This window comes from Peromyscus leucopus, chromosome 16_21, assembly GCF_004664715.2.
Source record: "Peromyscus leucopus breed LL Stock chromosome 16_21, UCI_PerLeu_2.1, whole genome shotgun sequence".
NCBI lineage: Eukaryota > Metazoa > Chordata > Mammalia > Rodentia > Cricetidae > Peromyscus > Peromyscus leucopus.
Window position 1 is genome coordinate 20498407 of NC_051084.1, and position 60948 is coordinate 20559354.

Genomic DNA, 60948 nt, shown 5'->3' on the forward strand with positions numbered 1-60948 from the left:
TCGGTGTGAATCTCCCTTTCCCCATGTAATTCCCACCATGCAAATGAAGGCAGGCCCGATCGGCCAATGTGTGACTCTGGTGAGGGATGGATTTCCAGGGCTACAGCTCTGTGGTACTAGCTTACAGTTAATTTAATTGTCCATGCTCAGTCATGTGACCCTCTCCTCATGCTTTGTACACAAAGGAACCAGTATTTTCTTTCGTGGTGTCATTGGGAGCGCTCCCTGGACCAGGCTGTACTGTGGAAAGTCCTTAATAGGCACCCCTTTCTTTTTTTGTCTCTCCATCATGGTTTTCTTTCTACACAAGTGATCTGCATGTTCTAGTAGAGTTTCCTGTTTTAATTGTAACATTTAAAGATCATTAGCCAGTATGTCTCAAAAAAAAAAAAAAAATGGTGGGCAAGTTTCTAAATACCCGGAGAAGAATTTTCCAGAAGTATCGGAAGGTGGGTTTTTTAAATTTTACCTTGAGGAGTGAAAGGTCTGTTCATTTGAACTAATTGTTGGAGGGGGCGCAGCGCAGTGTCAAGAGCACTGGCTGCTCTTTCAGAGGACCTGAGTTCTATTTCCCCAGCATCTGTAAGGCGGCTCACCACCACCTGTGACTCCAGTCCCAGGGGATCCAATGTCCTCTCTGGCCTCTGCAGATACTGCACACAAGTAATGCACAGAGACACACAAGCAAGCAAAACACCCGTACACACATCAAAACAAAGGGAAAAATTGAGAGTAATTTAGGTTCATGTTTAAGTGGCGTGGCAAAGAGGGCACCTTTTTCATCAAGCACAGTGCAAACTATTTGAATTTTGGAGGCAAGCCTTTTTAAAACCTTTTATTTTATTTTATTTTATTTTTTTATGGGAGCAGGGGGCCACCTATACCACTGCCTGCCTGTGGAGGGTCAGAACATAACTTTGTGGAGTGAGTTCTCTCCTTCCACCTTTATGTAGGTTCTGGGGATCGAACACAGGTCATCTGGTTTGTCAGCAAGCACCCTTCCCTACTGAGCCATCTCAGCAACCCCAGACAAGGCATTTACTAGGAAGTAAAGGTTAGGCACAGTAGGGCGAATATCTTCGGCAATTTTGTTAAGTTGAGGTCTAGAATAAGCCAAGTATTCTTCAGATACAGTTTTTCTTGTGTGCTTGGTATTTTAAGTAATATTTTTATTAATTCATTGAGATTTTTTTTCTCTAGACAGGGTTTCTCTGTGTACCCCCTGGCTGTCCTAGAACTCGCTCTGTAGACCATGCATGACAGCAACATTTTAAGTTTTAATTACTATGCTTTAGAGATCCATGAAACAAAAATGTCTCTGATTTGCAAGCCCATTGCCCAAGGACAGATAGTTCCTGAAATGCTGGAGGCTACTATTTATGGGAGATAACTCACCTAAACAAGTTTGTTTGACCCATCTGTACCAAATGTGCTTGATCACATGTGGGCAGGTATGTAGGCAGGAAATATGTCAGGACATTTGCCTATCCTGACTGGACCTGATGGGAAATGCAATAAATTGTGGGTTTTCCTTCTTAAACCCTTGCCCTACTTGATTCTGAGCCATTTTCTGGGAACCTGGGTATGGACCTGGCCAGAACCCATCTACCTGGCCAATATTTAATTAAAACTCGCTTCAAATTTGCCTTTAAATTGTGGTAATGGTCTTATTCTCGATCAGTGGGATTAACACAGGCTGGCCTCAAACTCAGAGACCCACCTCCCTCTGTCTCCCGAGTGCTGAGATTAAAGGCGTGCACCGCCACTGCCCAGCTAATTCATTGAGAATTTTACACAATATATTTTAATCATATTCACACCCTCCCTAACTCCTCCCAGGCCCACAACCCCTACCATGAAACTTCTTTTATTATTGAAAAAAAGTTAATACAATATATTTTATTGTGATTTTCCCTTCCCCAAATTCCTCCAGATGCTCTCCACCTCCCTACTCACTCAACTTTATGTATTAAAAAACCCAAAAAAACCAAAAACAACAAAACAAGACACACAAAAAACCCACAAAAAAAAAAAACTAAGCAAAAAAGCAAAAGACCGATAAGACCAAATTAAAAGAAAAAAAAAAAAAGCCCAAACAAAGCAAAGTGAAACAGTAAGTCCACAAACATACCACTGAGCTCATCCTGTATTGGCCAATGCTCCCTCACTGGCACAGGAAATGACTTTCCGAACAGAACATTGATAGGGCAGGCTCTAAGACCGACAATTAATAATCGGGACCTCATAAATCGGGGAAGCTTCCGTAATGCAATGGGAGAAGATCTTTACCAGTTCTACATCTGAGAAAGGGTTAGTATCTAAAATATGTAAACAACTAAACAAACAAACAAAACCCCTGAGCAGCAAGAAAACAAAGAACCCAACTGGAAAATGGGGCGCAGAGGTAAGCGGAGGGTTCTCAAAGGATGAAACGTTCATGTGAGAAACAAATCATAGAGAGGATGATCAGGACCACGGGCCTGAGTGCAGGTGTCTGAGATGGTCTGCACTTGGCTGTGCTGGGAGGAGGTCTTTTGTTCCACCCCTTGGCGTCTCTATAAAAACCCTGGACCAGAGACAGTCGGGGTCCGTTGGAATAGGTTCCAGGCCCTCTCGAGGCTATCCTTTATTTTCTATCTGTTTATCTCTGCAACATTCTTCGCTATAAATCCTTCTATCTAATATTTCCTGCTGATCGCACTCAAGAAAACTCTGGGAAGCTGTGGGGGTGGTGGGTAAATGCCCCACAGAATGGTGCCATGAACAGGGACAAAAGACAAAAGAAAAAGGGACTAAAGAAAAAAAGGGGGAACAAAAAAAGGGGGGACTAAAGACAAATGAACAGGGACTAAAGACAAAGTAATAGGGACTAAAGATAAAGGAAAATAATAGTTTTATTACAGAGTTTTTGGTAAAAGTGCTGTCAGCCCTGCCAGTGGAAAGGCATGCCAGTGTTATGGAAAAAATATATTTTTTATATATATTTTTGGAAGGCAGGGGTTTTATCCTGGAGAGAAAAGGAAAGCGGACTGGAAGGATGTCCGATGCTGCAGCGAAATTCTCTTCTGTCAAAATTTTCTATCTTCTATCCCTTTCTCAATTTCTATCTGTGAAAAATATAAGGTATAGGGTAGTAATATAGTGTAGGAAAAACTTAGAAGTGTAAGATTGTGTAGGAATAAGTAAGGCATCTAGACAGAAAAACTCTTCAGTTTTTTCACTTTGGGAGCTATAAACGCAAACTGGGGAAAAATCTTTCGTTGGGCTTTACGGGTAGTAAAAAAAAAAAGCTCTTCTTTGAGCTTACGGGGAAGAAAAAGTTTCCTATGGAAGCTTTTGACCTGGGGACAGCTGAAATGCTAAGTCCAAGCAGCAGGGGAAAATGTTTTCTCCCTGAAGCAAAAATAGGGGTGTAAGAAGTCAAAGTTTAAAGTTGGGAAGTTTTGGGAAAAGTTGGTCTTTCTCCTGGGGAAAAAGAAAAATCTTTCTCTTAAACTATAAAGCTTTTCTTGGAAAATTTGGGGGAAAAAATCTCTCTAAAAAGCCTTAATCTTTCTCAAAGCTCTCAAACTTAAAAACTAAAGCCTTTCAGAACTCTCTCAGAAGGACAAAAATTAGAATCACCTGAAGATATTAATATGGGGACCACCTGTGATTAGCTCTAAGAGAAAACAACAAACCTCTTAAGACAGCAAAACCTATAAGTTCTCTTTTAAGCTTTAACAATCCTCCCTGCAATGCAGGAGGCAGGGACAGTTTCCTAAAAACCTCTTCTAAGCTCTGTCTCTTCAAGCTAGTAAAAGACAGCGGGTCAGAGTACCCTGAGGGAAACACTTGGGAGAGTGTGGGTGAAGAGCTACAGAGAGCCCAAAAGGGCTGGAAACTTTGCCTAAGAAAAGCAAAAAAGCCAAGCTTTTCAGTTACAGCGGAGCTGAGGTAGCAAAGGTTTTGAGTGAGCATTTCAGAATGAAAAGATGCTCCTAATCGTCCAATGCAAAGATTCCCTGAAACTGTTAGCATTGTATCCTTGATTCTGAGCAAAAACCCAGAGGTGACTGGCCAGGGTTTCTGAGTTGGAGTGCATTTCGGGGATACTAGGGTTCCTGCAGTTGTAAACTTTCTGGAGCACAGAGCTGAGGCAGGAAGGTGCAGGACCCGGGGGAAGATTGCTAATGAACAAACAAAGCTAAAGCCGGTGGGAACGGCACAGTTGTCCACTTTCCTACAAGTCCCGGGTTTATAGGTCCACAGCTACAAAAAGAAATCTGAGAAAAAGCTTTCCTATCAGAGTAAGGACCTTTCTGGGAAAACAGTAAAGCTGAACTGTGTCTGAAGCAGTTGTGCTGCCGAGTCAGAACACTGTCTGGGGAAAGAGCCCAGCCAGGGCAAGACCGGACTATCCAGGAGTAAAGCTTTCTTTTCTGTCAGAGAAAGCACCTCTTTGAGAAAAGCTTTGTTTCAACTGACTCCCTGAGATGAGGGAGTGTAGCCCTAAGGGGTGATTGCCTCTGGCATAAGCTCTGTCCTTGAGCACCCAGACAAGCAAAGACAACCCACTGGGGGACTGGGCCAGGTGAAGGCCTGATGAGGCAAAAAAAAAAAAAAACAAAAAAAAAAAAAACCTGTCCTAATGGGAGTTTAGAAATGGCAAAAACCTCCCTTGTTAGATTTTCAGTCTGTACGCAAACCACACAGACCCCGAAAAAACAGACAAAAAGCCCCTACCTTCAGTAGCAGGAAAAGCCGCCGCTCTAGTGTCAGAAACCGTTTCTGGGGTAGAGGGGATAAACTGAGACCAAACTGGGAACTGTCAGGGAGAAAGACTCTGAAGAAACAGGGGACAGATTCCTCCCCAGAAAATGCATGACCTGAAAAAGCTGCTAGAGTTTGAGGCAGATTCAGGGGGAGAAAAAAAAAGCCCCTACCTCCAAAGGCAGCTAGCAGAGGTACAGAGCCGCAGACAGATAGCTGAAGCTCTGCACCTGGCGGGGAAGGAACAAGCAAAATGAGAGAGATCAGTGGGAGAAAATCTCTCTGAAAGAGCTATGGAAAAGCTGTTGCAAATGATCTTGTTTTTCACTGACTGACTAAGGCGAGCACAAGCAAAGTTGCTATCAGAAATGCCAGCCTCAATGCCGGCTAACGAGGCAGGTGTGGTTCTGATTTGGGGGCCAGTGTCTGATGAAGGAGAAACACTTGTTGAAGCCAGCTGAGGAGAGAATAGAAATCTCCCAATGTGCCATAGCTGAAAATGTAAAATGCTTGTTCAAATCTCCCATTGCAAAAGCAAAAAACTTTGTTCAAACCTCCCGGGCAAGAATTTGTAAGCAAGTCTGGTAAAAGAGAACCAGTTGACTCTCAGACCCAAAAAGAACTATGGGAAATGATATAAGGGACTGATATGGGACTGATATTTTTATGGACTGATATAAGGGAAATGCATTCTGGGAAAGGTAGTTTTTCCGCTAAAGATGGCGACATTGCCCTGAAACACTTTTGTCAGCTCAAAAATACGTTCATGGTAAACTTAAAATACAGCCTTTAAAAAGAATAAGGAGGAAAATCATCTAAGAGTTTAAGTGTCAGTTCCAATGAAAAATTGAAAGGATACGGAACTAGGTGCTTCGCGGTTTGGGGTTCCATTGGTAAAATGCCTTATTTACCCTAATAGCTGTGCAAAGTTTTTACGGTAGTTGGATGACAAAAAGCTACCTTTAAGAGCAAACAAGCCACTTTAAAATCCTTAAAACAAGGGAAAGCAGTTTATACACTGAATGTTGTCTTAGATATGAAGAAACTTATGTTGAAATTAAAAAAGTTCTTTGTCTTTTGAACAAACTGCCTGCAATGAGTAATTCCTTTGCAAATCTAATAAGGAGACAAGGAAACAGACATTCAAAAAAGAAATGACTGCTTTATAGATGGGAAACAAATTTCAGAAAATCTAGCTGTCTTACAAAAGAGTTGCTTCACCTGAAAGTTCCTTATAAGAAATCAATGTTAAATATCACAGCTGCTAATAACATCAGGAGTTAAAGCTAATGAAGTGAAAATTCTAAATCCTGAAACTCAAGTGTAATGAAAAGATCCCTGCTCGGGATTATGGAAGGGTCCTGATCCTATGTTAATATGGGGTCGAGGACATGTTTGTGTTTTTTCACAAGAGGAGAATGAAGCTCGGTGGTTACCGGAGCGTCTGGTAAGGAGCATGGAACTAAGAAAGGTCAGCTCCAATGAGGTTCCTATAAAGGAACCAGAATGAAAGTGGCTCGATTAATATTTCTGAGGTTTTGTCACTGGTTAATGCAAACAGTGAGGAAATAAGAATTCGGAGCTTTGCCGCTTTTGGCTTTACTAGCTGCTTTAGAAAAATACTTTATATCGCCTAATAGCTGTGCAGTATATGACGAAGAACTTTACAGCAGCTAAATACGGTAATTTCACCCTCAGCATGAAGTTTTTCAGTAGAGCAAACCAAAAGTACTGCTGTGATAGAAACATTTGTTTGAATTGAAGTTCTTAGGGGAGCTATTATGAATTTGAGTGAAGGGACAGCCTCTAGTTAAAAACCGTTTCCCGCTGACAGTACATCTCTGCCGGTTCGGAAAGGCCAAGAAAACTCGGCAACTTTGGGGTATGGCTTTGTCCTGAGAGAGTTACAATCCCCTAGCAACAAGTATCACAACTCTATAATGACAACACTCACTAAATCCCAGTGCTTTATAACAAAGCTGACTATGAACTCTAAACTTTAGAAATGATGTACGTACTTCCTGTCTAGTTAAGAGAATCTTTATAATAGAGATAGTGATAATAATTAAGAGTAAGAAGTAGAAAGATGAAAATATGTGAGTTTGTAGAAATTCTGTCTTGATATATCTGTGTTAAGTAATCTTTAGGTGTTTGCTAAGTTAGATATATGCTAATGGTAGCCTATATAAGTTTGTGAAATAGATCTATAGAGTTCCTTTAAGAATATAAGCTTGTAAGAAGTATCTAAGGTAGTCTTAAGACATGTAGTAATAAGCTTGTAAGATGCTAGTTGTAAATGTAAGTTTAAATAAGAAATAAGATGGAATGAATATAAGTATGTAAGAATTAATAAGAAATATATTTGCTAAAGTAGTTCTATAGTTTCCTTAAAGTATAAATAAGTAGATGTTAATATGTTGTATGTGAGTTTGTAAAAATGCTTTGCAAGGCAAAAAAATGTTATATATGAGTTTGTAAAGTGTAAATGTTAAGTATGAGTCTATTCTTAATGTATATGGTGAAAGAACCTGAGACACAAAAGGTAGTGTCCTAGTAGACTGCAAAGTAGGCAGTCTGAATGATTTCAAAAGCTCCAGAAGCCACTAAGAAGCTACAACAAGGCATCCATCCGCAGCTGAGATCCGTGGGAAATCAACGCAACACAGAAAAATGTGAGCTACCATAAAAAACAGTGCTGTTTACACTACTACTGTACCTAAAAAGGTCTCTGGCTTCAGAATAAAAGTTCAGAGAAGCTTGTTTGAACAAAAGTTGTTAACTGCAAAAAGTTTTGGTTGAAAAAGTCTCTTCATATTTGGAAGTGAAAGCCTGATACCAGAATTTATTTCTTGTTTGAATTTTTTGAACTTAAAATGAGATAAAATTACAAAAAGATTTTGGTTATGGATTTCTCATATTTGGAAGGCTAGTACCAGAATTTATCATTTAAATTTTAAGACTTAAGAAATGAAATAAACAATAGAGATTTCATTGCAACGGGACAATTTTGAGTAATGACCTAGGAACGGTTTTCTGGAATTGCGTTAAATGAAGAAATTTATTTCTACCTAGAATCAAGATGCCGTTTTGTGTATGCATATATGCTTTATTAACTGGTGATTCATGAATTGTTTTGTGGAAATGTTTATGTAAAAATGGAATTACTTATGGAACTGGTTTTGTGTTACAAATGGAACTGTTTAAACAGAAAAGTTTGTGTTTTCTAACTAGGCTTGAGATTTTGCTTAAAATTATAAAGAAAAGGGAAAGTTAATATTCCTTAGTCTATTTAATTTAAATTGTTGTTTGAGTGGATTAATGTCATGTTTTGTAAGTAAGAAATGCAAATGGGGTATACTAAGAGACTACTTTTAAAGTGTGTAAAGAGTTTTATTAAGAAACTGCTTTTGGATGTTTTGCTAAAAGTTTTCAAAGTGTTAATAGTTAGATTGAAAATATTGCTTTTCAATATGCATTTGTAGGAATTGTATAAGTTTGGGTTCCTCTAACTAGGTTTGAGTTTTTGTTTAAAAATTATAAAGAAAAGGAGGAGCTATGAGATTGAATTATGTTTGCAGAAACCTATTGATATTAATGCACCCTGGTTTTGTGGAAGTTAAGGAAATGTTTAAGTTTAATGTGAATACATCGAAGTTTTTCCTATGTTCTGTTAACAAGAAAATTCAAATGATTGAGTTAAAGTTGTAAGACAGAGAAAATTGTTAACTATATATAGCACCATATATGCTAATTCAAATGGTTCTGTTAAGAGTTTGCTTTGAGCCGGGCGGTGGTGGCGCACGCCTTTAATCCCAGCACTCGGGAGGCAGAGGCAGGAGGATCTCTGTGAGTTCGAGGCCAGCCTGGTCTACCAAGTGAGTTCCAGGAAAGGCGCAAAGCTACACAAAGAAACCCTGTCTCAAAAAAAAAAAAAAAGAGTTTGCTTTGAGTTGTAAGATTGAGAGAATTGTGACTATGTATAGCAATATTTATGTTAACCTGTTAATGGTAATGATGAAGCTAAGGGATTCTTTAAGTTTGTAGTCGCCTTAAGAGTTTTTGGTTTAGAAAGGGCTTGAGGTAGCTAAGACTGCTGTAGTCACCTTGGACCTAATTCAAAAGAGAAATGCCATCTATATCATCCTCTACTCCCATACTGGGAGGTGTAACAGCTATGGAGATTGCTGTAAGCCATTAATAGTTATTTTTTATATATTAAAGAGGGGGACCTGTGGGAGCCCGTTCTCGGGTTCCTCGTGGCTTTACCCAGCAGGTCCGAATAGAGGATGATCAGGACCATGGGCCTGAGTGCAGGTGTCTGAGATGGTCTGCACTTGGCTGTGCTGGGGGAGGAGGTCTTTTGCTCCACCCCTTGGCGTCTCTATAAAAACCCTGGGCCAGAGACAGTCGAGGCCCATTGGAATAGGTTCCAGGCCCTCTCGAGGCTATCCTTTATTTTCTATCTGTTTATCTCCGCAACATTCTCCGCTATAAATCCTTCTATCTAATATTTCCTGCTGATCGCACTCAAGAAAACTCTGGGAAGCTGTGGGGGTGGTGGGTAAATGCCCCACAGGAATTGAACTCAGGACCTCTGGAAGAACAACCAGTGTTCTTAACCTCTGAGCCATCTCTCCAGCCCTGTTATGATTTTTTTTTTTTTTTTTGCATCTATGTTCATAATATTGGTCCTCTCGAAAGCAGTGCTGACTGGAGGTGTGACAAAATGGTGTTCTGTTAGATTACCTTTCCCCCACCCCAACTAAGATGCTGAGCGTCTCCAACTGCTTGTTTGCTTGCTTGCTTTATTTGTTTGTTTATTCATCTACCTATTACTTTTTATGTTGCCATGCCTGTGATGCATTAAGACTCGAGTCTGTTGTCAGCCTAACAATCAATCGAAGAAGAAAAATTTTGACTTCATACTGTTTTCCCAACAGGGACAATGATGCAGTTAGTCATTGTCACAGATTAGTCTCAAGTCTCTGATCTCACCTGTGGGTGCCCTAGGTGCCAGTCAGTAGGGATAAGGTTAATGGACACGAATTCTAGAGGTGTTGTGGTCACAGATCTTGGTTGATTGAGTCAGCCTGGGCTAAATAACAAGAGATCTTGTCTCAAATAAAAACAGAAAAGGATATGAGTGCCTCCTCGAAAGATTATATATAACTTGGGTTTTAAAGTTCAGGGAAGGCTGATACCAGCAAAAAGTTCATCTGTTAATTTAACTGCCCAGAGTTGAATCAGAAATGGGAACAGAAAAAATACAAATATTTGACATAGCTCTAACATCTTTTGCTCTTCTGAGGGTGAGTTCTCCAATTTGAATCACAAGCTTGGCATGGTGGCACGTGCCTTTAATCCCAGGACTTGGAAGGCAGAGGCAGGCAGATCTCTGTGAGTTCAAGGATGGTTTGGTCTACATAGCCAGTGAGACCCTGTCTCAAAACAAAACAAAACAAAAAAACAAAACAACAAAAAAACCATTTTGAATCATCACCTTTTTTAGATCAAATGCTATAACACACCCATTTTTCTTTATAAGAACATTTACTGTGTTTATGTATGTGTGTATATATTGTATTTTAAGTTTTAATTGACACAATAGAATAGTGCATATATGTGGGGCACCAGGTGATACTTTGGTGCATGTGTGTATTACATAATGTTCAACTCAGGGCGAAGATATTTCTGTTTTTATTCACCACTTCTTGGTAATAAAAATATTGGAGTTAAGTACAAAGAGTAAAAGGAAGGGGTCTCTTACTGAAGAAGGGTTAGAACCCAGGCAAGGACAGGGCTCTGGGGAGCAGGAGAAGAGACAAGAGGTGGGGATCTCACTGTGGACCGAAGAGGAGGTGCCTCCGAGTGAGACAAGGACACACAGGGAGTTGAGGAGCCATACCCTCGGCCCACTTGAGAGTCTCGCCCAGGCAAACAGATGCGCGTGCTCCTCTGGGTCTGTGTATTTCTACAGCTGCGACTCAAGAGCTGCTTATCTTCCCTCCAAGAGATTCTTTGGACTGAACCCAATGGGAGTCCAGGCTTTGGGAGAGTCTCATCGGAGCAGATGGGCCAGGGCAGCCAGTAATCTTGTTGCCTTTGGCTGAGAGCACCATCCTGGAAGTGGACGTTTTGTGAGTAAGCCCCAGCAGGCTCGGCCATAGGCCTGAGTCAGGCAGTCTGTTTCTAGAAGTTTCCCCCTCTTCTCTCCTTCCTGTGCTTGTGAGAGCTTAGTGCTTTGGAGTTCCTTGGAGTCTTCACGAGTGCATGGCGTGCAGGCTCAGGGGCCTGGGTTCTGGTTGCTCTGCAGTTGCTGATTTCCCCAGGCTCTTGCTCCCTTGTGGCCAAACTGTTCTTCCCTGGGCCACAGTGTTGTCCACTATAAGGTTGTTTATAATAAATTACATAATCCCTCTGGATTCTTTCAACAGTCTCTGGTGTGTGTGTGCTATTATTGTCCGACTTCACAGATGAGAAGGGAGGATTTAGATTTTTCAAACCCTAACTGTCCCCTTAGACCTTGACCTTATCTGGCATGGTGAGGTACATCTGTAATCCCTGCTAACAGAGGACCACATGAGCCCAGAGTTCAACACCAACTTGGAGAACCTAGCAGGACGGTGTTCCAGGTTGTTTTTTTCCTCATCATTTATTTACTTATTGGAGGAGGGAGGGGTGCTTGCTCCACAGGGCTCAGACGGAGGTCCCAGCATAGCTGCTGGACTGGTTCCCATCTTTTATCGTGTAGGTCTCAGAGATCCATCTCCGACGGTCAGGCTTTGTGCTAAGCACTTATCATACGCTTTCTCTGCTTTATTTTGGTCCTAGAACTTGGTGGCCCTTAATAAGCTACATACATTACTTTCCCCTCTGCCCTCTCCCCCACAAAACAAAGGTTCCAGTCGGAAAGGTCTTTGTTGTTGTCTTTGTTGTTTAATCATTGTGTCCCCCAAGGCCTAGAATTATGTATGACTCAAATATTGGTTGAATTAAAACAATGATTGAATGAATTCTCGGTAGGTGTGTAAATTGGTATAGATTCTATGGAAGTCCATTCAACAGTTGTAACACCTGACATAACCTAACTTTGGACCTTGCACCATGTAACTACGAATTCATCCCATCCATGAAAGTTCATGCTTATGCATAAGATCGTAAGTGAGTGGATATTTACTACTTCTGGTAAAAGACTAGAAGCAGTCAGCTTGTTCATAAATACGGGGAACATCAAAGAAGTCCCTAGGTTCTTAAGTGGATTCTAGATAGGGTGAGAAAAAAGATGTAAATGTAAATGTGCTGTTAACATACCATCGAAGAGGCATATTATTAAGTCAGAAAAAAAGAGCAAAGAACAGCGTAGCACTTCTTTCTATTTGCATTAAAATAAAAATATATCATAGATTTTAAGAGGTATTTGCTCTATCCAGACTATTTTCAGAAGACAAGAAAAAATAGTTGTCTTTAGAGGGGGCCAGAAGTTCTCAGTTGGGGTGGGGCTATATTAATATTACAATATGTTTCATGGCAGAGTGGGGTGGCAATACCTTCTATCATAAATCTTGAGCAAAGACAGGAGCAGCATGAATTTGGGGAGGAGGGCTTAGGCTGTATAACCAGATGTCATGTCAAAAAATCAAACCAAACCACATAAAAAACAAACAAATACAAAACAACAAAAGATGTGTTCATGAACCACTTGACTGACGCATCGAAAGTGTAAACGTCAATGCTTTTTAGTATATTACACTAGTTTTTAACATTATGATAGTTTAGATATAACAAATCTATCTATTTTACCCTTTCAAAATGTAAGTTTGAGTGGCATTAATTAAAACCATGATAGCGTGCAAACATGTCTTCAGTAGTCAAAACTTTTTCATACCCTCTGTAAGCAAGTATTATGTGGCATTATGAAGTGTTTTACTTCTAAAAATTATGTACTGACATTAGTTTTTTTTTTGTAAATATTTTTTAGAAGAACATAGCAGGTTTGGAAAATGAGCCTAAGGTCTCACTGCTCCTATTTCATAGCGGTCAACATCAAGTTTATTATAAAACATAAATTCTTACAGAGCATCAACTTTTGGCCATACTTCTGAACATTCAGCGGAATGCCTGGGATCATCTAATGCCCCCATTTTATAAGTTACAAAACCAGCTCTTGGGAGCAAGGTGGATGCCTGAATTCAGGAAGCATATCATTAAACAGGCCTCCCAATCCAAGGGATTCAGAGCCAGTCATCAGGAGAAGTTTTGCTCCCTGACAGAAAGTGGGGCTCACATTGCTCCCTGCAGCCTGGACTTAGTCACCTCTGGTCTGGGCTATCTCCTACAAGTCCCAAGGACCTGCTGGGTCTAGTAGTAGAGAATGGGATTTTTCATCCTGATGTCCTTGCTCATGTTTATCTATCTAAAGCCATGCAGTAAACTTCCAGGGACATTTTCTAAGAAAATCTTTTTGGTTGCCCCTCTAAACCCAAATTTCTATGTATGATCTTATGCATACACATGGACCTTTCATGTATAGGATGAATTCATAGTTACACATTACAGGGTCTAGGGTAGGTCAGGTGTTACCATTGTTGAATGGACCCAGGTTGGGTTCCCAGCACTCATATAGTTCTTAACTTATAAACATGGGTGTTTGGAACACAAAAGTTGCAATCACAGAATGGTATGATTTTTTTTTTTTTTTTTTTTTGAGACAGGGTTTCACTATGTGTCCCTGGCTGTCTAAGTAGACCAGGCGACCTTGAACTCACAGAGATCCACCTGCCTCTGCCTCCAGCATGCTGGGATTAAATGTGTACAGCCTCTTGCCCCACCCAGTATAAAATGTTTTATTGCCATGACAAATTATGAGTCCCTCTGCACACTAGCGTAAGCTCTAGGGGGAGATGCTTGATCCATGTAGTACATCGCCAATGGGCTGGTGGTTGCTTGGTTTAGATGCGCCAGTGGAGGAAGGTTGATGAGAGAAACTGGATTCAGATGTGTTTTTCTCTGCCTCCTAAGATTGATCACAGACTTAGAAATTGATGGAGACTATAACTATTCCTCGTTCACTGAGGACACATAAGTCTCCCCTCATTGTAGCCTGGCATCAACTACATCTTCACCTAATGACTGACTACAGCTCATCTTTTCTTTCTCCCTTCCAGGTCCAGCAAACTGGACGCTGCATGAACACAGCTTCCTGACTCACCATGGTGTCTCTAGCATCAAGCCAGGCTTATGGTGGATTGAAGGATCAGAGGAACGAACACACGGCTTATGTTATACATGAGGAAGTCGAGGTCAAAGAAAGTTGGCTTTTAAGAGAAATAGTTGGGAGAGAAGCCAGGGTGCCCCCCCCCCCCCCCCCCCGCTGGCCCAGGCCGCATTCATCCTGTGTTCCTCTGCTTCTTCTCCGGATTGGTTAAATCAAGGAACCATCTGTGCTTTTTATTCAAAGAAAGTCACTAGATCAATCCCTGGATGGGAATGTGGATACCAAGAGGCAGTGATCGTTGAGGGGTCTATCTAGAGACTGTACCACATCTAGCTGGATGGGTCAGATTTAAATATACACATAGATGACAGATTTGAATGAGATGTTCTTTTGTAATGAGGCAACTGAAGTTTCTTTTTTCCGTGTCTCTAGGGACTGGAGAGACAGCTCCGCAGTGAAGAGCCTTGGCTGTTCTTCCAGGGGACACAAGTTGGATTCCCAGCGCTCACATGTCAGCTTATGATTATCTGTAACCCAAGTTCCAGGGCATCTGATGCCCTCTTCTGGCCTCCACAGGCACTGCATGCACATAGTGAATATAAACAGGCAGGCAGAACACCCACCCACACCCATAAAATAAAAATAAATAAATGGTTTTAAAAATCTTGGAGCCTAGTCCAACCCCTTCATTTTACAATCAAGGAAGTGAGGTCTAGAAAGAAGGACATACCCAAGGTCGCAGAGAGAGACCTGTCAGAGCCCAGCCTGGTACCTCGTCTCCTGCCTCCCAGGCCAGCTCTTTCTTTGTAAAAGCCTAGAAAAAACAAAGCTGCCCTGGCCTCTTGCCAAGGCCCCACAGGAGGTCCCACAGTCAAGAAGCTCTCAGGGTTCCTCTCTATTCTTAGCCTGAACTCTCAGTAACTCTGTTCTTCAGCCCTTCCTTCCTCTCCCCTTTACACTTGGTTTGTGTGATTTGTGTTTTAATAAGTGGGGCTACGTGTAGGAAACGGGCTTCAGCCAGGCCCGCTGCAGAGGCCCAGAAAGAATAACTGTGCGACAAGGGGGCCTGAGAAAATAATTGGCTTCCTTCCCTCTCAAGTGACCCCCAAGTGTCCAGGGGCTGCTCTGTCTGTCGCCGGTCACGACTGCCAACAAGGCTAGACTGCCCACAGGGGGGTGAAATCACCAGAAACAAGTTGCAAGGAGGATGGGCCGCTGGTGTTGGCCACGGAAGCCTCATTTTGATACAGACAAAAGCGAATTCTTCCCAAACTGAACATCTGCTTCCATTTTGCTCCTCAAGTCTTCATCTGCGAGGGAGCCCATGTCTGGCACAATTCTCACCTCTCAAAACCAGCTTCTTTCTCTATTTGTCCAAACACAGGGCCAAAAGGAATTTAAGCTGCCACTGACCTCCGATGACTGAAAGGACAAACAGAAGAGAGGAAGGAAGAGACGGCACCAGTGTGCAAAACGACCAACGCGAGCCGCTCTGTCACATTCAGATGAGGCAAAGGTTGCTCTGGGCAAGAAGTCACGGAGAAGTCATTAACCGTTTGAGCCGGGTCTTGTGGATTGGAGGTTTATTGCTGCGCCACGTGTTACCCTCCATTGGGTGTCACTGTCTATCACCGCACAACAAATTACTTTAATATTTGTAGCCTCAGACAGCAAACATGTATTATCCAGCTGTTTCCATGGTTCAGGATCAGGTACAGGAACTGGCTGCCTCTGGTTGAGAGTGTCTCACGGGGTCGGAGCTGAGCTCTCAGTCTAAAGGTTAACTGTGGTTGAAGGGAATCCAATGTCAAGTTCACCGAAGTGGTGCTTTGTAGGTCTTGGTTCCCCCAAGACAGGACTATATACAGGAGTGCTCTAAAACTTGATCAGGGTGAGGGAAACAGTTGAATGACCAGGATAGAAGCCCTGGGTCTTTGCCTACCTCATCTCAGGGGTACTCCCTACCTCTGTTGCTCTCCAGATATTCCCCAGCTACAGGTGTGAGAATGTTCACCTTCCTGGTGTCGTTGAGAACACATACACACACCCATTGTATTACATGAGCTATCGAACACTTTTATCATAAAATGCATTTTGTGTTGGATTATTTCTCCTATCTGTAGACCAATACAATTGTTCTGAGCTATGACATTCAATAGGATGGGCGTTTTCAATGCATTTCAGCTCTATTCTATTCCCAACTTGCAATGAGTTTATTGTTGTAAATCAAGGAATCATCTGTGCTTTTTATTCAAAGAAAGTCACTAGATCAATCTCTGGATGGAAATGTGGATACCAAGAAGCAGAGGCAGTGATCATTGAGGGGTCTATCTTAGAGACTGTACCACATCTTGCTGGATGGATCAGATTTAAATATACACACAGATGACAGATTTGAATGTGATGTTCTTTTGTAATGAGGCAACTGAAGTTTCTTTTTTTCCATGTGCCATGGCTGTCCTCTGTGTGCTCAACATGGCCACTTTTTTTTTTTTTTTTTTTGGTTTTCCGAGACAGGGTTTCTCAATGTAGCTTTGCGCCTTTCTTGGAACTCACTCTGTAGCCCAGGTTGGCCTCGAACTCACAGAGATCCACCTGCCTCTGCCTCCCAAGTGCTGGGATTAAAGGCGTGTGCCACCACCGCCCGGCGATATGGTCACTTTTGAATGCACATATGTCCCTGTGTCTCTACCTCCTTCTAAGGGCACATGTTGTTAGATCAGGGCTCCGACCTTAGAACCTTACTTTTATTTACCTCTTCAAAGGCACGATCTTGAAATAGCATCACACTGAGGCTCAGCCCTTAAAGATGTGAGTTTTCCGGCAGACACTAACCAGGCCTTGACAGTAGCTTCTAAGTGAGCATCCTGTTCCCTCATTCATTATCCTACAAGGGTGTGATGATTTCCCATTTCTGCAGATGGGGTCATTATTTCTTCTTTTCATTAATGGCATTCTACTTTGATTTCCCTTTTCTTTTTTGTTTATTTTTGAGAATGCAATTTAATTACATCTCTCTGTTTCCTTTCCTTCCTCCAAACCCTCCCATAAACCCCCCTCTCCCTTTCCTCCAAAGTCATGGCCTCTATGTTCATCAGTTGCTATTGTCTGCATGCATGTGTGTGTATATACATAAATATTCCCAAACGTAACCTGTTGAGTCCATATACTGTCACTTGAATGTATGTTTTCAGGACTGTTTGACACTAGACAACCAGTTGGTGTACTCTCTTCCCTGGGGAGGGTCACATCTCCTGCTATGTGTAGGACTAGGGCTAGGGTTATCACACACATACACCCACACACCCATCCACACCCCACCACATACACATGGGGGGGCAAAGAGAGAGGGAGAGAGAGAGAGAGAGAGAACAAAATCCTTCACATCATGACGTGGCAGGACTATTCCATAGCCTTCAAGAGCAGAGACAGGCTTGCCATCTCTCCTCTAGAGAGGGACCAATAGAGCAGGCAGGTTCCCAGGCCCTCCAAGCCTCTGGCCCCTTGACCAAGCCTTGTATGCTCAATCTTGGCATTACCTGCCCTTGGCTTGCTGAGATACATTCCAGCGCCCTGGCCTCCTTTGATTCTAAAAGCACACTTCTTCCTCCTCTACTACTCTATGAAAACTTAGCAACCCTTCCAGGTTCTCACGTTTGATTTTCAAGGTTCTAAGGATCCAACTAGGTCAGCTGTCAATGAGTTATGTGGATGGGCCAATGAATGCATTAATTAGTTAACAAATAGGTTAACAGTCTGTGGCATTTTAAAGCTTGGAAAATACTCTTTTGACATGCAACACCTAACATATTTTAACTGTAACAAAAATTGCACAAGCACCTCTTTCCATACGATGGAAGAGAATCTGGAGCTAGCTTGGGATCACAGCACAGGGCAGCCATGGTGGGACTTGAACCTGCGAACCTGCTGTTGTGCTATTCGTTTTCGTTTCTTGCAGTGCTAGGGATTGACTTTGGGGCCTCTGAGCATGCCAGGCAAGCACTATACCTCTGTACTACTTCCCTAGACCTTGCTTTTTCAACCCAGAGTCTCACTGTATAGTTCAGGTTAGCCTTGAGCTTGCTATGTAGACCGGGGTAGCCTTGGACTCCTGTCTTAGTTTGCTTTTTTGTTGTTGGGATAAACAGCATGGCCAAAACCAAACTGGGGGAGCAAAGGGATTATTTGGCTTACACTTAAGCGTTATAGTCCATCATTAAGGTAAGTCAAGGCAGGAAGTCAAGGTAGGAACTCAGGTAGGAACCTAGAGGCAGGAACTGAAGCAGAGTTCACGGAGGGACGCTGTTTCCTGGCTTGATTCCCATGGCTTGCTCGGCTTGCTTTCTTGTAAGAAAAAACGTTTTCCATTAAAATAGAATTATGTCACTTCCCTCCTCCATTTCCTCTCTCCAGCCATCCTCCCTCAAACCTCTCCTATGACCTCACTCTCTCAAGTTGATAGCCTCTTTTTCTTTGATAATCTGTTATATATGCAGCCTGCCGAGTCTGTTTTTGTTGTTTGTGTGGAACGGTTTCAAGGCTGACCACTCTGCCCTGGCCAACCAATAATGGATCTCATTCCTGGGAGAAGCTAACACTCTTTCCCTAGTAATCAACGGCTGCCTGTAGTTCTTTGTCTAGGACTGAGAGCCTGTGAACTTTCCTCCCTTTCGTGTTAACATGTTCATTGATACTTCTATTGTTTCGGTTTTGTTTATGTAGCCATTGTGGGAGAGGTCGTTTCACAGCAGACTTCCTGGTATTCTGGCTCCCATAATCCTTCCCCGCTTCTTCCACCAGGTTCCTTAAGCCATAGACGCAGGAGCTGTGATATAGTCCCATTGGGGGCTGGGCTCCCATGATCTGTCAATCTCTGCATTGAGTCCGGTTGAGGTTTACTGTGATGGTCTCCATTTGCTGTAAAGAGAAGATTCTTTGATGGGGAGAGGTAACCACACTTACCTATGTGTATAAGGATAAGATTCCCATGGGTCAGAAGCAATGGGTCCTTGACATGGCTGTGCCCATGCCAACAACACGTATTCACTCAGGACTTCACTTGCTCTTTCTACATGCACTCAAGGCATCTTTGGCTCCCCATACCTGCTGCTCCCACACTGGGCAGCACCCAAATGGGGACATCAGCTACAGTCGCCACTCTTCATGACACTTATGGTTTTCATTTTAGATGGGTTTCACAGTTATGCAGCTATATAATTTCAAAAGGACAACGTTCCTACAACGTTCCTTAAAGCAAAGAGCATGGTTGGTGAAATAGTTCAGCAGGTAAAGGTGCTTGCCATTCAACATGCGAAAACCTTAGTCTTGCCCTCCCGACCACGCAAAGGTCGGAGGGAACCAACTTTACATTGTCCTTTTTCCCCTACACACCTACCATGGCATGCAAGTGATCTTAACCACTGAGCCAGGTCTCCATCCCTCTCCACCCTCACTTTTGAGACAGGGTTTCCCACTAAACTTGCCAAGGGGCTGGCTTGTGAACTGGCTAGTTGTGCAAGTCCCTGAAATTCTTCTGTCTCCACCTCCTTGGCCCTGAGATGACAGGTGCATGCAATCCCAACCAGCTTTGTGCATAAGTAATGTTGAGTCCAAACTCAGGTCCTCATGCTTTTGGGGCAAGTACGTTAGCAGCTGAGCCGTCTCCTTAGCCTGTTGTGAGATTCTGACAATAAAATGCCAGCTGCGGTGAAGCGGTGCAGGGACTACGTGGCTTTCCCTCTCTAAGATGTCCTTGTTTTGATGATCTTGTTTCTCCATGCATTTCTGTTTCTAGGGTCTTATCAGCAGTCCTTCCTACCCTCTGATCTTGAGCTCTTTTCAATGTGTTGCTCTTGGGATGTGTTTTAGAGCCTGGGCTCCTACTTTGATGTGGGAGCCCACAGAGGTCTCCTCGTGAGAACTTACTCAGGGTCAGAGAATCTGAGCTTGCTTTACCCAGCAGGGCTGCGTAAGGAGATGATTTGTTCATGGGCGTGGTTACCAGGTGTGTGGAAGGGTCTACGCTTGGCTGTGCAGTGTGCTTTGACCTTGCAAGGGGGAGGTCTTTTGCCTCTACTCTTGGCATATTATAAAAAGCCCTTTTGAATAAACGAAGAGGCTGTTGGGTATTGACCTAGGCCCTCCCGAAGCTATTCTGTGTTTCTGTCTTTCTTCTCATCGTCTAGGTCTCTCTTTGTGATATTTTTTTTATCCCTCTCTCCTCCACCTAAGAACCCTTCAAAAGGTGGGAGCATGTCGGAGCTGGTCTCCCCACAGTCTCTCCCAGTCTGAGGACCTGATGTGTGACTGCCATGCTGGACTCTTCTACCAGCATCACCAGGGGAATTCCTCTGCCTCCTTCCTCTGAGGGAGGTCTGCTTCCTGGACCCTGTGTCTTCTCATGTTGTGTGTTCTCCTCCTCCTCCTGGATGACATGCATACTGTAGGAGCTTCCTAGAAGACATGTGAGACACTGTCCTTCAAAGTCTTGCCTGTCCGAAGGTATCTAAGACTTGGTTACAAGTACAGTTCCAGGTGAGAAGCCACCCTGCCTCGGAATAGCACAGTCCTTATCTCCCAGGGCAGCCCATGGGCTTCGAGCCTTCAGAGCTGCTGTGGAGGAGGCCTAAACCCATCTAACCCCTGACTGTGTGGGGGACCCTGCAGGATTTCTCTGTCTCGGCATTAGGAAACGTCACTGTGAGATGTCTATCATGTTGGCCACTCAGTGTCCCCGTCATACTGAAAACGCATGTCCTTTGGCTCTGGGATGTTTTCTTCAATTGTTTCATTTCCTTTGTCGAGCTTCTAAAATTCCTGTTCTTCTGACATTGCGATGAATTTTGCATCTGTTCCTTCCCAGGTCTGCCCCTGCCCTTTTGTTTGGCTTTCCAGGAAATCTCCTTATTTTGTCCTCCACATAGGTCTTCTGTATGGTCTAGATAATGATCTGTAACAGCCGCACTTTCAGTTTCAAAGGAGCGGGTTTGTTAGGCACATAGGAAACAAAGGAACAAATAGCATAGCACATGGACAGGGGCAGTAGATGGATGGCCAGGTAGCATCAAGTCATCAAGTGTTAGATCTCATAGAAGTCCGTGACAATGGCTAGCCAGGGTGTCTACTACCATAGCCAAGTGGATGCTGGCCACCAGGCTCAGCATAGCCACCAGTTACGCTGGCTGGCATAACCAGCCCCCTGGCCTAAACCTCTTCAGCCCCTGGGCTTCCCTTCTTTTCCCCCAGCTTCTCTGATTCCTATATAACCCAGCCGTTTTGGCTGTGTCCTCCTGGTTCTTGGCCCTTCTCTTGGTTCCCAGTTCCTCTCTTGGCCTCCTCCTCTCCTTTCTTCCTCACTCATTCTCCCCGCTTCTCTCTCCTCTCATGGCCCCGTTCAGTCTGGACTCTTCCAGCCGCCCCTGGTTGTGATCTCCCTCCTCTCTACAACAAAACCATGCACCTCAACCGTACCTAGGAACGGTCATGTCCTCATTTTCATTGACTTGTGACGTTCAACAGATATTACTGGAGCAGCCTGACTCGAAGAGCAAACCAAGACAGCATCGTCAAACCCAGGCTCACAGTGTCCAACAGGACAGCCGCATTAAGCCAATCAGCTAGGGTTCCTCAATTCAGAGTTTTCTCCGTGGCTGAGTTTCTGCCTTCCGGTTCCCACTGCAGACATTTTTACACATGAAATTGACAATAGTGACCTCCAGGAATGGTATACCTTACTTCTAGCTCTTCTAAAGGATGTAATGTTTCCACTACTCTTAGCTGGTTTCATAATGGTCCCATTCATAATGGAGGCCTGCAGGAAGGGACCATTTATTGCTTCCATCATACTGAGGTCCAGAGAGCTCACATCATGAACTATGGGACCTGGCAAAGCCAAGACTAGAAACCAGGTTTCTGACCCCTACGTCAGGCCTCTCCCCAAAATGTGTTTTGTCCTGTGCCCAACGCAGACCTGAAATAGAGGGATTCCCTGAGCCCTGGGTCCAAAATGACCATTTTACAAGAGTCCAGCAATATTTCACAGGCATGTCAAACAGAAACTCCATTTGTAGTTTTCCCCAACGAGCAGGCATGGGGCCTCATGGTGTCTACAAGTCTTTGGTGGCCAGGACACCCTTGAGTCCATGGGCTCTGGTACAGAAAGGGATTCAGGGTCCCTAACTGTCACCTTAGTTAACAGGATCAGAATACAAGCTCCCCAAGGGCCTGTCCTCAGTGTCCTCTCAGGACTTGTTTCTCTTCACCCCCACCCCCCACCAATCCTCTGGCTCTCGCTGCCCCTCCCCTATGCCCGCCCCTCCCCCACACCTCAGCAAGCTGCCTCCTGCACCAGCACCCTGTTCTGCTCATGCTCTCTGTGTCTGCTTCTCACAGCTGGCCCCAGCCTGGCAGCCCCCAGCACTGAGGATGATCCAATTATCCCATTAGCCCAGCATGCCCTTCCTTCCTCTGAGCTTCTAGCTCCCCCATCTCCCTCTCCCTTTCCCAGGGCTTCTCATAGCCTCCCTTACTGTTTCCTTAGCCAGCCCTAAAGCTGGAGTCAATCCCCAGACATAAGGAACACACACATCCACCCATCTGCTTTACTGTGCAAGGAAGGCACGCTCCTCTGAAAGCCAGCGTCCCATGACCAGTTCATGGCAGTAGAGACTAACACCTGGACCTCTTGACATCATGGCTGTGCTTTCCCTTTCTCAGACACACGTGACGGGTCTCGGCATGTGCTCGTTAAGGTGGCCCCTTGGAGGGAGGAGACCCTAACATGAATAAAGTAGCCCAGAGCCGCAGAAGAGGCGAAAACAAGGAGCTGCAGAACTGGGGGAGTGCAGGCAGAAATGAAGCCACAAGAAAAGCCGCTCCCAGGACCTAACAAGGTGGGGGTGGGGGAGTGTGAGCTTCCACATCAGCAGCAACAAGCAACACTCCAAATAAGCCTCAAACCAGGAGGCGGGGGAGAGGTAGACAAAGGACGCGTCCCAATTAGCTCCCTGCCTACTCGTAGCCAGAAAAGGGATGTTCGCGCACCCATTGCTTTTATGCATAGGAAAGGCTGTGCTTATGCCAATCACGGTTCTTGGTCCCTTCGGCCCCAGTCATCATAGTCCTGCTAGACCCCCAGGGGAAATGAGCTTCTTCTGGTCAGGGTGAAAAAAGCTTGGGGGATGGCTCTAGAGTTCACTGGGACTTGAGATGGCAAAAGGGACAGTCTAGACGGAAACAGTTGAGGCTGGGGCTTTCCCTTTAGGGGCTGAGTGGTGTTTTAGCTGTCAGCAACCCTTTGTGCTGGCCTACGGGGAATCTGGTTGGCTGCTTGGCCGAGTGTGCCTTGCATGAGGCAGTTAGGACACCAGGGAGAAACAGCCGTCCAATGGGGAGTGAAACTGCCCCACCCTTCAATATCTTTGCTCTTTCAAAGGACAAATCAATTTCAGGGGGAACGCTCAAAGGACTTCTCCATACGTGACTTTTAACATGCATAATAGCACTTTGTAAAAACAGGACTAGCATCCTTCTGATCTTTGGGTTTCTGGAGTGCGTGTGGCTGATGAGGTGTAGCTCAGTGACAGGGCACTTGTCTCTCTCATCCACGTGACTGCTTTTACCTATGCTGTAGGTCTCTCTCTCTCTCTCTCTCTCTCTCTCTCTCTCTCTCTCTCCCCCCCCTTTTGGTTTATTCAGACTTATTTTAGGGGGTGTAATTCAGCTGGAGGACTGCTTACCTGGAATGTAGGAAGTCCCTGGTTCAATCCCAGCACCATAAAGATTTTTTTTTTTTAACACACCATCCACTTTGGGGGATGCTGTTTTGTTGTTTGTAGCGTATAATTTGGCCAGCCTAACTCCACCACAGACGCCAACAATTAAGTTGCCGGGCAAGAGCTTTACCTCAGCGGCACAGCGTGTTTAACAGAGACAGAAGCGTGGGTCTGATTGCCCAGCAGGAAAACAAAGGAATCCGTGGTCTGGGAGAAGAGCTGCTTGCCAGAGACTCAGAGCCTGTGATGGTAAGGGGGGAAACTGAGGATCAATAGGCTTCATCCAAGATGGTAGAGGCACCTGCAGAGCTAGAGGTGATGGACGCTGGACCAATGCAGTTCTTGTCTGAGAGTCTGCCCAGTGACATTAGCAATGGTCACATAAAGTCTCCATCCCCAGGCTCATTCAACGGAAGTTTGCTGCGCATCTGCAGGTCCCAGGCATGAGCCCAGCTCAGAAGCCTCACCTCTGCAGGGGCTGCCTCCCTGAAGACAGGCCTGACTCTTCTTTCCCGGACAATGACAGGAGTGGATAATCAAATAATGCCTGGCGTCTCAACTCAGCATTTCTGTATTAGGCTGTTTATACGCTTCTTCCAGAAACGACAGGCACACTGGTTATAGACGCTGAAGGGCCATATCAGAAAGTTCACCACATCCACAGGGGCAGACCTAACACGCACTGAGGTCCGATGGCCGCTATTCCTGCAGCACAAAAGGGTTAGGGATGACAGTGCAAACATCATCGGGCAGTTCCACTGACTCTGTCATCCAAGGTGCTACCTAGGGACACCTATCCCCAACATGGGGCTGTTCCTGTCACTTAGCTCCTGGGCAACAAGGCTGCCTTCTCTGATAAGGAACAGGAAGGGTGGGGCTACAAAGTGCCGCCTCCCACCCCTGACACTCTGGTCAACTACAGGTTGAGGTTCAGCACTGTACCCCTGAGCTGCACCTTCTGCACCTGTGGTTGGTGTCTGGGGCACGCCCACACAGCCACAGCACTGACAGCTGCCAGGGGCTTCATGGGACATCTAGTCTCTCTCTCACCACCACGCTGAAACCTACAGCAGGACAGCCACGGGGCTGTGTTATACAAACACGTAGGCAGAGAACTGAGTGACCTGATCGTAAGTCAGGGTCCATCACTGAAGTGGGAACCATGAGGACATGGACGGAAATAAAGCACACACAGACTCAGTAGAAGGGTTTCCTGATGTGATGATGGGGCTGGTTAGGGAAACCTGAGACCCACAGGGAAGGACATCAGGAAGGGCAGGCTGGGACTCTCAGGCACTGGCTGGTGACCTGTCCCACATATAGATGTTTATGGTGGCATCCATCATGCATGGGCAACCACTTCTGTTTTTTTCCACAGGAAAGCGAGTCATTAATGTCTTTAAACCAAGTCAAATGAATAGAATTCCAGAAACCCAGAACCAAAAAGGAAAACTCATTCTTAAGAGTCTGTTCTTTGGGATTGTTCTTGGCATCAAAGTCTGTATCAGTTAGACCCAGCCAGAGGCAGAACTCATAGGGTATATATTAGGAGATGTTATGAGGACGTGAAGGGGGTGATGGTGGGACTGGCTGGGTAAGTCTAGTTATCTCCACGGAGGACTGTCAGGGAGGCAGGAACTGCTGTCTATACACAATGTCTTCCTCCCCACAGAAGGCTCAAGGATGCTCTTTAGCACTGTAAACAGACTGAGTGAGGTCCACCTTGGTTTTATGGCATGATCTCACTCAGTCAACAGGCTATAAACTTTATAATCACATTTGTAAGATATCTTTACACAATGCAGAACTTGGCACATTCTGGGAGTCCTAGCTACTCAGAAGGCTATGATGGGATGATGGTTTGAACCTTAGAGTTCAAGGCCAGCCAGGGAAATACAGTGGGACCATGCCTCCCACGTCAGACCCTTTACATACACTAGGTTTGTGCCTGCCTGAAGAATTAGGATGAGTTGAGTTTACTCAACGATAGCCCATCTATTCACAGTCATGCTGTAGCCTCTGTGACTCTCATCTGCCCTGACCCTCTTCCTACTAGCACACAGTTTTCCAAATTGACCCTCAAGGAAGCTGATGGGGCCTTGAGACTGGATCAGGATGGAGGAGAGGAGAGTGACAACAGGAAGGAGTATTGAAGACCCAGAATCAGAACTCAGCCTGAGGTCTGCCTGGTCCGTGTGGCATCTCATTATAGACACACATGGAAACCAGAGGTGGAAAGCCGGGGAGTCAATCAAAGCTGCTCACTCCCAGGTATACCCCTCTTTCATCCTCCTCTGTGCCAGCTCCTTTCAATGGCCTGGATATGAACTCACAGCTAGGGATTTCTTAGATTGAGGTAGAATTTGCATAACACAAAACAAAACACTTTCAACATATGCAATCCAGTTTCATTTAATAAAATTTCAATGTCGTTGAGTCTTCTTTTGAATCCCAAAACATTCTCAAGTTCCCAGAAGAAAATCACGCATTAATTATTAGCAGTTAACCCCCATACATTTGCCCATTCTACCCTCCTCCTGCCTGGGTATTGAATCCCACCTCCACCCAGTCCCCAAATACATTTTAAAACTTAGCCACTGGGGCTGGTGATGTCTCCAAACTTAACCCGAGCTAGGGCGTGGAACCAGGTCTTCCTTCACAATGTTGGGAGTGTAGTTAGGTTTAACAGCTTCAGCAAGTTCCCGGGCATACATCTCAAGTCGGCCAGTCATCTGAAAACAAAACATACATGCTGTGTGATGGTCTTTCTGTATGCTGTGAATACATATTGCTGTCATTGGTTGATAAATAAAGCTGATTTGGCCTATAGCCAGGCAGAATAAGGCTAGGCAGGAAAGCCAAACAGAGATACAGGGAGAAGGAGGGTAGAGTCGGGTAGATGCAATCCACCCATCCAAGAAATAAGATGTTAGAGAACCAGTAAGCCACAGGCCACATGGCCATGAATAGATTAATACAAATGGGTTAATTTAAATGTAAGAGCTAGCTAGTTGTAAGCCTGAGCTACTGGCCAAACATTCATAATACCGTCCTCTGAGTGATTATTTAGAAGTGGCTATGGAAAAGGGCAGGACAGAGAAGCCTCTTTTTGCATATGGCACCCAACATGGGGTGCCAGATGAAGCACAATCCTAATTAGTCATAACAATATGAACACAGAGTCAGATATTGAGGGTGAAAACTGAAAGATCAGAGAAGCAGAGCAGCCAGCCACTAGAGACTTCTTACCTTTATGAAATCTCAGATTGAATGGGTGGGATCCTGTCTCTACAAATCCTTAGACTGAATGGCCAGCATCCTGTCTCCATTTGCCTCATATTCCTGTCTCCACCTCCCTAGTGCTGAGATTAAAGGCATGAGCCTCCCATGTGCTGGGATCAAAGGCCTGCACCACCACTGTCCAGCTCTGTTTCTCTTTTAGCCTAGATCAATCTTATGTAGCCCAGGGTGGTCTTAAACCCCTGATCTTCCTGCTTCCTTCTCCCAAGTGCTAGGATTAAAGGTGTGTGACATCACTGCCTGGCCTCTGTGGTTAACCAGTGGCTGGCTCTGCCCTCTGATCTCTAGGCAAGCTTTATTTGTCAGAACACAAACAAAATATCACACAACATTATACATGCTTGGAAAGATTTAAAAATCTATTTCTGTCTTGCCACCACCTCTGGCCACTAGGGGGCAGCCATGGTGCAGAAAATACATTCATCATGCTGATTGACAGGGCTATTTCAGACAGTAATGAAGACAAATAATTGCATTATGACCTCAGCATGGATGCCAGTGAAGTTCAAGGATGTGAGATGACTCACACAGTCCTGCCCAGTTGACTGTGACCTCTTGGTTCAGGAGGTGTGGTCAGGAGAGAAGCGTGAACTCACATCCATCACCACTGGGAAGGCTTTTGTTTTGAGAAAGGGTCTAAAGAGAAACCACTCATTGCTCCTGGAGATACTTAGCAAAAGAGCTGGCCACATTCTTGGCTCCAACTTCTGACTAAAATGGAATCCTGCATTAACTTCAACTGCCCAAGAAGAGGACAGGGAGGTCAGGAGACCTTCTCACAGGTAGTATCTTGTCTGTCCAATGAGAATCTGAGTCTCTGGATATGACCAAGGATTCACACTCACATAAAGTCAGGGACAGAGTTCAGAGTCTGCATCTGGGCTCCTCCAGTCACACTTTGCAAAGCCATTCAGTCACACAGAGTGGGACATTCATCTTCTCTGTTTGTAACTGCTGGAGGCGAGTGTAACAAGCCTTGCAGTCAGGAGTCCTTCTAGGGGTCCTGGCCTTGGCCACCACTGTCTCATCCCAGCGTGGCAGGCACCTGCTCTCTCAGACACCATAGGCAGCATTTGAGACTGCTCCTAAGGCTTAAGGACAGAAGATGTTTGCCCCAAAGGAACCGAGTAAGGTGGAGTCAGAGCCAGGCAAAGATCCACGTGACCTGATTGCCACTATTGTCTCCATGCCTAGACTCTGGAGCCTGGTGGCAGGCAGAACCAGACATGCACATTTATCTTGTGACAAGTGCAAATGCCTGGAAAGAAAAAAATGGATTACAGAAGCCAGCCCACTGTATTCTCTAGACAAATGAAATTGAGATTAATTCGTGTGAAGACGCCTAGAATCTAAATCAAATGGAAGGAGAATGCATTGAGATCTCTGGCTCATGCATCTTTCCATCCAGAGATTCCTCCCACAGCCAGCGGAGTCCTGGCCCTCTGCTCAGGAAAGCGCTGCTGCATGGTGAGGAGTTGGTGTCTCCTTCCAACTGCCTGTCAGAGCAAACCAGGCCTCTGAAGTGCCTGCAACTGGATGGGGACCAAAGCAGAGTAGCAGGGCAACCGAAGGGGACTTGGGTACCCACCTTGAAAGTCCAGAAATCATTAATCTGCTGGCAGAGGTTGAGGTTGAGCTCAGTGACCAGCAGCCCATCTTGATTACGTGAGAGGCCAGGGGTCCGGCTGCCGTCAGGAGCTGCCACATAGCTTGAGCCATAAAAGTAGCCAAGGTCATGGTGAGCTTTAAGGAGCAAAGGGAGGCAGCCATGAGCTTGTACACAGTGTGGGCTATGAGGAAGTGCAGGCCCATGGCAGGATACCGGAGAGAAAGTCACCCGTGTACCAGCCGGGTGTCTGCCGAATGCCAGTTTCCCCTGTCATGTCTAGAGGTCTTAGAGAAGGTGACAGAGCTTTGCTTTCACATCTACCCGCTGCCCTGAGGAACTCAAGGCCACCATAGCTGAGTGAGGTGCCCCCTCTAAGGCAGGTTCCAGAACCTCTTTTCCCACATCTTCTCTTTATCCATCATCAGGATGCATCTGGGATGGGAACCTCTACAAGTTTGGAGTGCCATCTGGGACTCCAGATGGAGGGATCTCAGAAACAGTTGTGTTCATCCTTTTGCATCTTTCTGAGGGGGACCCACTGAGCCAGGGGAAACACCCTTTTGGTGAGTGACACAGGACTTCCCTCTCACATTCCTGGCTGGAGAGGCCGGACCTCAGGGTGAAGGATTTCTAGCAGAGGTGTGTTGGTAGTTGCCTTCAGAACACAACCACCTGTGGACCCCAGAACCTGTGGCAGTCTATGCTGACTCAGGAGACACTATCAGTACAGTTGGGTGGGTGAAGAAGAAAGAAGAAAGATGGGGGACCTATGTGAGAGTCCCCCCACTTTCTAGAGAGCTCACAAAGGGGTCCCCCATAATTTCACTGCGCAGTTTCACACAAGGCCTGGGGAGACAGTGAGATCAATCCATTCCCATTTGATCCCCAGTTGGGGAACAAGGTGGCCACCCGTGAGGATCCACACCCCAGCCATAGTTTCCCAAACGACACACAAGGAAGCAGAGGAGACCTGTCAGTGATCCCTTCCTAGGTGCCCAATGAGCAGGCACAGACTATGGAGTGGACCCCTCCCAGAGGAAGCAGGTGGAGCAGGGGAGATGAGGCCCAGCAACAGGAATGTTTATGAACATACCTTTCTTTCCATCTCCAGAAGTGAACTCATTGGGGTAGTGTTCCTGTGAATTAAGTGCAAGACTAAGATGAACCTCTAGGTGGCAGCACCAGGACAGTCATTCCAGATCACCCAGCGGGACCAAGAGCAGCAAGGGGCCCAAGCAGCAAACAGTTAAAAGGATGCAAGGGTCTGCACTCTGGGCAATCAGCAAGCGATTGGTAAATTCAGCAGGCCACCATTGCGCCTTAGGAAGCCAGCAAGGAATGTGACAGGCAAGGGAAGACCTGGATTTTGTATTTGGGTTTATAATTCTGGAACAGGGAGACACTAGGTACCTGCAATTCTCAGGGCTGGGCAATGTATGTGAGGTCAGCCTGCCTTCGGAAATAACACCCCACACTGAGAAAGGGAAAGAGGAGGGGGGAGAGGAGGAGAGGGGAGGGGAGGAGAGGGGAAGGGAGGAGAGGGGAGGGGACGGGATGGGAGAAGAGAGGCAAAATGAGAAGCCCAAAAACCAGAAGAAAACTACCAGATCAAGTTTTTTCCCCCCTTGGGACTCCAAAGTTTGTGGCATGTATGCAGCGGGGGCAAGAAGACAGGTGAATTGTCCCATCCAAGGCATCAGTCAGGGGCCCCTTTCCTTGACTATCCCTCAGGCGCATACCTGACCCACACGGTTAATGGCGCAAGTGAAGCAGTGGTTGGCAATGGCTGCGTTTCTGGCTTCGATCGGCCACAAGGATTCACTGTGGGAGAGTGAGGAAGAAGCAGATTGGAGACTTCTCGGCCACTCCGGTGATGCTCAGCTCTAACATGCAGCCCGCAGCCGGGCATGGTACCAATCTAGCACTTAGCAAGCTGAGGCAAGAGGCCTGTGAGTTAGACTCCAGCCCAGGTTACACAGTGAGGACCCGGCCAGCCTGAGCTAGCTAGGACAACAGTCCCACGAGCGGACCAGCTTGTCAACACCTTGCTTAGTCAACAGCAGCTTCTTAGGGAAAGCCAGCTAAAGGCAGAATCCATACTGCCGTAGTCTACTGGGGGCCAGACAGCCTTTATCCTAAGTCTCAGTCACCCCCGAAACATCCAAGTGAGATGATGCAGCTTGAATGGCATAAAGCATGGTTATTTTGTTAACGGTCATGTCCGTGTTTTTATTCTTCCCAGGGAAGCCATCTTCTAAGCTGAACGGAAGGCTGGTAAGTATCAGAGAGGAGCTATGGGTTTCTTAGGGAGCTAATGCATGGCTCATGGGGGATGGGTTTGGAAACTGTGACACAGCACAGGGGTTTGCCTAACACTGTACTTAAAAAAAGAATAAGAAAGAAAAAAAGAAAAGAGAAAAAAACCCAACCACTTAAATAAATACTTTAAGGAAATTTCCCAGAATCTCATCAGTCTAATAAACTAGTTGCTATTTTTTCCCCATCCTCTATGACTACACTTGCCCATGGTTGGGGGGGAGAGTCAGAATTCTGACCACACATAGTGGGGGACACATCTCCTGTCTCCTCATGGCTCATACTTTTTCTTTTTATCACCACGTTGCATTATCTTCATAATGGCTCATTTTAGCGTCACTCGCCCACAGAAGAAATGGGTTGAAATTTACTTAACCCCGACATTTCTGTGGCTGCCAGCTGCTCCGTTACGGATACCGTCACCACCACTACCACAACACATCTCACACGTCACTTTGCTCTTCTTCACATCACTTCCTCAGGCTACCTTTCTACAAGTGCAATTAACTGGCAAAGGGCATGAACTGAAGTGCTCATCCCACTAAGCACACTGCTCTCCCAGAGACCAGCGCAGCTTTTCCAGCTCACCATGCCCTTGAAAGGCCAAGGCTGGGCAATTCTTAGCCCAGGAAGGAAAAACCAATCATTTTTCACTCAGGCTGCTGTGGACATAAGAATTAACGTGCATATTACTTTGGGTTACTTCTGTTTGCTCAATTGGAGCTGAGAAAAGTTCAAGATAACAAGGTTGGGGAGGGCCTTCACATGCATAACATGAGGTAGCTCTCTGGGTTTACTCAGAAGCTGGTTCACACCCATGTGCCCAGGAAGTAGACTTCAGATTCCTCTAAGGAAGCCTCAGGAGAAGATGGAGTTCCCCAAATGCATTTTACATTTTTTTATGTTATATTTTATTTATTTTGTATGTATGAATATGGAGGTAAGAGACAACTTGTGGCAGATGATACTCTCCTTCTACCATGTGGGGCCAGGGGATTGAACCCAGGTCATCAGGCTTGGCAGAAGGTGCCTTTACCTTCTAAGCTATTTTTTCCAGTCCCTTTCCAAAAGTCTTACACATAGCTGGTAGAAGGGGGGATACTCCACAAGGTGGCCCAAGGTTCCACTAAGACCTAGTAGATGAGTGACTTAATGACCATCTTGCCTTTCTACTGACAATGGACAGTTAGCTGCATTCAAAGCACCAGGAGATATGTTTTCAGAGTGGAAACCCTGAGGGAAGATCCAAACTATGATCTTTGTTCCTCTGTCCAAAAGCACCCCTCCCAGACCCAGACCACCCCTCTGTATGCACCCAACATAAGTAACTGGATAACTAAATTCTAGGTCTATTAGGGGCCTGCTGTGAAAATTCTGAATGTGGAGGAATGTTATTCAAAAGACAAGCACCATGCTTCAAAGCGAAAGTAAATTAAATGTTGCATCTGACATTTAGAAGAAACTGAATAAAAAAAATCCATTGAGAGTGTAGAGCTTTTCCCATGACCCGAACCCTACTGGGACAGAACACAGACATCTTAAACACAGAACAGAAGTCAGTACTTCCTGCTGTACCCATCCATCATGCTTTGGAGGAAGGCAGCCCCAGGTTGGGGTGTTCGCACATACATTCCCAGAGCTCTTTTAACTTGTAATGACACTTTGGAATCGCCTAGGAGATACACTTCTGAGACTATGTACGAGGAGATTTCCAGAGAGACTTAACTGAGGAGTGTCCCACCCTTATCCAAATGGGCAGTACCATGCCATGGGCTAAGGTCCTAGGATGAATTAAAAGGAGGGAGGGAAAAGGTGATGGAGTGGCATTAATCTCTGCCACCCCCCTGCAGGTACAGACCTCACATTCCCACTGTCATGCTTTACCTGCCGTGGACTGAACCACAAAACCGTATGCTTTCAAAATAAACCCGTTTTCCTTCTGGTCTGACGATTGGTCCCAGTAACAAGAAAAGTAACTATTCCGATAATTGATATTGGAAGGTGGGGCCTTTGCTTTGAGAAACCTGGCTATATCATTCATAGGCCTTTTGAGGGAACGCTGAAGTATGGACCAGAGATGCCATAGACTGTTCTAAGGAGAGTTAATGGGCCATTTTGGTCAGAACTTAAAAGGCCTGAATGCTGATAAAAATTCAGATGGTGAAGACTCTGCTCATGAAGTTCCTATAAGGACTCTATCAAGAAGTAGGGTAGATACCATTCACTTTCGATTCTGGCAAAGAATGAGGACATATCCATGCCAATAAACTTTAGTTGGAATCTTGAACAAAGCTGAATTTGAAACGAATGTGTCGGGTCAAGGAAATTTCAAGATAGCATAGCACTCTAGTTTTGGCATGGTTACACCTCTCTGCACTTTTCCACATTTACAGTGAGAGAAAAAGGGGGTGAATGAGGAAAGGAGGGAGGAAGAGAGGAGACAAGGGTGTCCTGAGGGCAGAATCCAGCTTGGAAAAATCAAACTTATTTAAAAGGAAAGAGACAGAATTGAGAATGCCCTCGGAAAGGGTTCTATGCTGGAAAACCACTACTCTGGGGAGTGTTTCTACAGGTTCAGAGACCAGGCACACAGAGGCCTCTGTGGCTGTAGTAGAAAGGGGGACAGGCTACATCTCATGCAAGCAACAGGATTTGGCAACATTGTTTACATGGTACTGGTTTCTCAGGCATGGGGCCATGATATCTTATGTCAAGATTCCAGAAAGCCACAGAAGCCAGGCAGTGTGTAGCAGGGTCAGATTCCTTGCAATGGGGCCCTTAAAGGCCAATGAATGAGGCTTCGAAACCTAAGTTGCTATGAAGACGCCAGGACACTGGAGATGTGGGGGCTGTGGGACATCAACTGAAGAAATCTGTAGGCATGGGAAGGAGCTCAACAGAGAGGCTACATGGTCTGCCTAGGACAGAACCAAAAGAGAGGGCCTACTCAAGACTGTAGGAGCCCAGGTGATGCCGTCAAGAGCCTCAGAAGCCAGACATGGAGCTTCAAGACTTGGTGGTTTTTTTTTTTTTTTTTTTTTTTTTTTCTGCGGGACCCCAGTCTTACTTGGTCTGATTTTCCCTTGTGATGCTCCCTTTTAAAATCAGAATGTTTGCTCTGTGTTGTTGTGTATTAGAACTGTGATCCACCCTGCCCTCCCCGCGCCCCCCAGCCCACAGAGATGCACAGATTCGAGACACTGGATTTCTGAACAATGTTGGAACTGTTAAGACTACAGGAGATTGTTGGCAGAATGAGACAGGCACCAGGCCTGAAGACCAACAGTGAAATGTTAAGAGTTAAACGTCATGTGTTTGAGTGTCAAGGACAGCGAATGGACTTAGGATGGTTACTCTGCTTTGTCAGCTTGACAGGATTTTAAATCACCTCTGAGACATTTTCTGGGTGAGTCTATGAGGGCATCTCCATAGACAGTTTCCACAGGAAAAAAAAAAAGACCCAGCTTAAACCCTAGATCTGGTCAGCATCAGACCATGAGCTTGAGTCCTGGACTAAATAAAAACTGGGAAACGAGAAAACCAGATGAGTACCAACACTGATGTCCCTTTGCTTCCTAAGACTGCAGATGTGGGGCTGGAGAGGTGGCTCAGCGGTTAAGAGCACTGACTGCTCTTCCAGAGGACCTGAGTTCAATTCCCAGCACCCACATGGCAGCTCACAGCTGTCTGTGACTCCAGTTCCAGTTCCATAAGCAAAATACCAGTGCACATAAAATAAAATGCATATATATAAAGACTGCAGACACAATGTGACCCACTAGCCACCTCACTTTCCTCTTGCCTTCTCTACCATAATGACCTAAACCTTCGAGCTGCGAGTCTTGTCAGCCATTCATTCACGGCAATGAGAAAATAGACAGACACACTTGGACACCTCCCAAATGGTTAGCCAAAGGGGAAGGAAGAAGTGGTACACACCCAGCCATGTGGGGTATCTCAGCTGACTCCCTGCCCTGCAAGTCCCGCCCAATCGCTAGCCTGCTCCAGCCCTCAGCGACACCACAACAAAGCAGTATTAGCCATATTGGAGATGAGGCTGGTACTCCAACACTTCCTGTTACATATTATTGTTTAAATTTGTGATTTATTTTTATTTTATGGGCATTGGTGGTTTGCCTGCATGTACGTCTGTGTGAGGGTGTCAGATCCCCTGGTACTCGAGTTACAGACACTTGTGAGCTGCATGTGGGTGCTGGGCCTTGAACCCGGGTCCTCTGGAAGAGCAGCCAGTGCTCTTAACTGCTGTGCCATCTCTCCAGCCCCCCTGTGACATATTATTTCACCGATTAAAACAAGTCTCCTGGATTATCCCCTGTTCCTCTGCTCCACTCCTCTGGAGGACTGCCCTTTCTACGGGGCGTGGCAGAGTTGAGGTTCAGGATTCTGGAGACCCCTGTCTAGGAACCCACGCTGGCCAGGAGCCTATTTTGCCCCACTGAGAAGTCAGGCTTTGAGATTCCGGACCATCACGAAGGAGAGTGAGAGTATCATCTTTCTCCCAGTGTTCAGACTCCCAGCAAAGGCTGCTGCCAATGGTAGAATGGCTCTTTGGGGAGGTCAGATTGTGTAATGGTCATGTTGGGCATTTCTTTTTCCCTGCGACTGAAAATCTGGTTAATTGTGAAACATCCAATCAGACGGTTGTGATCTAAGACATCCTGATGATCATACCTGCTCACTACAGTTTACTAAACCCATGTCTGAACCCCACAGGTTGACCCTGGGCCTGAGGTGGTGTATGAGGCCCAGAAAGCCTCCCCCCCCAGATCTCTCCCAGCCAGTGACCTGAGTTCTCCAATGGTGGCTGAGGGATTGAAGATGATCTCCGCTCCATTGAGGCTGTACATGAGCCAGTTGAGGGGGTGGTGTCGCCCGTAGCAAATGTTGACTGCAATCCTGCCAAACTGGGTCTGGAACACGGGGTGGCCCAGGTTTCCTTCCATGTAGTAAGTTGACTGAAAAGCACAAACAGAGGGCCATGTATTGGTGCCTCAGAGCAGAAGCAATTCTGCTTTCCTTAGGCTCAGCGGAAGTGAATATCACCAGTTATCTAAAATTAACATTAGGGTGTGACTCTGTTTTAAAACCCAGACATAATAATAACAACACAACCTCATGGGGCAAATTCAATGGCCTGGTATTTAACCCACGATCGATTGGCTTGTGGTATGTCACGTGATTTCCAGGATAACCTATGGTAAGGTTTCAATCATGATACAAGAAAAGGTTGTGGTCAGGTCAACGTTAAGATAAGTTACCAACCATACATCTTTACACAGAATGCTAGAGGTGAAAAGACCCAGACCCACCCAGAGTAACTCTTCGTTTTTGGAAACTGTATGTCACTTGAATTCGTTTGGGACTTTCCCAACTGACTAAGACCAAATCTAAGAGTAAAACACACACCCTCCACATAGCAGCCTGGGCATCCTGCGTAGGGTTCTCCGTAGGACAAGAAGATGGGAACCGTATTCTCCCCACCTGAGTCCCGAAACTGCCACTTCTGGGACTTGATGGGGATATAGTTGAAGGGAGCCTAGAGGGCAAGTTAGGTCCCAAACAGATCTGCTCCTAGAGCTTTTAGCTTTCATGCATTGATTAATTAAAAATTGCCTGAGTTAGAGAGCAACCAGGATATGTACATAGTGGACCCTGAGCAGATCCTGCTGTACTCAGACCAGTGGTTTCTGCAGAGAGCTAACGATTAACCCCAGGGTAAACAGGTGAGGAGTGTGTCTGTCCCACCCCACCTCCAGCTGCTACTGAGAAACACCAGCTCTTCTCTCTCCCTGTAGCCCTGGAGATGGTTTCTCACCTTGTTGACCAGCCTGAGAGCAGTCTAAATTCCCAACCAAGGAATCGGCGTGGGGGCTAAGAAAGTGGGCAGCACATCCCGAACTATTGGTCCTCTTGAAAAGTCACGTTCAAATTCAGATTTAGGATCCTGGCATTATGAAAAGTTCATTTTTCTCTTTCAAAAGCCCTCCACTGCCGCCACCCACTACTTATGAATTGGCATTTACCAATCAAAATAGCCCTTCTCCCAGAATTCTAATCACTAGTAAGTCTAAGGAGTCCTGTGTAACCACCGTTGTACACAGACACATTCAAAGACACCCGAACAGGAGCCAACTGAGATACCACGTAAGTCACAAAGACCAGCATCCACTAAAACTAAGATTATATATGGTTGCCTGGGAGCTCAGAGCCCCTTTACAAGGGCTCACAGAAGCAATCTCATGTTTGTGTACTGTTTATCTGCATTTTAGCTTATGAACCAATTACCTTGAGGGAATATTGCAGAAAGTCAAATCGCGTTCCTGCACACACACATATGATGTATATATCAATCCCATGCTGCTAAAAGTTTTTGTGACTCTAAGCATCTCATGTCCATGTGATGCAGGGCCACACTATCAGACTCTCCGAACACTGCAACAGCACTACCCTGAAGTGTCTGATGTCACAGCCTCCCCCGATACAGAATTTCTCCTGGAGAAAAGCCCACTGAACTCTGATTGGCACTCACCTCATTGAAGTCACCCACTCTGGGGATGTGGTTCTTCCTGGTCTTTCCCATGACTAGTCCTGAATTGGAGATCACCACAGCTGTGTTCCATAGAACTCCCCCGTGATCTCGATCTCGTTCCAAAATTGGAGACACCACCACCATGTTATGCTTCTTTGCCAACTGGGGAATGGAAAACCATGAAGTTCCTCTTTCGAGTAAATTGTTACTTTTTTTAACTAGAGAAGAATTTAATGATGTTCCTAAATAATTAGACTTTGTTTGCAGCTGTTACTTACAGCAAAATTTTTTTTTTTTTTTGGTTTTTCGAGACAGGGTTTCTCTGTGTAGCTTTGCGCCTTTCCTGGGACTCACTTGGTAGTCCAGGCTGGCCTCGAACTCACAGAGATCCGCCTGGCTCTGCCTCCCGAGTGCTGGGATTAAAGGCGTGCGCCACCAACGCCCGGCCACAGCAAAATTTTTTTAAAAGTACTAAATGTCAGTGTTGTCTTGATGCCTACAGCTGGTTATGTTAGAATAATCAATAGCCAGATGTGGTGGCACATGCTTTTAATTCTAATAGTCATGAGGCCAGCCTGGTCTACACAGTAAGTTCTAGGCCAGCCAGTACTACATAGTGAGACCCTGTGGGGAGAGAGTGAAAGCGAGAGAGAGAGAGAGAGAGAGAGAGAGAGAGAGAGAGAGAGAGAGAGAGAGAGAGAGAGAGAGAATGAATGAATATGAATAATCACCCTTGTGCAATGCTGGGATGAAAATATAAAGTGATATGGACACTCAGGGAAATTGTATGGCTGTTCCTTAATGTGAAACAGAGAACTATGACACAATACCACTTGTGCATGTATGCCCAAAGACTAAAACAGCAGGCACTCAGGGAGACAGGTCTATGCAATGATGAACCTGTATCAGGGAAGCACCATTTGTTATCATTAAGAGCCAAGAGGTAGAAGCAGCTTTACTGTCCATCATCAGATGAAGGACCGAACAAAACATGTGCATGAAGACAATGAGCTTTTACTCACCTGTGTAACTCAAGGAATTCCTATCACACGCTATAAGACTGAGGAACCTTCAGGGCATTATGCTAAATGTTATCATCCTGTTAAAAATGCAATATATGACTTTTACCCGTAAAGGAACCCTGGAGTAATGAAATTCACAGACATAGAAAGAAAAATGTGCTTCTCAGGGGCCGCAGGGGAGGGGCACCAGGAGACTCTCTAATGGACATAGTATTTTAGATTCCTGATGCCAGAGTTCTTATGGGGACAGCAGTGGGGACACATAGGCAAAAGCATGGCAGACAGCAAGTTTTACATTCTTCATACAATTAAAAAAATTGGATTCTTGAGTTACCAAAATCAAGGAGAGAACTCAAAGTTTGGAAGAGGCCATGGTTTGAATAGGTATGGCCCCCATAGACTCATGCATTTGAATGCTTGATCTATAGGGAGTGGCACTATTAGGAGGTGTGGCCTTGTTGGAGGAAGTGTGTCACTGTGGGGGCGGGGTTTGAGGTCTCATATGCTCAAGCTATGGCCAGTGTAGAACTCAGTTATCTTCTTGCTGCCTGAGGATGAGAATATAGAACTCTCAGCTGCCTCTCCAGCACCATGCCTGCCTGTATACTGCCCTGCTTCCTGCCATGCTGATAATGGACTAAACCTCTGAAACTGTAAGCTAGCCCCAATTACATGTTTTCCTTTATAAGTGTTGCTATGATTATGATGTCTCTTCACAATAGAAACCCAGACTTGGGGGTTGGGGATTTAGCTCAGTGGTAGAGCGCTTGCCTAGTAAGCACAAGGCCCTGGGTTCAGTCCTCAGCTCTGGGGGAAGAAATCCAGACTAAGACAGGGGTGTCCTGTGGAGTGGGAGGAGAAGCTTGGGATCAAGATGTATTGTATACATGTATTGAATTGTCAGAGAATAAATGAAAGGTATTTAAAAATAAATAAAATGAAGTCAGGTATGGTAGCTCACACCTGTAATCCTAGCACTTGGCAGGCTGGGGTGAAAAAAATTATGAATTTGAGACTGGGTTGGGTAACATAGTGAGTTCCAGGCTACTAAACCTAGAGTAAGACCTTGTCTCAAAAACATTTGTGATGAATGATCGTTATTCTTCTTGTCTATACCAAGATAACTTGCCACCTAGTCTGTTTTGTGCTCTTATAACAGAATAGGAGCGATCAGTTAACTCATAGAGAACAGAGATTTGTCCTTGGAGTTCTGGACTCAAGGACAACAACCACACAGCAGCCAGCAGCTGATGGGCCTCTGTGTGGAATTGTCCGAGACAGAGCCAAGAGAGGAAGAAGAGTCTGAACTTGCTTTTATTAAAAGGAAATGGAACTACTGATGCAAATCCACTCACAAGAGCTTAATCCTCATGACCGAACCACCTTTATAATATGTCTCCTCACAATACTCAGATATTTCTAACCCATCAGTTTTGGAGAACACACTCAAGCCATACTAGGCATGAAATTCTTTCTGTCTCCAATATGGACACCAGGACCTGTTGACTGAGTAACTTCGGATGGTCACTTGTCCTCTACACTACCTAAGCCACTATTACCTGTGACCTTAATGAAGGCCCCTGGTCCCTCTTGATGTTGACAAGTGTTCCCTGACACCCGCTCTAATCACACTCTCCCTCTAGCCCTAATCTAGGCTTACCAATGGAAATATCCAGTCCCCTTCCTTTTACCACAACAATGAATCAATAACTCGGTGAGAGGTTTCCCCCCATAGCTTGAGAGAGCGGATGTTTAGAATCACCATTTGTACTGATAAAAATCAATACGGCTATGGCTCTGCCCCAGACTCCCTCAAGCATGGTACAAAGTCTGAATAAAAACAGAGAAACGAAAGTGCCGCTGCTAGAGTTGAGAATAAGGACACATTACCACCAGCAAGTCCTTGACTAGTATGGGCTTTTTTCTGATAACAGCTTTACTGACACAGAATTCACACGGCACAGAGTGATTCTTTTAAGGTGTATAAATCACGGGGGTTTAGCATATTTCCAGAGTTGTGCAATTTCCAGAGTTGTTACAACAAGCTAATTTTGGCACATTTTGTGCCCCCCTCATGGAATCCCTGCACCCATTAACAGCCTTCTTTCCATACTCTCTTACCCTGACCTTTCCCCCCTGTCTCCAGAGCTTCGACTATTCTGGACAGTTTGTATAATTGGGATCAGATCATCACGTGTAACTGTTTCAATTAGGGAAAAATGAAAACCAATTTCTGCACCATGAGACAGACTGTGTGTTGAAACTTTCACTGAATTAACAACTGGCAAGGGGGGCGGGCAAAGGTCTAGAAAAGATAAAAGCCCCTTATCTCTGAGTGCTAGCTCTGCCATTTGCTCGATTTTTCCATGAAGTCACTCCAAACCATCCCTCCCTGGGCTGCAGCTCTGTCACCAAATAAAGCCAAGGAGGGCTCTTCTGGCTCTGAAACTGTGAACTTAAGTTAAAGTAGACCCAACCACAATGAAAGTACCCAGTCCCATCTCATCTTACTTGGTAAAACAAGCATCCGCCAGCTGTATTTTCCACAGCGAAGGGGCCCATCTGACAGCTAGGGTTGTGCTCTGCCACCTGCGTGGGTTTGCCAGCCACCACCCCCGGAGCACAGCTCACGTCTCACCTTCTGACAGAATCTCGTGGTGAGCCCATCCTCCGCCGACTCAGCAAATTCTGTCCAAGGAAGCTTCTCTCGTGTACAGAAAGCAAAGGGCATGTCTGTAAAAAAGAGAAAGGTTAGGAATGAATCACATGGTCCCTAGTGAGCATCCTCAGCCCAGAGCAGATCACTGGGATCTTTCTTCTGAAGAAGACAGGGAGACTTCTTCAGAAATAAGCCATTCAATGACCCCACAAAAGTTGGAAAACTACTGGGCAGGAGGTATGTGCCCAAAGATAAAGGCATTTGCCTCCATGATCTCTAGCTAGACCCTGCCAGGGCTTTAATTCAGAGGAAATATTTCGTTAAACTGTGTTTTGTTTGTTTATTTGGCTATATTCTGCTATGTGTGTGTTGGGGGTGCTGAGTTCGAAATCGGGTCTTTGGGCAAACTAATCACTGCAGCACTGATTATACCACCACAGTTCTGTTCTTTTTGGTGCAAAGGATTCAACTCAGGGCCTCACGCATGTTGGGCAAATGCCCTACCACCGAATCACATCCCTAAACCTAAAGTCATTGGTTTGTATTTGCTTTTTCTCCAACACTGGATACATACACGTACAGGAACAATACAGAATGTGTGTCACCCTCACACCACAGCACTTTTCAGTGCATGGGTCACAGGGATCCTCCTGGGAGGGGATCCTGGGACTCTGAGCTGTGTACAATGTTGTCACACTACCCCGGGGTACATCGGAAGTCCTGTAATAAAGCAGTTATCTTTATATCTACCAGTGTGCTATGCAAACTGCTATCTCGGCATGGTGGACTAAGTCTTCCTTGTCCTGGAAGCAGCTTGGTGGTAGGGCACCTATCTAGCACACTCAAGGTTTACTTAGCTAGATTCAGACTCTCCACTACAGAAATGCAAACGTTTTTCATTACTAGTCATGCTGAGTATCCTGTTGCATACTTCCTGGGAATTCTGGATTCATCCTTTCTTCACTGTTCATACTCTCTGCCCATTGCCTGGTTGTTTCCTACTGAGCAGTTTGGTTTGTTGTTTGTTTGTTTGTTTGTTTTTTTCTTGACTTGAAGTATTGCATGTTGTACTGGGCCCATTCATTATTTATTTATTTTATTTTTGGATTTTTGAGACAGGGTTTCTCTGTCCTGGAACTCTGCAGACCCTGGAACCTCATTGAGATCCGCCTCCCTCTGCCTCCTGAGTGCTGAGATTAAAGGCGGGCGCCACCACTGCTGGGCCGAGTTCAGTCAGCACTCTTTAGCTTCCTGTCATATCCAAACCCATCTCAGGTCTCCTTTTGTTTTAAATTGACTAGCCAAGTGGATGTTTCCAGAGGTTTGCTGTTGCTCTTCTGGTTCCGAGCCGGCCCATTTTCAAGAAACACATCACCTCATGAGATGACCCGGTTGTGTTTAACTAGCGTCGGCACGGAGTTCGTTAGGAATCATGACACTAGCCAATGGTGACCAAGCATGGCGCCTACCATGGGAATGGGCAGCTCAACTCTCATGCCTTGCAAAGCTGGTGGGATCTTTTCCCTTTCACATCAAAGAAAGAGCAGCCACAGCTTCACATGGCTCCCAGTCTCAGTGAGCCCGATCCCGAGGCTACACCTGAGCTGGCATGCTACCATTGGCTCTGTCAGCCACACAGCAGGCAGCAGATGCTGCCAACAGAGTCCAGGAAACCTTGCTTCCAGGCTCAAGATTCCCTAAAGTCCTTCCAGTCCAGACTAGAGAACTATTTTAAGGAATCCAGCAAGAAGAACCGCTAATAACAAAAAATATTCCCTGATGACCATTAATTCTCAGTTTCCAGAATGTAAGAAGTGACTTAAGTGTCCCCAGAGAACAACATTTCCCATGCTGATTTCATTTCAAGTTGTTAAGGGTTCCAAATTTCTGTTTCCCTTTGAATGGCTCCTTTTCCTGTATACATAAATATCCCGATGTGAATAAATTTGCCAGAAGAAGATATAGGATGGAGATTAAAGGAAGCAGGCGCTACAAAATCCCAGTAAGTTTTTTCAACCAGAGGGGAAGGGTTCCACATTCCTAGACCTAACATGGAGTCAGCCTCATGAGTAAGACATGACTTTGTTCTTAAGAACAGCTGGCCTAGAGAAAAACACATTGATTATACCCAACAGAGTACTGTACACCTGGAATCCCAGGACTCAAGAAGTAAGCTCATCCTGAGCTTGGGATCAGCCTTGGCTACATAGAGAAACCCTGTATCAAAAAAAGCAAAGCGAAGAGACAGTTTATGGTCTTGGAAGGTATATTAGTTATTCTGTTATTGCTGTGATAAAAATATGGTAACTAAAAGCAACTTACAGGATCGTTTATTTTGGCTTACAGTTCCAGAGGGAGAGTCCATGATGGCCTGGAAGGTATGGCAGCAGGAAGGCAGAGCAGGAAGCTGGGAGATCACATTTCTGATCTCACCCATACATAGGAAGCATAGGGGCAGGGAAAGAGGGAGAGGGAGAGAGATAGAGAGACACAGAGAGAACAGGAAGTGGGTCTAGACTGTAATTGCTCAAAGCTGGCCCCCAGTGACCTACTTCTTCCATTAAGGTTGTACCTTCTACATATACACAATGGAGTACTACTCAGCAGAGAAAAACAATGACAGCATGAAATTTGCAGGCAAATGGATGGAACTAGAAAATATCATCCTGACTGAGGTAACCCAAACTCAGAAGGACAAACATGGTATGTACTCACTCATAAATGGATACTAGATATAAAGCAAAGAACAATCAGACTGCAACCCACAGAACCAGGGAGGCTACATTGGGAGTGGGGGGAGACCCTAGGATGACTGTGGCTTATAATAAGTTTTGGTTTTTACTCAATCACTGGGCAAGCCTCAGTGAAACATTTCACTATTAGGATAAGAATTTGTACTGTATCAAGCTGATAATAGAAAAAAAAAATGGTTGTACTTCCTAAAGGTTCCATAGCCTCCCAAACAGCACGCCGACTGGGGACCAAGTGCTCCACTATCTGAACCGATGGGGACGTTCCTCATCCGAACCACCACAGACAGCCATACTGTCTCACAGGACAGAGTTCCACCACTGCCCTAGGGAGTCTCCAGGGTCTCCCAAAGGAGGAAGTACCTCTGCTAGGCATTCTTGGTGGAGCAGGAGTTCCAGAACCAATAAAGCAAAGAGTTGGTTAAATCATCCAATGGATGTTTTAGTGTTTCCTATACATCAGGGATTACTGTAGCCACTGTAGATAAGGTGGACACGTGAAAGTAGGAATCCAAAAAAGAAAATTACCCAACAAATGCAAGCAATGGTCCCATGGAGTCAGTCTAGTGGAAGCTACAGACAAGAGTCAAACAAGAGTGGAGGATGGCCGGGCGGTGGTGGCGCACGCCTTTAATCCCAGCACTTGGGAGGCAGAGGCAGGCAGATCTCTGTGAGTTTGAGGTCAGCCTGGTCTACAGAGTGAGATCTAGGAAAGGTGCAAAGATACACAGAGAAACCCTGTCTTGAAAAAACAAAAAACAAACAAAAACAAACAAACAAACAAAAAAAGAGTGGAGGATAAATGTGGTAAGAACAGGGAAAGTTAAAAAAAAAACAAGGAAAGTAACATAATGACCACCGTGACCTTTGTCCTCTTCCTCTTCTTGGCACGAGGGTAGATTTTCTTCTAGAGAATCCCACCAGTCTGAAGGAAGTATTCCAGAGATACTAACATCGGAATTACCTATGCCAGAGCACCCTAGACAGCACTCAGAGGATAAGCCTCTCCCCAAAACTTGTGGTTGAGTTTCGACTCTTCAGTCCTCAACCTTAAAAATATAAGCAGATGTATGAAAAGGGGGGGAAGCTCAGAACAAGTAAGGACCATACAAGGGGACAAAATGTTATTTAATGTCAGTACCCTCGGAGGTAGGAGAAGACGCCGCAAACATGAGACAAGATCCAGGGATGATGAAACGAGGACTTCCCGAACAAGGGAACGCCCATGAATTCAGAATACGGCAACAGAAGAGAAAGAATGATGGCTAGAGAGACGGCTCCTTGGTAAAGTACATGTTCTGTGAGCATGAGAACCCGAGTTTGGAGTCCTAGGACCCGCATAAAGAGCTGGGTGTGCTGCAGAGGTAGGGACGGAGACATGCAGATTCCTGAAGCTCACTGGCCAGAAAATCTAGCCAACTTGATGAGTTTCAGGTTCAGTGAGTGTCCTGGGTGGAGTTTTGTCAATTGACACAAGCTAGAGTTATCTGGGAGGAGGGATCTTCATTGAGAAAATGCCTGCATCCGATTGCCTGGAGGCAAGTCTGTGAGGGGCATTCTCTTGATTAAGGATTGATGTGGGAGGACCCAGCCCACAGGAGACTACCCCACCCCTGGGCAGGTGGTTCTGAGTTGTATGAGAAAGACTGAGCAAGCCATGGAGAACAAGCCAGCAAGCAGCGTTCCTCCATGGTCTCTGCTTCAGTTTCTGTCTCCAGGTTCCCGCCCTCAGCTTGTGCCCTGACGTCCCTCCAGGATGGACTCTTACCGATAAGATGTAATGAACCCTTCCTCCCCCAGGGGCTTTTGGTCATGGTGCTTATGGCAGTGATAGAAAAGTAACTAATGCAAAAGTTGGTACCGTGTTGTGGGATATTTGTACACTGTGTGAAGATGTATTGCTGTGATGGGTGTAATAAAGAGCTGAATGGCCAATAGCTAGGCAGGAGAGGATAGGTGAGACTTCTGGGGAAAGAGGAGGAATCCAGGCGCTCGAATTTCACCAGCAGACTCAGAGGAAGTCAGACATGCCATACTGAGGAGAGGTAAGTGAGCCATGTGACAGAACATAGATTAAAAATATGGGTTAATTAAGTTATAAGAGCTAGTTGGAAAAAAGCCTGAGCTAAGGCCAAGCTTTCATAACTAATAATAAGTCTCTGTGTCATTATTTGGGGCTGGTGGCAGAAAAGAAAGTTGGACTACAGTACCAGGAGTGGGATACTGATGTGACAAGTGCTGTTTTTATGTGAATGGCTTTCAGAACGTTGGACTAGAAAAGAAACTGAAAACTATAGGCAGAGCTTAATGGGCCATCCCAGTAGGAGCTTGGAAGGCTGGGCTGAGAGCAACATGGACTTGGAAGGCTCAGCTCGAGAAGTTTGTTTTGTTTTGTTTTGATTTCTTTTCTTTTTTAGTTTTTCAAGACAGGGTTTCTTTGTGTAGCTTTGCGCATTTCCTGGAACTCATTCTGTAACCCAGGCTGGCCTCGAACTCAGAGATCCGCCTGGCTCTGCCTCCCGAGTGCTGGGATTAAAGGCGTGTACCACCACCGCCCACCTCCCTGCACTCAGGGGTTTTTAGAGGAGAACAATATTAACAACTGGGCTGGGCTAGATAGTATACCTGTGATATTTTTGCAAAGACTGTGGCTGTTCTCTGCCCTTCTAGGAACTTGGCTGAGGATTTTAAAAACTTTAAAATTTTACAAGTAATGGACTCATTTCTTTGGTAGAGGAGGTTTCAAGACAGCATAATATTGGCTCTGTCATGTGGTTATTAGTAAGCACTCTAGTGCAGGTCTACATTGAAGAAGAGAAGGTGGGGGCAAAAAGAAATATAAAATGCACAGTTTGAAAAGCAAAAGGACAACGTAGACAAGTAGAAGAAAAATGAGAAAATTCTGGAGCTAGGCTGGAGACGGAGCCCAACGGAGTGTCAGGAAGTGAGGCTACGGAGCGGGCAGAGACAGGCTGAGTGAAAATTGTAAGAAGACATTTAGTCTAGGCCCATCAGCTCAAACGAAAACTCAACACAGCATCCCTCACACTGAAGCTCACGGCACCAAAGAGTAGTTTGTCTTTATTTTGGAAAGAGATGGCGGCCATTTTCTACAACAGATCAGTTTTAATATCATCCCCTCTGCTTCCTGCCCTCACCAGAAAAAAGTGCTCAAAAGGACCCGGATGGCACCCACTCAGTTACTTTCTCCCTGACCCTGATTTACGAGGAAAGCAGCCACGAAATGGCCAGTCCCCTCCCCCTTCTTTGTTTTCACATAAAGTTTACGAAACCAACCTTTTCTGCTCAGCTCATCGGAACACTTTCTCTCTTTTCTTCTGGGAAGAAGTGTAGCCTGATTCTAGGACAAAATTAAACTCTAAAATCAGCTGCCGTGGTGGTGCACACCTTTAATTCCAGCACTGGGGAGTCAGAGGCTAGCGTATCTCTGTGAGTCTGGGGCCAGCCTGGTCTACATAGAGAGTTTCAGGACAGCCAGGGCTACATAGAGAGACCCTGTCTCAAAAAACAAACAAACAAGCAAACAAACAAAAATAACCCTCTAAGATTGTAAAATTTTTTTGGTAAAGAATAAAAGAATGCAAGAAGACATAGAAAGAGACAAGAATTTATATTGAAGACTACGTATGTAGAATAATGATAGAAAAGGGTACCCACAACAAGAACACCCTCACAAAACTGTAGCAATATTAGCAAAGCCAAAAGTCTTACAACCTTCCAGAGAAAAGTAAGCAAACCAAAGACAATGACTGGGAGATAAATCTAAGCACCGTTGAGCCGGTCAAAAGCACTCAAAGAGGCTAGAGGTCAATGGAACAAGGTATCCGAAGAGAAAAAAATTCTAACCTAGAATTTGATATGTATTCAAACCACTAGGCAAGTCGTAAAGACACAGATCTTCACACCCACAGGTGTCAAGAGGCTTACCTCTCTCGGATGTGCTCCTTCTCAGGGAACCATTCTGCAGTGGAAGTGAAAAAGCAGAGAGAGGGCTGCTCCTTCATGGTGCAGGAAGGCTCTCTGAGTGGCCAGCAGAGGGGGCAACTAATTCAGACCGAAGCCATCGGAAGCCTGTGGATTCTTTCTTAGATGGGATTGACAGACCACTTAATGTGTCTAAACAGCTTAAAGGGATTTAGAAACACAGAAAGTGTAAGACAGAACTTGTATGTAGAACACAATGCCAACTTTAAGGGGAAGCAAAGTGAGTCCGGGAAAAACGGCTTGGCAGAACCTGAATGGGAATGGGACGGGGAAGGTGTACGTGTAGAGGGCGGTTGTGTGCTCTGGGGTAAAGGGCGCACAGATGATGCAAAACTGAAAAATTAGGGGACTGGTGAGATGAGTCAGTGGACAAAGGAGCTTGCCTGACAGACAGAGCTCAATCTGCAGGTCCTATATGCTGGAGGGAGAGAGCCGAGTCCTGCCGGCTTTCCTCTCACCTCCATGTGGTGCATACACGTGCGTGCATGTGCGTGCCTGTATGTACACATCACAAAAAAGTGTCTGAAAAACTGAAAATTCAGGGACCAGAGGAAATTCCCCAGGAACCCACTGAGTGTTAAAAGCGTTATCTCTGGGAGAACACTTACTTTTATTTTTATTTGGATAACAGACCATGTTATCAAAAGTAACATGTTATTTCTCTGTCTATTAAAACATAACAAATAACATGAGGAAAAGGTCCATAGTACCAAAAATGTATACAACAGAAGACTCAGTTTTATAGAAAGAGGGCAGCCAGAGGGCCCTGAGCTGCCATTAGGCGATGAAGGAGCCTAGGGGGAAGGAATTCACGAAAACCAAGGAGAAGGGTGTGGATGGTGCTCAGGGAGCACGTTCTGAGTCTGTGCAAAGCCCAGGGTCTGATTCCCTGGAGCTAAAGAGAAAAGGCTAACAGTGTTGGCTGCTGGTGATTTCACCTGGATCCACAATGATAGATGGAGGGAGGGAGGAAGACAGCGGCTGCTTCGTTTCTAGTGTTGTTAAATACATTGTCTAGACCAGCCATCCTGGCACAAGCCTGTAATCCCAGCACTCAGGAGGCAGAGGCAGACAAATCTCTGAGTTCGAGGCCAGCCTGGTCTACAGAGTGAGTTCCAGGATAGCCAGGGCTACACAGAGAAGCCCTGTCTCAAAAAACAAAACAAAATAAGCACCCCCACCATCACCAAACAAACAAACAAACAAGAAAACCAACAGAAGCAAAAAGAAAGGAGATAAAAAACAAAAACCCAAACCGCAGGCAGCAGATGCTCTTGAGATAACACATAGAGGTTTAAGATGGCTGAGAAAGAATCATGGTAGAGACTTACTCCATGCTTCCTGGAAGCAAATGATATTGACTCCACACATTGCAGCCACCTCAACAATATCCTCTATGCGTTTGTGGAGGGCAGAGACCTGGCGATTTAAAAAGCAAGGATTAGAATATATTCAGTCCTAGATTGTTGAGACAACTTCAAAGAATTTACCCCTCTGCAGATAGAACACCCAAACTGCCACTCCCAGAAGTGGGCGGGAGGGTTAGTGTTTATTATTTTCATCAGACTAAAACCTGTAAGATAGATGAAGGGGAAACAGCTCCGGGCTCCCGAAAATAGGGACTAGGGCCCCTCCCCACCCTTCATCCTCCATATACCACCCCCCAACCCACCTCACCCTACCCCCCTGTGATGGAGAAACTGCATCTTTCTGATGGTGTTGCTGAACGGTGTGAATCAGTAGGACTGTACTCCCAGTTTGCAGGGCAGGGGTGTGTCCATGCACAGGCACCTCCCCCCCACACGCCCCTCCCATACCCTAGGCCAGCTGCTCTCTGACTCCAGGGCCGTCCACTCTGTAGCATCCTGCCTTCAGTGGGCTTGCTCTACCACTTCTGCTGTCCTGTAAGATCTGGCTCTCTGGCTGGTTGAAATCTTAAATCTCCTGGGATGTGCTCTTAGCCAGGAGTGTGCCACCACACACACACACACACACACACACACACACACACACACACACCACACACACACACACACACACACACACACACACCCGTCTTCCAGACGATGATGTCATCCTCATCCCACCTCACCCTCTACAAACTCTCTCAGCTCTGTGTGGCACTCCAATGGAAGTACTGTTCCTACTGTGGTACTGTTTTCTCTGCCGTTTGTCACTCAGAGGACCCGCAGGCTCCTTGCGGGGAAGGAAGAAAACATACTTGTCATTTGTGTCCTCAGCATAATGTCTGGTCCCCAGAAGATAATCAGACATGGTTTTTTTGTTTTTTTGTTTTTTAAAGGTGAGGGGTGGGGGCCGGCTGCAACCCTAAGACGCTCATTCTTTCCTGTGTCCTTAGTCTCCTCCCTGACTGGAGGCTGTGAGCTTGTCAGGCATGGGAACCTACATTTGCTCAGCGCCATCAACACATAAGTAGACTTCTAGGTACAGTGGGGCTCAGAATGTCCCTGCCCCCCCCCCAATGCCTGACAATCTAAATGACAAGCTTATTCACAAACAATAAATTCAAGGAGAAAGATAAACTGAGAATCACATCGTGTGTGTGTGTGTGTGTGTGTGTGTGTGTGTGTTGGGGATCAAACCTATAGTCTCACATACACCAAGTGAATGCTCCATGGCTGACTTATGCCCCTTACCCCTGTCGTCTTTTAATAGAACTGAGAATGTAACTCTGTGCAATAGTGCTTGCCTAGCAGGCTGAGTCCCCGGGCTGTTCCTCCACTAACTACCACCACACACATGAACACACATACACACACACTCACACACGTGTCCTTTCAGCTCTCTTCCATATACATGCAAGTGTAGGGCCAGTCTGACCTGGAATTCAAGTGACCCCAGGTTTCCTGTAGAACACTTAAGAATGATCAAGTATGCTGAGGTTACCGCCATAGACAAAAGCCACCAAAGTTCCAGCAAAATCTTTCCTCTTAATACAGCTGTGAAAAAGCCGTGTAAATAAACCACTTGCATTTGTGACATGGTACTTTAGAGAACTGTAAAATATTATCACATCGATTAACTATACCATCCTAAAGCAATGTCTACCATAGCCTCACAACCTGTGGGACTTTCGGTAAACAGATTTCTCGGCATAGTGAGCAGCTGGCTTTACGAGAAGCAGAAAAACACAGGTTTGATACTGGTCAGCGTGTCCTGGCAGAGGTGGCCTTGGGCCAGGAAGCATCCTGGGGAGTGAACTCCAGCTGTCAAAGGGGGCACTTTTTTCAGTTGGTGAATGAAATTTCAGGTCAGGGGTGGTACAGGTGGCTGAAGGGTGGGTAGAAAGATGAGCAACGATCGAGAAGAGGAGGAGAGGAAGAGCTAGAAGAGCTGGGGACAAGATTGAAGGAAGGAGAAGGGACAGAGAAGCGACTCAGACCCCCAGGACAGCCAGCCAGTGACCGCGCGCTGGGGCAAGCCAGAGCCCCATTGATCCGGGTGCTGTTAAAAAGGACCACACCTGTTCTGCGACAGGAGCAGATGTGGGGAGCGGGATCCTGTTCTGCACGAGCCCCACACGCACGATCTGGGGGCATCTCTGCTGCTCCGCGGCCGCTCCAAAGGCGTAGCCCTTCAGTTCAAAGTTTCTTTCTGAGGCCGTTTCTAAAGCTTTTCTGGGCAGATCGAGATTCCTGAAGAGGCAGGAGAGAAGAGAAAGAAGATTTTTGACGAGTCTGATATATTTAAACCTCCACCCTCCTCCCCGGTCGGGGAAGGGGGATCAGATGTAGAGTGTGGGCTTAGCATGTGTGAAGCCCTGAGTCAGACGCAACTCTGATAATAATCCCCCCACCTCTGGGTAGCTGTTTATCAGATAAAGAGCAGTAGAGTATCTCTTTCGGAAAGCCTCCGGTCCAGGGACCTGTAGAGCGGTCGGACTGGGATATGAATAGACACCACACTGACCGAGAACTGGGCGAACTGGGAGACTAGCGCGGAGGAGGCCTGCCTAGGCTGGGCAAAGGGAGGAAGTGTTATCTATCAACAACTGGTGCTTGGAATTGCAGAGGATCAGGGCGGACTACAGTCCCAGGGGCCGGCACAGATAGGAAGGAATTGGCTCCCCCAAAAATGTGTTTGAACCAGGATCAGAGGGTTATGTGGATCCCAGGGTTTGGGCCAGCTGTGCTACCAGAGAGGGGCTGGGGGCTCAGGAGACCAGCTGGATGGAGGCCAGGAACTGCTTAAAAAAAAAAAAAAAGAGTCCCTACACTCATTTGCCCCTCAGGAAACAGAGTTTCAGGAAGTCAGCCCAGAGCCCTGTTCTCTGATATTCCTTTAGCTAGTTCCAAGCGTGGTGCTGGGTGGGGGGTGGGGGGATGGGGGGGTACTGGATGGGTGCTGGATGGGTGCTGGGTGAGTTTGATGGGGCGCAGGTGTGAATGCTTACCCACATTTGTGTTCATCGCTAGCTGCTAGAGGATTATTTACTTTCTACCACAGAGACTATGGGTCAGGCTGCAAACCCCTCCTGATGTCTGTCGCATGCCCAGGCCTGGGGTAAAACCCCAGGGGCACAGTTCATGGCCCAGGGCCAGGAAGGACTTACCATCTAAAGGCAAAATGATTATGAAATAGCAAGAACACATCAAAAAAAAACCTGACAGGCATTACCTAATAATACTATTTCTCTCCTACTTGAAGTCACTCTCTTAAAGACATCTCTTTCAAAATCACAGCCCTGTCAGCCCAAGCCCCCTGTCTCCACCCCCTGCCAGGAGCTTTCCCTGACAGCTCTGAGTTGGGTTCCGCCCCTGACAATCAGCCTGCTTTTCAAACAGTCAAGGCTCCTTTCCTCTGGCAGGTTAGAAATAGCTGTGGTGCCCACACCTGGCCTCCCCTCACAGTGACTGCCTCAGAGAGTTCTCCCACCCTCGGGTGGAGGGGCCCCTCTCGTGGGTCTCGGTCCCTGGGAAACCTTCCCTGGTGAAATTGGTCCCACAGCTTCCCAGGAGCTACCCACTGAGGACGTGTGGACACCCACACCACAGGAAGGAAAAGGAGGAGGGCTCTGTGTGTTGGTTTCCCAAAGGCTGTGGGCTCGGGAGCCAGGCTGTCCTTCCAGAGCGTCCTGTGGTCTCAGTCCAGGAAGATGGCAGGTACAGCGAGCCTGGCTTGCTAGTGGACATCTCTCTCTACCACACCCCAGAGCTGTCTGCCTTCTGAGCATCACCATCTTTTTTTTGCTAATCTCCCTTCCTTCCTGAATTCCATCTGAGTCCATTGCTGCCCCCACCTCTGCCTTCCATGAGACTGTGCACTCGATCCTTCCCGGCTCCCTCCCTGCAGACACTCATTCCCTTGGGCCTGAGGGGAGGGGGGTCAGGCTGTTCCATACTGCTGGTCAGCTGCCTTTTGGCTTTGGGGTTCTGTAACTTCTTGGTGACCCCATCTATTTTTCTGGTTACCACCTGGAAGATCTCTCTGCCATCCTGCTGTTCAAAGCTGGAAATCCTCACTCCCTCCCCTGCTTGCATTCAAGGGTTCGGAATCTACACTTGAGGCAAGGAAGGGTTTGATTTGGAGGAGTCTGCGGGACACCGCACGGCCACCATGAACGGACTCAATATGTGCCCCCGCCACCCTTCGAAATCCTATCCTTTAAGAGGGTCTAGGGTGTGACTAGGAGGTGAGAGTAGATCCCCTACAAATAGCATTAACACTTCTATTAAAGCTCATGATAATATGGCTTGTCTCTTGACCAAACATCCACAGAACACGGAGTCACCATTTATAAATCATTTTATAAATCAAAAAACGGGCCCTCCCCAGACTCGAAACCTACCAGTGAATCTCTAGTGCCGCGAGGCAATGCATTTCTCTGAAAAGCCACCCAGTGGATGATGTCGAAGCTCAGAAAAACCGTGATGGGTGCTGATCAGCCATGGTCCGCAAAGGAATGGAACCCAGAAAACAAGTCTCCAGCTTATTCAGGTGCCTTGTACAGCTGTCTGTCCCTGTAGTTCAGTGGTCCTCAGCCTTCCTGACGCTGCGACCCTTTAACACAGCTCCTCATGTCGTGGTGACCCCCCAACCATAAAATCACTTTGTTGCTACCTCATAACTGTGATTTTGTGACTGCTATGAACCGCAATGTAAATATCTGACATGTGACCCCCAAAGGGGTCGTGACCCACAGGTTGAGAACCACTTCTGTACTCGCCTTCAGCTCCTCTGCCTCTCTTGCTATGAAGAATCTCAACTCTCCTTACCCCCACTTCAAGGAGGAAGGCTTGTTACTTCTCACCCTGGCTCCAAGACACACGCCTGGGCCCCTCCCTCCTTGCCAGGGTCGAGGCAGACCTGGCTTGAGGGCCCTAGGGTTCTGCTTTCTCAGCAACCTCACACTTCGGGTACTTCACCTCTCTTCCTGCAGTGGCCCTTTGCCACCCGCTCTTTAGATGATTAAAGTAGAGCTTTGTAACAAAGGAAACACAGTTGAAAAGGGGGAAATCGCATCACAGCGCAGGGGGAAGAAAAGGAAAAATAAGTCTTCTCCGAGCTTTAGCTCCAGACCTCAAAGGGAGCCCTCCTAAGGTTTTGTGCATCCTCCCAAGGAGGCACAGAGATGACAAATGGAAAGGCAGCATCCTGCACTCTCCGCTCTTCATCTTGCCTGTTTTCGCTGGGTAGCATAGAGGCATGTGGGCATGGCGACTTTTCTATCGGCGAGGGACTGCATAGATGACTCCAGTCCCCTATGACTCTAGTGAGCCTGAAAGAGTCCCTTCACCTTGTGACATCCTAGTTGTCAAGACATCACAGTACATTACTGTGCTTGTAGCGATCCTGATATAAGCCCACACAGTATAGCCAGCCACATACAAGTCCAACATAACACATACAATTATGTACAGAACAGAACACTTGATCATAATAGCCAGTAACTGTGTTACTGGCTTCTGTAAATGCTTCACTTTTAAATTAGAATGGACCATAATGGCTAATATGAAGCAGGACACCGAACTGAACCAACAGCAGCATAACATCTCATGTTCATGATCCCTCTTGATGGCATCTGTGTCTACGTTAAAGGGTTACAGTTTAGGTCAGTGGTCCCTACTTATGCTGCTGGCTGCTTTTTGTCAACTTGATGTAAAATCTAGATATAGCTAGGAAGAGGAAATCTCTCTTGATGGAGTGCCTCCATCAGATTGGCCTGTAGGCAAATCTGTGGGGTAATTTCTTGATTAATGATCGACGTGGGAGGGCCCAGCTCACTGTGAGTGGTGCCACACTTAGGCAGGCAGGTGGTCCTGGATTTTATAAGAAAGCAGGCTGAGCAAGCTATGAGGAGCAAGCCAGTAAGCAGCACCCCTCCACGGCCTCCGCTTCAGCTCCTGCCTCCAGGTTCCTGGCCTGACTTCCCTTCAGGATTGACTGTGAGCTATAAGCTGAAATAAACCCTTTCCTCCCTGAGTTGTTTTGGGTCGTTATTTTCATCACAGCAAAAGAAAGAAAACTAAGACATCTAGCATGCGGCAAGCCTCCTGAATTCCATTCCTAGCTCCACAAAAAAAAAATCTTAAGGAGGGGAGGGGAGGGGAGAGGAGGATAGGGGAGGGAAAAGGCAGGGAAGGGGAGGGAAGGAAGGGATAGAGGAAGGGAGGAAGGAAGAAGTACTATGACAAAGGATGAGTTTACAGCATCTAGGTTGGTGTAAGTACCCTTTGTCAAGCTGACACAGCCACAGAGTCACCTAAGGATGACCACGCTCCTGTTTCTAAACAACATATGACACACAGCTTGAACATTCTTCCCAGTATGCACAGACCTGTCACATTCGCCATTCATGGTGACTGGGTCTCCCCCATTTAAAGAACAGAAAAGGGTGAGTATGTGAGAGTACACACATCCGCTCACCCCTCATCAAGGAACTTCCACACATACCCTCATCTCGGTCCTTTATCTCTGTCGCCCTCTTTAGCCCCGTTCTCTGGCTCCCATTTAACATCTTAGGAACAACCCCGCCGTTTCATCCCTTGAGTCACAGACATCTCTGTGCCATCTGAAGCTACTTCCATGTCCACCCTGGAGTCCTTCCACCTACTCAGGCTTACCCAATACTCTCTGCTTCCTCTAACCTCTTTAACACATGGCCTCGAGTATTCCTCCCAGGCTTTCTTTCTATGGTGCACTTGTTCTTTCTCGCTCTGGAAAGACCATTGGAGCACGGTTCCCAAGCTCTCAGAGATCCCTGCGAGATTCAGCCACACAGCAGACAACCACTGACATTTCCACCTGAGACCTCATGCATCCCTACAGGAGACTGAATGTGTCCATATCTTCTTGCCATTTGTTTTTAGTAAATCCTGTTTTTCTATGACATACATTATTGAACACATACTTGGCTTTTAAAATTAACAGTCGCAAATGAAGAACCTGGTATATTTTTCTAATCAAAGTGATCGAGCAGTTGAATCTTAAAGCCCCAATAATGTTGCATGCACCCTACCATTTCCACTGAGTATGATCTCCTGTTTTGATGACTTCTGGTGGACAGTGAGATGGTTTTCTCCAATAGTTTCCTTTTGTCAACTAGTCATGACCGATGGTTTACTGCTTCCAGAGAATTCTACCAGGTGACGTTGTTGGCAGTCTTTTAGTGATGTCCCTATCGTGGCTGACTAAAGGCTTCATTCTGCTCAATATGATATTCCTGAAACCTCATGGATGTCCTTCACATCATTCCTTAATATTTCTGTAAGCAACGTTCTGAACATCCAGGTTTCACTTCTCCTGTGAAGTCTTTAACACAGTCAAGAAAATGGGTTTCTGAACGTTTAAGTTCCCAGGAATTCCTTAAAGCATCTGGTCAGATTTTGGTGTCCCTGTGGCCACATTCAGCACTTGCCTAGCATGCAGGAGACCCTGAGTTTGGGTCTCAGCAACACCAGCAAGAAAAATAAAGAAAAAGAACATCCCGCCAAAGGCAGGAACCCATGTATCACTTAATAGTCCCTCTAATGTCCTGGGCAAATATAAGTGAGCTACAAATGTTGAAGGGATTGATTAATGAATCCTTCTTGGTTCTGTTCTCTGGGGAATCTCTCATCTGTCTGGTGTGGGCAACGCTCACTCATATAGATCTTTCATTTGTCAGTGTATTGGGCACAGCAAGAAATCTGGAGACAGGATGATTTGGGGAAGTAGCTGAGTAGAAAGGAACACAGAAGGAACAAGAGTTTAAGCAGGAGGAGCTTTTAAGTATTTTAAAGATAGAATAATTTTCTATCTTCAGTTATAAATTCCACTCATAGCCAAACCTCACCTGAGCATAAGAATTAATCATGCACGATCACACCTTAAGAGATAAGACATGGAAAAGTTGTCAGGGAAACAGAACCCAGGAAAAGAATGAAAAACAAGAGAAGGCCTGTGTTCAGTAACTGGGAGCCAAGCCCTAGGGTCAGGGTCTGGCAGTCACCAGTTAGCACTGGTTAGCACTGGTTAGCACTTTAGCCTCCGTTACAATTTTGCCCTACTCTGTGGTTCTCCAAATGCTGATACAATACCTCTCTCACTTAGTAGTCTTTGACCTGGCCTCCCCACTACCTTCCCACAGAATATGTACCAGTCACTTCTGTGGGGGAACATTTCTTTCTTTATAATGCCCCTCAATTTTACCTCTGATGCCAATGGTATCAATTCCACGATAACATGCTCACTTTGCTCTTAAAACAAAGTAATTACCATCCCAGGAAACCGGGTCAGAATACCCCTTGTTTCGTTTAAGAAAACCTTCTTTGGGAGTCTCATTTCTAACACTTCTCACGTGACTCATTTGCCACTGTTGCTGTGTGGTTTTATGTGGGGCCGTGGAAACCCAGGCCTCTGGCATGCCTGGCAGGCCACTGAGCTACCACGTCACCCACCCATATGACTGACTGGTCTCGAAAATACAGTAGAAAGTAGAGCATTTTGGGGTCATCTAACCCCTCATGGCTTACAGAGAGTTAGTTCCCCCCCCAAAAAAAATGCCAATGAAGCTGTTCTACCATCCACTTGCTGTGGTAGATTTAGTGGATGAGTCCCCTCCACCCCACCCCACCCCCGAACTCTAAGGTTGCCAGGAACTAGAGATTTCATCAGTTCTCTTTGGCTGATCAAGGTCCTAATACAAAGTCGTTGGCACATGGAGAGGTCCTGGAGCAAACAGGCTGGGTTGATCAGGCAGCCACTGGAGGCAAGGGAAGCGGAGAGAGATTTTAGCAAGGTCAGAGTCTATAGTTCATTGTAACAGCTGAGAAAACACCTTCCAGGGTTTAAGCCAAGGACAACGACAGTCCATTTAAAGACAACTTTCTGGTTGCTCCAGAAAAATAGATCGAAAAGAAAGTCCAGAATGGGGTCTTTCCCCCAGCTCTGTTATACCAGATGCCCAACGGTACCACTCTAAAATGAAAGTCTGGCGATCCACCGCCAGCTTGCTTCACTGTGTGAAAAGTTGTACTGCCAGTTCTCTTGACAGTTGGGAAGCTTCCTAGCTAGTTTGATTCAGGAGGCCCCCACCTCCAGGATGCTAGGTCACAGCAGGAAGGAGCGACCAGGGGACCCTAGTTGGAGGCCTTGGACAGACCTCCAGGGAGTTAGCTGGGGTCTGGGTCAAAGCCAGTAAACTTAACGGAGAGAGCTTGAAGGGACAAATTCCCTTTCCTTTCAGTTTTGTTCCACGTAAGGTGTGTGCCAGGTGGTAGTGGGGGAGGGGCGGTAAAGCAGTTTGTAAGGGGTCACCCCCTAAAGGCTCTCATCACAGTTCGATCTATGGCCTCTGCGAGATTCTTTATCGCTGTTCCCAATCTCAGCCCAGAAGCCCCCCACCCCCCTTGCTCCCCAAGTCCACACATGGTGGTTACAATCCCTGCTCCCACCACCCCCAAACTCAGCCCCTGCATCCCTGACCTAGTCTGCTTGCCGTAGAGAACTCGCTTCACCTCGCCCAAATCATCAGGCGGCAGATGCTTTTCCAGACACTGCTCCAGGGACTGCCACTCGGGTCCCGCCATGGCCAGAGGCTGCAGGTTCTCGTGTCTCACAGGAATGTTCTGCCTCTTGGCCTCGGGATTGGGAGGAGAAGCCGGTGGAAGCCTGGCAGCTCTCCAACCGCATGGTATTGGACTCAACTCGGGGGGAGGGTCCATGAGCAGACAACACTCTCCTCGTGCCTCTGCTGACAGCAGCCAATCCGCGCTCAGGACCTTCGGAGTGAAACCGCCCCATTGGCTCTCCATCAAGGGCCAGACTTGCCTTCTGGACCAGTGTGGGTCACAGCTGGAGGCGTCCCCTGGCAGCTTTCCCTAGCCGGGGTGGCCCATCTGTCCTCTTCCTTCCTTCTCTCTTGCTCGCCCTCACCCCTCGAACTCTTCCTTCTCCTGCCTCAGGTATAGCTAGAGATCTCTGATAGGCGGTGAGTCGCGGGGCCTGGACTGAGGTCATTTGACCTGGGTCTTGGTCCGCAGAACAGGTGGGCAAGAAGCAATCCTTTGGTGTCTGAGTATTTCTGGGGCCAGTCCAGAGTCCTGGCGCTATAACCACGCCAGACCTTAGGCTTCCTTTGAGCCACAGGTCCGGCGAGTCAGGCAATGCGAGCCTGGTATCCCAGGCACTTCCTGCCGTCAATACTGCAGGATCCCGTATCCCAATCTGGGGGGGGGGGGGGGGGACGGGACGGACGACGGACTCTCCGTCTGTACTCCCGTGCTGCGTCAGGACCTCTGCCTTCTGCGGGACACGCGCAGACGTGGGCGTTTGCCAGCTGCGTTAGACTCTTCTCGGAGGCGGTCGTGGTAAAAGACCCTCTTGCTGTTCCCTGTAACCCACAACCGCACCGCACTTGGGAGCCAGAGAAGAAGAGTTCGCTTACAAACCTCCTGTGACTTACGAAAGCATAGCCAGGTTTGCTCCCGAGGCAAGGGTGGAGGAAGCAGTCCCAAGACCCTAATTTAGTTCTGTGGCCTGGGGAGTCATCCTGTTACACCGGGTCGTCTGGTGCTTTATCTGTGAAACTGCAGTCCTGTGACTACTTTCCAGCCTTGCTGGAGTTTAGATCAGTGGTAGAGCACTCCTTGCTACAGGCCCTGGCGTGAGAGGGTGGGCTTAAGAGATATGTATGTATGTATGTATGTATGTATGTATGTATATATATATACACATACATACATACATACACACACACACACACACACACACATTTTATCACTGCTTTGATGTTTTCTGACAGTTTCTAGTGTTTTCCTTTTCCAGAAACGGAGGGCTCTGTGTGTGTGAGACTTCACAAAGCATATAACAAAGACAGGTGAGGGTTACCTTTTCTTTGTGATTTGAAGTAGAGATAAGAACAGCTGTCTCTCCATATGGAGGTACCACAGCTGCATATTCAACCAACTTTGATCACAAATCTCCAAGGTGTGCCCATTTTGAAAGACGTTTTTCTTTGCATTATTCCCTAACTAATACAATGTGTCAGTTGCTTAGATGGCATTTACATTGGGTTAGTGTTAGTCTTAGATAGGGTTACTATTGCTGTAATGAAACACCATGACCAAAAGCAACTTGGGGAGGAAAGGGTTTATTTCGCTCATAGTTCCATATAACAGCCCATTACCAAAAGCAGTGAGGGCAGGAACTCAAGCAGGGCAGGAACCTGGAGGCAGGAGCTGATGCAGAGGGCATGGAGGGGTGCTGCTTACTGCCTTGCTATCATGGCTTGCTCAGCCTGCTTTCTTATAGAACCCAGGACCACCAGCCCAGGGATGGCACCACTCGCAGCCCAGCGGCTCTCTCTCAAAAGTACATGGTGGCTCACAACAAAGAACTGGGCTTAGCATCCCTCAAGGTCAGCAGCCATCTGTATCTTCAGGACCAGTGTGTAATGGATTTTCTTCCAGCCTCGTTTGCAATGCCAAACTCTGTCTTGTTAAAGAGGAAACCCCTGTCTAGAGCAAGGACAGGAAATGAGCGAGCCCTGGATGCTC

The 60948-nt window shown here is 46.2% G+C and overlaps 1 protein-coding gene across 1 annotated transcript; it reads right to left on the reverse strand.

Annotated features, from left to right (window-relative positions):
• Positions 1-26135: 26135 nt before the first annotated feature.
• On the reverse strand, positions 26136-59082 carry Upb1 (beta-ureidopropionase 1). The gene is made up of 10 exons (XM_028874221.2): positions 58877-59082; positions 51435-51606; positions 49282-49369; positions 41175-41269; positions 37515-37676; positions 35771-35940; positions 30388-30469; positions 29742-29784; positions 28628-28782; positions 26136-26471 (listed from the first exon to the last, which is right to left on the reverse strand). The coding sequence occupies exons 1-10, from the start codon at positions 58978-58980 to the stop codon at positions 26361-26363; spliced, it is 1182 nt and encodes a 393-aa protein (XP_028730054.1). The 5' UTR covers positions 58981-59082; the 3' UTR covers positions 26136-26360.
• Between the last annotated feature and the right edge of the window lie 1866 nt (positions 59083-60948).

Coding starts and splice junctions, on each gene's coding strand:
- Upb1 (XM_028874221.2), bottom strand. CDS start 58,980: ATGGCGGGACCCGAGTGGCAGTCCCTGGAGCAGTGTCTGGAAAAGCAT. Junction 29,785..30,387: donor CCATTAACCGTGTGGGTCAG/GTATGCGCCTGA, acceptor CTTAATTCACAG/GAACACTACCCCAATGAGTT. Junction 28,783..29,741: donor TTCTGGAGATGGAAAGAAAG/GTATGTTCATAA, acceptor TGCTCCTTAAAG/CTCACCATGACCTTGGCTAC.